Here is a 72089-nt window from a genome sequence, read left to right on the forward strand (position 1 = left end):
AGGCTGCACTCAGTGACCTTTGTAAGGTCATGGTTAGTTACATGGTTCAAAATTGTGGCGTGTATTCCATCTATGTCTTCTGCCTCTTCCTCTGTTTTGCTGTCTTCCCTTCATCGTCTACTTGGATAGGTTCCTACATGATAAGAAACTGCATTGATTCTGTTGCAGTCAAGCTCAAGTATGTTTCACAATATCCATACTCATGAATAGCACTTGTCATATAACTTGAGAGGATTTGTGATTGGTTGATGTAAGATTTGAGAAAATCCACTTTGTTGGTGATGTTCAAATTTCGCCTGACAAGCAATTTACCAATTTAGAAGATGTTACAAAACTTTCATATCAATGGTGGCTAAGGAATATATGTCTGAGAGAGATTTTGACGATGGAAATAACTATTGTGCATGTGATGAATGACATACTGAAATAATTCCTACATGATATGTAGAGTTCAACTATTCAAATGAGTAGAAACATAATCATTTTTGATCAGCGATTGTAGACAATTACCCTTATTGATTTGTATAGATGGGATTCTCATTCAAATCTGTTGTGAACAAGTGACCAGCGGTGAGGAGGTTCTCACATATTGTTTTGAAATATTATTATTTGAGAACAAGGCCAATGAAACTGTGAAAAAATACTGTAAATAAACCAATAAATGAATAAATTGGTGCAAGGATATAAGATTTGAACAATTAATGACCTGAGCAGGGGAAAAAAGGTCATCCCGAAGTTGTAGTGGGAAGTATGCCATTTGATACTGTGTTAACTAAAACAAATATCATATATTTGACTTCAAAGAAAAGGTACAATAGGTGAAGAAATGGAGGAAGACTGTTACAGACTTGATAAAAACCAATCCTTTCAGTGAAGCTTGGCACGGTCCTTTCCCACCAACCCTTCCCCAAAGTGGGTCACTCGCCATGAAGTCCCACTCACAGCTGTGGAGGTCTCTCTCTGCATTCGATGCTAGTGTGTAAATAAACTGCTAAACTGCGGGCGGCAGTTGTCACTCACGACCTTACAAAGGAAACATCCATCACCATGGGTACTGACAGATGCTTTGCTCTCCCAGCTATTGAGTGAAATTATGTGCTGCATCACCAAAAACTATGAGCATGTGCTAATCATCAGGTCACTGACTTCAACATAGAACTACCTGCACTGAGATATGAAAGTTAAGTAACAGCTGTATAATAATATATTTGAATTTAGTTCTCAAATTGAGAATTATATTGGTATTCATGTAAATGTTAATCAAATATACAATTTCAAATACAAACTACTGTGCTATGAGGTCAATGTGCACTAGTGTTTGCTTTCTCTTTTTGCTTTTATGACCCTCTTTTTATAATTGTGCATGTCAAATATATGATCTAAATCTACATATTATTCTGTCTCCAAATCCCATTTGCACACCCTGCATATATGGTGCTCTAGATCATAAACAGTTAACATCTGTGTGCTTGTAAATCTGTCAAAAGTGAACGGAAACAGCAGTTTTTTTCAAGCTTGTGTTTTCGCTTTATCTTCAGTGGCTCGGTTCATTTTCACTCTGTGTATTTAAAATCGTGGCCAATGTTCAGTTCTGTTCTATCATTATCTTTCTGTCCCGGCTGCTCCAGTAACCTCGTTTCCCACAGGGATAGTTTAAAAGGTGATTTAGCTAATTGTTAATCGGAGTTCTCTCTCTATACCTCCCAGACCTCACTACCAGCTGATGTGGACTTCTCTGCTTGCGTGTCAGTGAAACTTTAGGGCTTTAGAACTTTAACTAGTCTTGATTGTGGTTTTGATTTTGGTGGCCCTGCAAAATGATCCCTAAAGAGTCAGGTTGTATATTTTTAATATGAAAATAAACTCAAAGTATATCTGCATCAAACCATGTTATAGATGTTTAACAAGAAAAATTTCATTAAGGAGCCAGTCGGATAATAAAATACATCCTCAAGTTTGTGTGTGATGCTGCATCTCTCTAGTCTTTTACTGGGCCTTGATCCCTTATTAATAATCCCTCTATAAGCAAAGTGAACGTGGTGCATCAGAGCAGGGGTCCAAATGTCCAATCATTTAGATTTGGCTCTTAATTTCATGTGTACATGTCTACTTATATTTCATCCAATCATTCTGCTATATACAATTAATGCAAATGATTTTTCTTTTAAATATATATTTTAAAAGACGTAACTTCATAGTGTTTCACTTAACTAGAAATGAGCTGCCATTCACACTAATAAAGATTGACTGTGAATGTGACAGCAAATGAAACAAAATATCATATTCTGTAGGGATATATATTTTTGATGATATATTGGTGATATATTTTTATTTTTATAGTATGAGAACACTAACTAACTAACTAACCTGAGCAGCAAGATAAAACAAAAGAGAAAACTGCCACCAAACCAAGCTGAGCCTTTGCAGTAATTGTGATGGATTACCCAGCTCAGGCAAATTAAAGTATTGTTGAAATAGTTTGTCATAATTTACAAGAAGAGACAGCAGCTACTTCTGACGGGAGAAAACCAAACCTGACATCTCCAACTATGCTATAAGCTGAGTTTGAACAGACAAAGTAAGAGTCATGTAAAGATGAGTAAAAACAAGTAAAACTGTTCTCCAAAAATCAAGTCCACAAATTTTATGGACCAAATAATGGATTAATTGAAAAAACAACCAACATTTATCGATAATTCCAATGTAAACTACAAACGTTAGCATGTCTGGCTAATGTTAGCATGTCCAGCTAACTAGCTTACTACCTGCACTATTAACTGTGCATTACTTCCAAAGCAAATCATTAATTCCACTGTGTATTATTTCTCCTCTGTGTGGAAGCTGGTCCTTAATGTCATCAGTGTAACATTAGCATTTAGGGCGATTTACACTCCAGTAACTGACATTTGCCTTGGACGTCCATGCAGTTTTTGCTTCAGACTTTTAGACTTCATTCATGTAATCATCAAGTTCACATTTCAAAGGTCTTCTCACTAGGGGTTGCAACTTACGATTATTTTGATAATCGATCGATTATTTTTTCGATTAATCGATGAATCGGATAAAAACATTTTTTTTAATTTCCACCCCTTCATTCAAAAACAAAACATTATTTCAAATTGACAATGCAAAAAAGTGCTAAAACGACATGTTGCTGCTTGGACGTCCCTGAGTTGTTAAAGTAATATTAAATTATAAATAATCATTTAAACAAAACAACTAAATGTTAATGTCTGATAGCTTTAACAAAATAACATACACATGTATGCGACACAAAAAAGCTGGAAACGTTTAACAATTTCAAAGAACTCATGGAGCTAATGCTAAAGCTAGAAGGCTACAGCTAGTAAAATCTCCCAGCCCACAAATTTTATGTTCATAGAAATGAAAAGCCTCATTTGTCTGAAATAAAGAACCCATTGTTGTAAAAAAAAAAACTAAGAACGTCAATGGTAAATCTGCTATGATGGGCATAACAGTAACCAAGGTGACCATTAACCTCAAACATATTTTTGGCATTTCTGTTCTCAAGTTACTTACTGGCTTACATATCTACTGGTACTGGCATCTGTGGTAAGATCAAATCAATAACATGAAGAAGTACAGCAATATCTGACTTAAAGGTTTTATCAAAAGTTTAAAATAATTAAAATACTATTTGGTAATTGTCGCGTTGTAAACCTGTGCATTAGGTATTGAAACGATTTTTAAATGGACTCCTTCACAATATCCTTTGCGAAATGTGTGTTAAACATATATGCTTGGTGACCTTTAACTCTATAGTTTGTCCTTTCCAGATGGAAACTACAAGCAATGATGAAACATGGTTTGCAGTAGGTTTGCACATTCATGTTCACATTCTCTGTTACCATGCTAGGTGTATGTGTCTCTGTATGTTTGAATATGCTGATGTCTATGCCTATGAATATATCCACTGGGTAGATCAATGCTGTCTATATGTCAGTATGTGTACACAGTCTTCATAACGCCTATTACTTTGACTGAGAGCAGCAGGTTGTCATACATAAGGACATTGGATAATGGGGAACAGGCACATGTGACACTGAAGGAATCTACAGCCTGAAGATTGGCTAATAAATCCCTGAATAGTTGGATATAAACGGGAGCATCTCCGCTGAAAGAAAGGGGGCAGAGGGAAAGGCGTGCAGGCGAAGAGACAGAAGAATCATGTCTTACAAAAACATTATAGCTCATCATTTAGATTATTGGCAGATTTGAATTACAGATACAGACAAAGATCAGTTTAATGTTCTCCAGCGATTTTGAAAGTTTTTGGAATATATTGCTTTTTTACTGAAAAAACTAAACAAAAAACCGAACAAAACTGAATTTCTTGCCATAAAAGAAGTTTGAACAACACTTTTCGCAGTGAATTCAATTGCTGCAATCAGTGGATTGACTTGTAGGGGTACGTAAATCTGTGTGGAATTTTTGCATCAAGTTCAAATTTGGTGTACAAAACAATAACAAAATACCTCAGGGAAGTGAACAGAACAGTTAAGAGAAAATAGAGAAGTTTTGAGGAGCTGTAGTGACAGACTACCTAGCCTGTCCCTTATCTTCAGGAAGAAATATACCAAAATAATAAAGGAAAAGGATAAAAATAAATAATATATTCTACAGTTTCCAACTCTCTTGCTTAAGAACACAAGCTCACAGGTTATACTGCACAAATGATAGATATTAGGCTGTGTTCCACATTTCAGCCCCAATATTGTTCATCACAAAAAATGCGTGGCTTTTGCGGGTCGGTGTACACAATCGCAGATCTCTCCAAAATTACAAAAGCTCTCCTTCAGTTTTGCCTCTTTCATTTATGTTGAGAAATCCTGTGAATCCAAGGAATATGTTGATATATTACCTGTAAGTCATCATTTTAAAACCTTGGAAAATCCTTAATGACGACCTTTATACTGTTGGGTTGAATTCCCGGTATTTAACCCCAACTCATTCATTGCAAACAGCTTAAACAGCTGTTTGGACTGTGATATACCTAACCTGCGTATCAAGTTCAAGACTTGAAATACTGTCCCCCCCACATGAGTAAAACAGAATTTGAAGCCAGGACCAAAATGACTGCACTGGTTGCATACTGCATGAGAGTCTTGCTTTATTTACTGTATTGCAGCCCCTCTATAGGCTAACAGCTGACAGCATGGCCTCAGATCATGCTGACATACTGGACTGGAGCCTGCCAAGTACTTGATATCCATCCAAGTTTCACTCAGTCTGCCTGAAGGCAGGCCAAAAGCACATATGATGGAAGAAGTTGGTAGAAAAGAAAAAGAGCTAAACTGAAAGGGTAAGAGGGATTAAAGGGAATAATGAGGAGACTTAGGTTTGGGTACCGAACTCGTTACTTTTAAGGGTACCGAACAAATGATGTTGCTGTGTGGCCCCAAAATAAGTCTCAAAACACAACTGCAGACCGAAACATCTCACACAAAGGCTCGGACATTGACAGAAGCACCAACCGACAGATACAAATAAACGCGACAGATCCATTTTACCAGCCTGCGTGGCAGCTAGCAGATGGTTAGCATGGCTAGCATTGTTACCATAGCTGTGGCATGCTGTTTGTAGCCCACAGAGAATGTATATAAATAAGGTGTAGCCATGGTGTTTCCGGTTTAACAGCACTATGCTATGAAGGTGATAAATGTGTTTATGGTGTTTGTGTGCTCTGAAAGACATCACGATGCAGTCACAGAGCTGATGGATTGTTAGCCTAGCATGCTTATTCTATGTAAACGTGGATGAGACCATATGCATATGTATTTGCTCTTTGTATTAACAAAGTACGTATTATTTTGTTATTACAGAGTACCAAAGTACCAAAAAAGGTACCATTGGGTGCCTGTACCAAATTCCAGGTACTGGCACCGGTATCAGTTCAAATGTGAATGGTACCAAACCCCAGACAGACTATAAGAGAAGGTGCAGAGAAGAGGATGTGAAAGAGAGAATGGCACAGGCACAGTAGAGAAGGCAACATAAAGGGGAGGTGAGAGGCAGGTGAGAATGAGAGAATGAAATAGAGTGACAGCAGCAGAAGGAAGGAGATGGAAAACACAAGAGTCAGAGAGAAAATGAGGATGGCCACTACAGAGAAAAACAAAAGAACTGAATGTGGTCTGAGTGTGCTGACTGAGTATTAACATGTAGGAGTGTGTAATGTGCGTGCAAAGACATGCTTGTGTTCATGCCGTGTGAGTTCTTCGAAATGAACTGAGTAACTTCTCAGACAGACGGCAGGCTGACGATGAGGTCAAGGTAAAGGTCAACAACACACTTCTTGGCCTCATGTAGAGTATAATCCTCCTGAGGCAGATACAGGAAATAGCCAGTGGTACACTCATATTCCATTTAATTCATGCTCTGATCCAAAGTTAAAACTAAACAGAACTCCGAAGTAAGAAAGTAGAGCCTGCATCAAAACATGGCCATAGTATATGTTGTATAGTGCTTTTTTATAATTGTAAGAGACAGGAATGACTGTAGCTTGAAAGGTTTAGGTTTGAACATCCCTTAATCCACAGCACTAAAACCAAACCAAAACACTGAAGTTCAAAATAGAGTTTTCAGTCAATGGTAGAGTTTCACAGGTGCAGTACACCTGCATAATGTCACAAAAATAGAAGTAAACAGACACTTGCTGTCAGCATGGGTCTGATTAAACGTAGCTTTGTGTTTGTTCAGGCAGACTGCTGAAGAGGCAAGAGTGTCAGCAGTCTCTTATTCGCACTCAGTATCATTGGCTCATCGACGCATAATCTGCTACCAGCTGACTAGTTACATCCAATCACATTAGTACAAAGGTGCTAGGCAGCTTTTACAAACTGTCAGGTCTCACAGAATATAAAGTGTTGACATAATCCAGACAAGAATCTAGGGAACTATCTACTGTAGCTCGATTTCCTGGCTGAAGAAATCAGGATTTTACTATTCCTTTCACTTGTCCATCGAAAGTCAAACAGTATATCCAATTTTATTTAGCTGAAGACTTGTCCTGAAGACCTGTCAGCTGACAGGCTTCCAAATGTACCCTTCACTACTTGTTTGTCTTTGGGAGCAGCAAATAAAAGAATCTCCAACAGTGAATGTTAGATAGAAAGGTCAGGAGGGAACTACACAGTTAGGGTCTGATGTTTTGAGTGGGAAAATACATCTATATAACGTGAGCACAGCAGTGGTGAGAGACTTAATGTTGCTGAATAATGTGGCACGAGGGAAGCACGTAAACAGAGAACAGCATTTAGCAAACAGACTCTTTTGAGATGCTACACATAAAGGACGATGAAGAAAAACAGGCATTAGAATAGAACCTAGAACAAATGAAAATGTTAAATCACTGATAAAACTTAAATGGATGGCAAGGACTCACATACTCAAGACGACACTCAAGACTAGGATTGAACAATCACAATTTGTCAGTTGTCATCAAGAGGTCATTTGACGTTATTACCATACTTTACCTTAATGCTCATCTTGTTAACAATAAGGTTATGTTAAAAAATGGCCCTATTAGACTTTTACCTTGTTGTGCAAGAGTAAAAGTCTAATCTTGGATGGGTTTCTTGCTGATGTACTGTAGGTACAACACAGTACTAGCCCTAATTTCCTTTGACATTTGCTTCAAGCTGCTCTGCCCAAGATCATCTGACCGAATAATGCATCAGACCTTTGTACCCCATGAGATTTACTATGTTTCTAGGAGGGGGCACATCTACTGCTTTTTACTTGAAAAGGTCACAGTCTTTTATTGAGGTTCAGTTTATGCTCTGCAAGGTTTCCACTGCATTTGCAGTCACTATAAGGTTCCATTATCTTCCCATTGCTAAGTCGAAGCACTTACAGGCTTTCCTTCAGCGCATTATAATGAAGGCACACTGCCTCGCCCGAGATAAAGTGCCTCTGTTAACATCAGATTAAGTTATTCTACTATTCTATGAAACACAAGACACCGCAAAGGAAACACAAGACACCGCAAAGGCCATGTGCTTAATCAGTCAGGTGACTGCTTAAACCACCATCTCATAACTAGATTATTAAGTAGATGAGACACAACACTTGCCAGCTACACATACCAATTTCCTTAGGGAAACCCTGACTTCCATGACCCAAACATGTTATAATGTTCATCTTTGTTACTAGCTTTCAGCTCAGAAGTATTCTAAAAACAGATTAACTGTATGCTTCTTATTACAGTCTTATTACACTAATAGTATGTTAGAATCGTAAATATTTATCTCAAGTGTCAGTTTTTTTTTTTTAAGTTGGCTTATATTTTGTGACCTTCAAAGACTTCAAATTCCCTGACTTTTAAAGTTTGTAACACACCTTTCCAAGAAAACAATCCATTCTTGCTCATTTTATCTCCCACAACGTATTTGATGTTTGGAGAAAAAAAATGGTAGTAAACCACTAAGCAGAGGGTCAGTATATTAAATACTTTTCAGCAACAAAATTGTATTACTTTTTGTGTTACATGTAGTTACAGGCTTTGCATCGCTGCAGGGTCTTAATCCTTATTCCTCTTACAACTTGTGCTGCTTACAGCAACCGACGTCCCACCCAGGGATTATTTAAAGACTAATAGGGATTTAATGTCCGATCACTTGTACTCTTACAATTTCTAGCTGCCGGTCACATATTAGTCTTTCATGAGCAATATTGATTGCTCCTATTAGTCAAGCTCTGCTCAATTAATGTGGAGTTTTCATTGACATACTGACCAGCACTGGGATTACTGTCAGTGTGAATAGAAAATACAGTAATGTTCTGGATCTCAATGTGCAGAGGGAGCATTCTCAGTATTGTTTCTCTTGTTCTTTAGTGCATACATAAAAAACAGGACAGTTGTTTGTTTTGTGCTGTGTTACATACACTGTCCTGGTTCTGTTTCCCGTGGTATCCTTTCTATTCTACTATCTGATACAGTTTTGTCTCTGCTTGCCATTTCGGTCTTGTTTGCCTTCAAGTGAGGTATTTTTAGGACATCCTTTGCCATCCATTTCTGTGTTAAATCTCACAGCTATAAATGAATAATGACTCTCCTTTAATGTATGTGCAAAACAAGTGATGTAGCATGTTGAGATATCAAAGCACCAACAGTGCCAGTGGAGCAGTAACATCATCAAGTTTGAATGGCTCTCCATAGGTAAGAAATTGATCCAAACGCCAGACATATTAGCAAATGACAGAATTATGGATCAACAAGTACATTCATAAGACATGAGGCATTAATTGTGCATTTGGCCAGTAGACATTTCACTTAGAACCCACCTGATATACCTTTATTCAATTTTCCATTTATTGTTTACTTGATCATACATAGGAAAACAGAAGAATTTACACTGACATTTACTATCATTAATATAAATGTGCTGGGATCAACTGAACTAGCTAATTTGCACCCAAAGTACCAACACAACTAAAAACTGTCAGCTAATAAAAGCCATTAATACATAAGTGCAGTTGCAGTGTAAATAAGAGGGAAAATAAACTGGAGGAAATGTATTAAACTTTGTCAAATTAAAAGCATGAATATTTTTTTCTTGTGTATTTAAAAATAGAAATGATAGCAACAGTGTACAAGTTCTTTTTTTGCATCAAGCGTAGTATCAATGCAAGAACCACACCGCAACAATGACACAGTTGCTTACAAACGCAGCTGTTGTTTTAATTGGTCCATTGGTCAAGTGATACAGTGCATAAAAGCTGCCTCCACTTTAATTGTGCAGAGAGCAAAAACTAACCCTTATTATCAGGCTGACCTAGTTTAAAGCAGAGTTATATGCATGTTTTAACAGTAGTACTCTGGTCAAGAAGTGACAGGGAGGGTAGAAGAAACAAGCGGGGGAGTGCTAATTAAGAAGATTCCTCGTTGCCCCGTGTGCCATTACCAATTAAATAGCTAACAATACTGGCTTCATTATAAAAGTACAACCCAAGGAAAAGAAAATAGTCTTCTGCACTACTGAGAAACACCAAGGAGCTGCAGTGGTGTGTTGGAACTGAATAAAGCAAGACGATCAAATAGAAACCAGCTGTTTAATTAGAACGTTTTTATTTATTGAGGATTGTAAAAATACAGCAAGCAGTAATATGTTTTTTTCTGTCTTGGCTGGGCCTCGCTGTGCTAGCTTATTTACTTTGTTTCCAGTTTTTATACTAAGTTAAGCTAACTGTTAGCTGCTGGTTTTAACTTATATTTACCATACAGACATGAGAGTGGCATCAATCTTCCCATTTAACTCTCTGAAAGGAAGCTAAAACACTTTTCCTCAAAACAATTTGAAGTATTTATTTAAGAATTGGGCTAGAATCAACTGAAAATTAGCATATTTTAGCATACATCCTTGAAGCAATGGGACAAAAGCTAACCTGGCCCTGCAAATCTAAAATCCACTTACTGACATCTCTCAAGCTAAGTCATGAATATGTCATATCTCATTCACTCATTCATATCAACACAAATGTAAAAATGGTGGCTTTAGGGGGAGTTGCCGGAACTATTTCTTGATGCAGAACCCTGGCTGTTGTTAGCCAAAGAAAATAGTTCCACCATGTATTTCCCCCTTAAGCCACAATGTTGTCATTACTACATTTCTGTTAATGGGGAAAAAAATAAATATATATATATATATATATATTTATATAAAATATGTAAATTAGCTATGGAGATGTTGGTAGGTTTCCCCATGCTTCCAGTCTATATGCTAAGCTAGGCTAATCACCTCCTGGCCTCAGCTCAATACCTAACACAGGCATGAGAGCGCTATCAAACTTCTCGTCTCACTGTTTGAAAGAAGGCACATAAGTCTGTTTTCCAGACTGCTGAACAGTTTCCTTTCTTGTCGTTTCTTCATGCCAGAGGTGGCATATGTCTTAATGCTTGTCATGGACACAGGATGGAACAGTAGTTTATATCATTTTGATTCTCAGAGAGATATCCTCATGTTTTTGTTCATCTAATCTTTTCATAATCAAATTATCAGGACTTGATGAAAATGTGCAATTTCACATACTGGGTCACTTTTGATTGATGTAAAGTCCACACACTGTAGCTCCCAATGCAGGTGTCATTTAATGGGATATCAAGAGTGATGTTTCTATTCTCCTGCTCTTCTTCAGACTAAAAAAAGAATGTATAGTCCTCATCTTATATAAATCAAGACCCAAGTCACCTGTCACATAATGTGTCAATCCATTTCTATATTTATTTATTCAAGATGGCGACTTTACTCTCTTACTGGCGTCTGAAGAAGAGCAGGAGGCTAGAAACATCACTCTTGATATCCCATTAAATGATACCTGCATTGGGAGCTACAGTGTGCAGCCCTTTTTCTGCCTTTACAGATTTAGTTTTTTGGTCCAGCATCTGTTTTTTTTCATTCCTAATGTGCCTGCCACACACATTTTTCAGTTTTGATTGATGCCAGGATCTTTCAATTTAATCATTAATGCATTAAAGGTCAGATTGCTATAACTGCATGAAGAGTGTAGAGAAGATGAACCATTGCATTTAACCTTTTGACACACCTGTGCTTATACAACATAACACAAACTGGTTTTTAAAAAAGCTAATTATATATGTATTGTTGTTTCATACACTGAAACAAGATTTCCTGCAGACATTGTCACAGCAGACACAGTGGTGTTTTTCATCCTCCCCAGTGGACAAATTTGTCTTAAAAATAGAGACCTCTGATTTATATCACTGTGATTTGTTGGGTGGACAAATACTCACGGATCCCAGTTTGTACTCAGTGGCATGAACACACACCTACATGTACACACGTTCACACACACACACACACACACACACACACACACACACACACACACACACACACACACACACACATACACTCGGCATGATTGCATGAATAGTCTCAGAGAGCCTATGAATTACTCATTCAATGCTCCAATATCATGTACCTGTAACACACACACACACACACACACACACACATACACACAAGATAATGAGATCTCATCCAGCTTTAGTCAGTCCCGTGTGCCCTGTAATGCAGCAGCAGAACAACCGGGTCACTTAGCAATATATATGTGACCACATACACACGCCTCTGAGCCATCTGATTGGTCCAGATAGCTTCTGTGCACTCTTAACACGGCTGAGGTGATGAGCCACACACACACACACACACACACACACACACACACACACACACACACACACACACACACACACACACACACACACACACACACACACACACACACACACACACACACATACATAAGTGCTCATGCGCGTACTAGCACACAGACATGCCAGAGATCCGATTGGCTGATGAGGGCTCTGCGTTCTATACATCACAGCGTATCTGAGCCACAGGTGGCAGGGGAAGGCTGTACGTTGCCGTGGCAACACGAAGCAGAGGGCGGGCACAAGTTATGACCCTATGATATGAGAAGACTATCAATGATGGAGAGTAATACATGAGTAACTCCCTCTGTAAGAGTGAGGGAGGGGGGAGGACAGAGGGTTTCTGAGGTGAATCTTGAACACTGTTGTTGTTGCGGGAGTCTCATCCATCTTTCTGTCATCCTCTCTCTTTTGCGCTCTCCTCCATCTCTGCATCTCTTTATAACCTCTCAGTTACTGTATACGCAGCATTTACATGGTTTTTTCTACCATGCTTCACCACTTTGTCAAAAAGACTAGGTCAAATCGTAGCATATGGCTGGACTGTGTTTGAAACGCTACAATTGTTTAATTTCAAACAACAGATACGGGAGGTGCTCCCAAGAAGTATGCTGAAGCCAATCTGATATTGGGCCTATTTCAATACTATGTACGCATATTTCGGACTTGCGTACTTCCTAGTTTGGACTTGGCAAGTTCAACTCTGAAGAACAAATTTCCGAGGACGGGAGGACGCAGTACGATTATTCTGCAATTGGAAAAGCTACCTGACTGTAATTTGATCAAATAATCTCAACTCAAAGCTCCTCTAATATGATAAAAGCTGTTATGTAGCTTAATAAAACACAACTACATAGTGCTGTAAAATACAATTACAACAGTGTAGAGGTCAAGCCTGAAAAGTACAACTTGACCAGGGATTTGAATGGGTATCGAGTGATGGCAGCAATACTATAGATACTTCTTCACTTTAATGGGACTAAAATGAAATCATGCGCACCAGTGCTCAATCTGCACCTTATACTTCTATTTTCTTTGCCAAGTGACGAGACCATGTTGTTAATTGTTCAAAGGTTGTTTTTCAAGTGTTTGAGATGCAGACCACAGACTGGTGTCTGGCTTACATGTGGGTGGTGCAGAAAAAAAAACTCCACCAGATGGAAACCCATGTGTTAAGAGTGGTGAGTTAATATATAGTTGCTTCAAAAATGGTTACCACATCAACACAAGACTGTATGTGAAAATGCACAGCAAGTTGCTCAATTTGGGTGTGTGATTTGATGCAAAGTGCTACCCTGACTAAACATATTCCATATTGTCCCATTAGGTTGCCAGAGTTAAATGCAACAATTGATATTCAAACACATACCTGTAACATTAGCAGTGTTTGCATGCTCTTTACTAAATTTAGCCAATCTTTCACATCATTTGAATGGTCTGCTGTAAGTACAGTCCACAGATGTAAACATATCCACGTGACACTAAAAAAAAACCTGTCACGATTTGAGGACAACTACAAGGGAAAGGTTAATTATACAGTGGTCAAATTTAACATGCCTGACAAGAATGACAGCTAAGAGCATGACAGACTGCTAAAGGAACATACCTGTATTTCACCAACCAATCAGGGAACCGGAACCGATTTAAGTCTGGTTCACAGTACCCATCCCTACTTCAAGCTACAACCATTACAGTGTGACTTCACAGTGGATGGTGAGATGGTGTTCAGTGGCTGATGTGCATCATTTAATATCACTGACTCAACACATGGCACTTAATGTAGAGCCAAAATGTTCCACTTTGCTCCCATCACAGCAATAACCTTTCTGCTGCAATTTTCTTCTACTTTACTACTTTACACTCTAATATAATGACCAATTTTTGCACAATCGCTTGGGGGCCGTCATGAACGACTTAATCAGTTGCAACCCCTGTCGTCAGAGGCACAGTGTATTCCCGAGTAGCCTTGAATGGTATTTGTTTTCGTTTTGAATTGGTTCGTGGACAAACTCCCGATTGAAGCTTTAAGATTGTAGATTAATTGCAATTTTACATTTTTGTTGGCAGGTTTGGGCTTTTTATTTCAATTTTATGATGTATATTTTAAAATGAGAAAAATCTACTGTGATATGTTTGAAATGTAATGTTCTGAGTATCTTGACAGAAAAACATACTTTGTCATAAATACTCAAGACTGGTGATTATGATAACAACTGTAAGGTTGCCTCATTTTACAAACCTTTTTAAGGCTTGTATTTTCAGCCGACCGGCTTCTTTACGGAGGTTATTTTGCCACCTCGTGTCCTTCCCTTCTCTGTCCCATCTAATAAGGCAGAAATGCCATTTAAATGTCAGTTAGTGATACAAAGACAAATAAAAGAAGTGAGAAATATGAAAACTAAATTAATTATTCATTAGTATACAATGGCATCGAGCAACAAAATATGTCGACGTTATGCATCCTCATTATAGTACTGTTATATTCTTTACACTCTAACCTGCAGAGCCTGTTGCCGAGAAGAAGAAAAATGAGAGGAAAGCATGCTGGTAAACAAGTGTAGAAACTGAAAGGAAAAAAAGACTCACCGATGCATTCTTGTCTTTACACTTAAGGCGTTTTTTTTCTTCCTTTTATCTTCCGTGTCAAACCATATGGATCTTCTTAGTGTTTTCCCTTCTTCCAAGGTTCATAATGCTCTCAGTTATATCTCCCAGGAAGTTCTGTAGTCTTTGTGGCTGCCTCCAGATGACGCTGCCAAGAGCTTCCCCTGTTCTGTGGGTAGTTTTACTTCTCTGGAAGGGAACCTCAAGGCAGAGTAACCTCTGAGTCTTTTCTGTGATCTCCGAAGGCCTCTTGGGCAATTGCTGATTTATGCTACAGCTCAGATTGCGAGGCTCGTGTACGATGTGACATGACGAGGAGCAAATGAATTGAAGATGCCTGCCATGTGGTACTGTTGAGTGTCTTTGTCTGGTTCTCTGGAGGCCTCCCTGGCTACTGTTGCTATACTCCTGCCTCTAAGGCAAATGGAAGATGGTGAAAGTGAGCTGTCTACTGGGTAGATTGAAGCACCAGGCTGGTGTCTGTGTGTTACCTGCTGAGCCGATTGAAGCACCAGGCTTGTGAATGCTGTGGCTGAACAGTTCCCTTGTGTTTCCTTGACTGAGTGTCAAGAAGCTGTGTCTGCTGAGGTATATGGTTGCCTGTCAGGTACAGAATAAAATGACCCTTCTCCTTCCAGTAATAACTTGCTTGACAGCCAGGCTACACGTGTGGATCAGTACAATTTAGGCAGTGAGCAGGTCTGAACTGGCAGGTGGTAAGAGGTCAAAGGTAATTGCTGGTCGTCACGGTTGCAGTGAGGAGAACTTGAGAGGCAATACAGGTTGTCACGGTAACAGCAGTGAGAGGTCACAGGTGTATTTTCGCTCTGTGTTCCAGTCACTGGGTTGGCTGTTCGGTGGAGGAGGTAGGCAATGGGAGAAAATCCCTGAGGTAAATGGAGAAATGTTGCACGAAGAAAATAAAAGGAAGAACTGCTAACTGATAAGAAATTCCTGTTTATTTTTTCCTTTTTTATTTGTCTGGGAGGTAGAAAGAAGAAGAGGTCTCTCTGATTGGATCAGGGGATGAGGAGGAGACGGTGGGAGGTAAAACTGCTCTGTCAACCTTGAGTATGTTCTGTCTTAGGTCTTTTGAAAAAGAATGCAAAGAATGCTGGTGCTTTCCCAGTGTCCATCTGAAAAACACAGTGCTTGGCTCTGCCTCTCAACATGTGCAGGTAGGTTTCTTCAGTGGCTCCACCTGTGAAAGAAAAACACAGACAGGTTAGAATATAACCACAGAACATCATCATTATTATTATTATTATCATTGTTATGTGACTGTACTAAGGATGTCCAATGTCTGTGACTCCACTTGTGGTTTTAATCGACAACATCTCTAGTCAGAGTCCAAAAGTTTAGTGGAAAGCTATCAGTTTGGTGAAACCAGTACAACAACAGTATTTTTCCAGCCTACTACAATGGTAATGTCCATTATAAAAATGATTCACAATCTGTTATCTGATCTGCCACCACCTTGGCTGCAGTACGGTTAAGTTAAGGTACAAAAACTACTTGGTTAAAGTGAAGGAATGAAGGTGGTCAAGAGTCAAGAAAACTAATGTTGACTGCTTGGACGAAACTCAAAACCTACAGGGGTTTTGTTGACCCAAATATCTACTCTGAGAACCTCTATAAGGCCACTTTTAGACCAAAGCAACCCTATCGTTCATTGGAATGGGGTCAATCAGGTGGCACAGTAGGGATGCCAATGCAGAAAAAAACATACAGGGTTGTCCAGCAAAAACATCGAGCCTTGTTCATGGCAAAAGGTCTTTAAAAGGTCCTTGTCGAGTGAAAAGATAAAACCAATGATGTCATTTCTCTGGTGAGGACGTTCTCTTGGGATGTACTTGCTGATGATGTACTCCTTCAACTCCACTGGGACAGTTTGTAACCCACTATGAAGCAGTCAACACCTTCAGGTCTGAAACAATGGTACACTCTGTAAATGTTGGGTGGCTTTTTCTACCCCAAGTAAAGCTATAAAGTATCTCAGGGTCTTGTTCATGAGTGAGGGTGAGATGAAGTGTGAGACTGACGGATCAGTGAATCAGCAGTAGCTTTATTGGCAGTTACAAGTGACTGAAATGAATTTGCTTGACGGGGTGATGAGTTCTGGAAGAAGAACGGCTCCTTCACACTGAAAGTCAGTTAAGGTGGTTTGGGCGTGTAATTTGGATACCTCTGGGATGGAAAGATATTCCAGGCATGTCTAAATGGGAGGATATCCTGGGGCAGACTCTGAACACACTGGAGGGATTATAGGGAAGTATAGTGTGAAGGGTGTCTGAGCTACTTTGCTTAGTTTGATACCACTGCAACCAAGCCTGAGATAAGCATCAGGAAACGTATAGATGGAAGCTTTTGAAAAAAGAACAGAAACACTTTATAGTCTCCGTAGGGAAATGTGTCTTGGACATCAAAGCTTGCAGCATCAAGGCTGGCCCCTAAAAACAGCAACACAAGACGGAGGCTTCATATAGTTATCGTCCTAGAATAAGAATAACTCCCTGGCAGATAAAACACTAGGTGAATAAGCTCTGAAATATGATCTTTTTAAAAAAAAAAATGTTATGCATTAGTCTTAGTCTGAACTGGAACCCAGTAATGTTGGGACACTCCTGACCCGAAGCAACCCTGAAAAAGCATGTAAAGAGATTGGATGGAAGGAAGGCAGTGAATTACAGTCTTCTTTTTTCATATTCTTAGGCAAAGGGGAGCTGGGATTTCCATGTAGACTGATTGAACACATTTCCAAAATAACATCACCATCAAGAAGATGTTTTTTTCCCTGTAATTACAGAAAGATCAGTAAGGTAAATTAGGAGTATCTACTGTTTGTATTGCTAAAATACTCCAAATCATTGGTAGTAGCGATAGTTTTAAGAACATCTGTCAAGCTGTGACTCTAAAAAACAATGATTGCAATTAAACGCATACTGATGAAAGATTTCTTTTAATGGCATATACTAGTGTTTATGCACAAGAGCCTCGATTAATGCATGGGAGAGAAAAATTAAGCGATGTGCAATAACAAGATTGTTTTAGATTTCATTCAGCAATAACAAAACCCACAGTACTTGTTCAGTATGCAAAGCAGCTACTGGGTGGAAAATCTATTGTTGGCAATCCACATTTGAATGCACACAATGTACAGACATGTTCACACACACATATACACACATTCCCTGTTAATCTTCCTCCATCTGTGCAAGCTGCTCTTGGGTTGGGTCTCTGTCACACACACACACACACGTCTTTTTGTGCGAGTCTCTTTCTTGTATATAGGCAAACTCAAGTTATGTACATGATGAAGACACACACACACACACACACACACACACACACACACAGACACACGCACACGCACACGCACACACACGCAAGCGGAGGCAAACATGAGAGTAAAGGCTGTAGGAACATGCTACATGAAGAGAAAGGGTTACACCTTACTTTTTTAACTGAATACAAAGCTGAGCCCAAATCACTCTTAACCCATTTGGCATCACTTGTGGTTACATAAATAGTGAAAAAGCATATAGACAAACGCCTCCACTCATAAAAATGGCTTTACACCCACCCACATAGAAGTAAATACACACCAACACAAAGGCAATTCAAACCCTCAGCTCAGGGTGTGAATTCCCGCACAGTATGTTATTGTGATAAGTCAAGGTTCACACATACACACCTTTCCTCTTTTCACTTCTAATTTTTGGCAATACAACAACGAGAGGCAGCGCGCTACTTGTCTCATCTCCCCCAACTAAAACGCTAACACAATTGTTTGCCTGGGAGGCAAACAAACCTCAGCAGAGGGGCTAATTAACTGGCAGCAGGAAACGCCAAATGAAAGAGACATCAAGATTAATCTTATGAGGGAAGATAGAAGAGGAGAGAAGAGGAGAGAAATAGAGAGAGAGAGAGGGGGGGGGGGGGTGAGAAGAAAGAGCCTTTTCGTACAATATGCATCATTCTGTAAAAAGGGGATAAAAATGACTTCCATCCCCCCATCAGCTACAGTGACAGATGCACAGAGTGAGCTGCTATCAGTGCTTTACCAGAAGCACTGTACAAGTGTCAGGATGTAAAAGAAACTCTGAGTAGATGGCTGGTTGCCTGCCAAATTGGCTGTGAAAGTGGAAGAAAAAAACAACATTGCAGTCACCAAAATTGACAACTATTTGGCTGTCAAAATGAAGAAAAACAGAATAATAAATGACAGGGTGACCTGGTGGCTCTGTAGTCTTCATGCTAATGATCCTGGACCTGAATTCAGTGCCTTTAGAGCACACCACTTCCATTTCTTTTCAAATATTTCTTTTCATTCAAGGATACGGCTGACCGTTTACAATATGTCTCTGTTAACTGTTAACACTCCCATGAAAGATGCCAAGTCGACAACTAATTGATCCCACTGAAAACTATTAACTGTGAAGCCTGATGTATCTTATCCCACTGTGCTGTAGAGCTACACTGTTGTCCAGAATATTAAAATGACATCACTGAGACACATTGTTGCACTGAGTAAACACGGGCAGTAGAGGGATAGACAGTAGAAATGAAATCCAACATCGCATATATGATGATATATATATGATAACACATTTTCAGAAAGAAAAACTTCAAAAACCTAAGAACTGCATTGTACTGATGTATAAATCCATTACTTCTACAAAAGATTCTTGATCATTGACTTCCATACTAGACTTCCTGCCTAGTACAGGTTGATATACAGTATTAAAAGTATGTTTACTGTATAATGTAATGTAATACAATCCAATGTAACGTAACGTAACACAATACAGTACAATGTAGTGTAATGCAAATTGACGTAACACAACGTAATGTAATGTAACATAATGTCATGTAACACAATACAATACAACATAATAACTTTATATAAATATATTGTCATATAGTCCACCCTTATGGAGTTAAGGGTGAGTTCTACACTATCTTTCTACTGTAAATATGCATTAATGTGTATTAATGTGAGACTGTCAATAGTCATCATTAATGCACTGTTTACTGTAAATTACTAAGTTAATCATTTGATTCATTAATTCATGATAGAAAATGAATTGCCGTCAACTGTGATCGTCTAGATTAAAACATTTATCAAGAAAAAATGCCACATTTTTCAAAATGTTCATATATTTAATACAGTCGACAAAAATAATGAATAAAACTTATTACTTAGCATGAGACCTTTTTTTCCCATGGGAGGGAACACATTCTTCAAATTGGTCTTTGCATGAATAGAGAGAAAAATGTACAAGATGTTTTAAAAAAATAAATAAATAAATAAATAAATAAGGAAAGTATACCAAGAGAAGTGAAGCAAGAAAAACAGTGAATGATTTAATGATTGCATCTATTGTAGCAGTTGCAGCTTTAGTAATAATGCTGATAATAATCCTTTATCTAACATTATGTTACTTTAATCTATAAAGAAAAACAAGTTAGCCGACATAGCTTGAGGGAGATGTTAATAACTGTCCTCTAATCAGACCAATATGATGGAATTTTCATGTTTGACAGCAGATTCAAACCGCCAACGTGATGATTGCCAGTCTGCTACTCTACCAGCCAGCTACCGTGACCTGATGCTCATATCAGCCAAAATTTGCATCCTTTAACAGAGAGAAGCGCCGAAATGGATTAAACAAAAAGAGTCACACGCGTGCACACACATGAATGCGCACGTGCAGTCAGAGAATGTGCACGCAGACATATGTAAGTACGCATGCATGTGCATCTGAATTGTTGAGTTGAAGTAAAGACATGCAGACGCACATACATACACACATGTGGGACTTTTAGTAAATAATCACAGGAGTGTATGTGTGTGTGTGTGTGTGTGTGTGTGTCTTTTCCTCCGTGACCCTTTCCACCCCCCATGGTGTGCGTGTCTTTGTGTGTGTGTGTTTGTGTGTGTGTGTATTTGTAGTCTCCTGGCTGAGGCTCTATCTCACTATTTGGCAGCAGGTGGAGATGAGGTCATAGGGTATTCTATCTGCTGCTATGCTGTTGCTTTTTGGACTCTTTCCTTCTGTGACTTATGGATGTGGTTGCATCTGGAGCCTAGAAACACCCACCAACCCACCTACACACACAATGTGTAGCAACAACTGTGGGTACTGAGCCAAGAGTGTGTGTTTGTGTGTGTGTGTGTGTGTGTGTGTGTGTGTGTATGTGTGTATATGACCCTCTTTCTGCTGAGGCAGTGAGGAGAATACGGATGCAAATCAACTCGGCACCAATCAGACCAGGCTAAATAAAGTGTTTTTCAGCAGCTTTTACTAAAACAAGAAGAGATAAGAGCGTAATCTGTAAATATAATTGAAAATTGTCTTTTCCCTGCTTTGAAGCTCCACTTTTCATCTGTGCTTTTTTTAATTTAGTAAGCAGCTGGGCTGTAAAATTGGGATCATATGCTTATTAGTCAAAGAGCTGTGATGACAGAGCAGTGTATTCGCTGGCTGTCAGAGGTTATACAGTGCACGTGAAACTATAGGGATGACAGATGAGAGAGGGAGAGTCCATATAACTGGTTGAACAATATGTTCTACAGTTTCATAGCAGTTCACCGCCTCGCAGGTTGATAACATCCCTGAATTATTTTCACGTAGCGCCGGGTGTGGTGTTCCCGACATAGGTGTGTAATGAATACTTCTCTGACTGAAGCATTCCCACCTGTGATACCTGCAAGCTGATTTCGTGCCCTTTATATGATGGATATTATAAAAGGGTGCACAGACAGAGAGAAAAACAAAACCAGGTTGTATTTACTGCCAATTAGCAAATGTCAGCATGCTAACATGCCCAACAAAGGTATTTCCTCTAATAGTGGAGGGTAGTCAATTAAAAGCCAATTAAATGGCCTGCTGCCTGTTGTATAATGTGCATGCTAGTAAAATAGTATTTATCTGGATTTAACACAGGCTTTATGACTACATGCACCCTCAACCCTCCAATGTAGGCTACATTTCCACCACTTTAGTTTAATAAATTCAACAGTATACAATCATGCTATTTTTACTTAAAGTTGAGCGACACAGAGAGGAGAGGGGGACGTTGAAGATGCGATATCGTTTAAATTAGGCCTGTCCCGATAACAACTTTATAACAATAAACTATCATTTTATCATTTGATGCCGTTCGATACCATTAACATGATAAAATGTACACCAGCTAAATTTAAACGTGTTAACACTGACAAAAATGATAATCTTGCTGTCAAGGTATAACATAAACACATGCAATGATACCATATGACAAATACAAATATACTATCTAAGGTAAATAAAGTAGAAGATGGACAGATTTTGTAACAGGAAAGAAAGGGAATAAGAAAAACTGATGCCCCTCATCAAGTAAAGATGTTGGATGATGGTAATTTGTCACAACAAGAATCACAGCTACATGACAAAGCCTGTCTCGCTCATGGTCTCACTGTCATTGTAAAGAGGGAGAAGATGACAATGTTTGTGCCTAAAAAGCCCCGGCAGCAGACTAATATGAAGAATAGCATGACTAATAAATAAATACTCACACAGACACACCATAGTTATGCCAATAAACAAGCACATATGTCTTTGCAGAGAAAAAAGTAAGAAGCCTGGTGTAAAACCAAAATGTCATTCAGGTTCTAAATAATGAGTGAATTTAGTGCTCCAGGGATTACATTTGTTCCTTTCTCTACTGATTATTAACCTGGACTGGTCACATCTGTCTTATTGTGATAATCTCTTTCAGTGTGAACCACTGCAGAAAAGAGGGACTTTAGCACTAAAAACACTGTAACGTTGAAACATAGAAGACTTGATTTGACTCATTTGGACGCTGAAGCTTCATATTAGCTTCAGATCAACTTTTAAATAATTTTTTTCACAGGAGGACTGTGGATTTTGCCGCCCTCCCGCTCAGTACTTACATTGTAAGTGCATTATGAAGTCGGTCGAGGCAGATGGTTGGCCACCTAGAGTCTGGTTCTGCTTGAGGTTTCTTCCCGTTAAAGGGGAGTTTTTCCTTGTTGCTGTCGCCAAGTGCTGCTCATGGGGGAATGTTGGGTCTCTTTAAATTAAAGAGTACGGTCTAGACATGCTCTATGTGAAAAGTGTCTTGAGATAACTTGTGATGTGATTTGGCGCTATATAAATAAAGATCTATTGATTGATTGAGGAAAAGTTCTAATAGTCAGTATGAACAGGAGGAATGATTAGAGCAAGAACAGGTTTCAATGTTCATTTGGGCTCCTGACTGTTGTTTTAAGACAGACTTGAAAAATTGTGAACACATCCTTCAACATTCCATTCATGTCAAACATGTTCATTAAAACTAAGTGCAATATGACACATTATGTACATAAGAAGCAGGAAATCAGTATGCAGGTTATGACACGTGAGCAGTTTGAGCTTCGTTAGACTAGATGGTATCAGTGTACTGATGGGAAGAAAGCGAGTATGTTTCAATGATAAGAATAGAAAAGCTGATCTACTGGTAAGTGTGGACTACAAACAGTACAACGTGTCCGTTCATCAGTCCAATCGGGATATGGAGCAACGAGTTCAGCTGCAGTCACACTATAGCTGGAATTTGAATTTTATGGTTATGTTAAAAAAAAATAGTTTGGAAACCACCTTCAGGGTAACTTTTAAAGAGTTTGTGTCGTTTCGCTTTCGGAGTGTGAAGCATAATTGGACATCGTTCAGTTTTAGTGTTTTTTCACGCTCTGCTGATTCCACAACAGCAGCCTTTGAAGCGGGCACCTCCACCTCACCTACACAATGAAATAACAGCCAATTAAATGGAAATGTCTTGTCCCTTGAGTCAACAAATATAATAAACTCTGATAAGGGTTACTAATGTTTTTAATTTATTCAAAGTGCAAAACATGAGGGAAGCTGCAGATGTGGGTAATAATTCTCTGTGGCTGGGCTACGTGGATTAATTAGTGGTACTGATTAATGCAAAAAATCATCAATTTCCTGTTTAGCGTTAAATTAAATATGCACAAATCTACGATCGGCACCCGATACCGAGGTCTGGATCGGATTCGTCCCAAAGTCAACATTAAATTAGAGCAAATCATGTCAAGTTATACAATAATTTTTCCACTGTTGTGGTATTTCAATGGTCATGGTAAAATTATATAAATATATTCTCTATTTAGATGTATTGGTATGACTGCGCTGTAGCAGACTGAAAATATAGGCGTGAGGAGTCAAACAAAAGACAGGTGACAGTATGCAAATAATAATGACAGGTTGGACTACGGACATGAAGGATGAGAGACTGGGGGTGGAGTGGTAGTGGGTGCATTCAACTAGTGCCTCTTGTTAAATGATGAGGACAGGTTTGACACCGTTTACTGCTAGATGAGCACGCCTGGAGGAGTTTCAGGGGCAACAAAACTACATCATAGAAAAAGAAAAAATCAGTTATATGCAAATTTTAAAATAAACATTTTTTTTTTAGAACTGGTTTCATTACAGTGAGTAAGGGAAGATCGACTGTTATGAAACTGTTGATCCTCATGGCTCAATGGTATGTGGGAAAACCAACACAGAGAAAACATGATGACCTGTCAGCATCACTGAATGTGCCACTGAGATAGATAAATGATTTATTGCTGCATGCAAAAAAATGCAAACAAAGCAAAATATACATTAAGTCATAACAGTAACATGAACTATGATACAATACGTTCCACTTTCTAATAAGGAGCTATTGGGGAGTTTATAAGTTGTATCTAATAAATGTCTTGACCGTGTAAAGTGAATTCAGACATTTCCTTCTAAACACATTAAATAGGTCATAAATGTATTTCTAAAAAAGGTGTTAAAAGCATTTCAACCATTTAGATTTGAATTGTGGAGCTATGCTTCACAGACTGTGTTTCAAGATTTCTGTGTCTGGATTTAATGGGCGGGTCTTAAAATCACCGCCAACCAATAGCACGGTTACACACCAGAGCATGAACCCGCCCCTGCTGCTGTAGGTATAAATACATTCAGCGCACACTACTACTACAGTCTACAGTTAGCTGAGTTAGCCGCCGAGTTAGCCGCTGAGTTAGCCACCAAGCTAGCCGCCGAGTTAGCCACCGAGCTAGCTGCCGAGTTAGCCACCGAGCTAGCCGCCGAGTAGCATTAGCCGAATTAGCAGCAGAAAGCTCTCAGATCTAGCGTCCATGTTTCTGGTAGAGGTGGTGACTTTGATTGACAGGTGACACTTGGTAGGGGGCGGGGCTTCAGCGGACTCTGCAGGCACTCCCTAAGCGTTTGGGAGCTGAGAAAAAGGTCGATTTTTACACAACTTTGAAGCCTTTTTTCATATATTTGGCGATTTTTTTAATCATTCAAATTTGGCAGGGTGGTTAACAACACACTTTTCTGTGGTATGTCAAACTCAGAACACATATTTATTCTTACTTTACAGACTTTAACTTCTGCTTTATAGATCAGTAGAGCTGGGTATCAGTACTCAGTACCAACTAGTATCAAAACGTCTCCCGTCAAACAAAGCCCGCATTTGATCCTTTTTGCACCAAGAGCTAGAAAATATGACTATTTGTATGGACTTGCTCACAGCCAATCAACGCATGCGTTCTTCAATTTAATGCGACATGTGATTGCTCCACTGCCACATCAGCTACAACATGTCTGTAGTGGTGAATTAGAAATGTAATGCTTCTATTCACATGATGGGTACCGAATTAAGTACTCAATTGGTATCTGTATAACTTTAATGGTACTTGGATTGGTACTGGTATCATAATTTGTTAAACGATATCCAGCCCTATAGATCATTAGTCATTAAAGATGAGTACTACTAGATATGTAAAAATAAATAATTAAAAGCATTTTTCATGTTTCCAGAAGGAGCTGTGCAGAATCTGATTAACTGGAACTGGACTCGAATGATGTCACTTGAGTCAGCATCAATTCCGATTGGACACTACAAGTTTGAAAATAAAAATGAGTGAAAAAGAAGTGAGGTTACCAGACCTCTGTAGTATTACTGTCCAGCTTTGGAGATCCCTCAGCTTTAACTAGCATTTTAGCGTCTTTTAGCTCATTGTTTTAGTTTAATAGATCTCAACGTAACTGTTTGACTCAGGCACCTGTTTTCAGTGAAAAATCTCTCGTTCCCAGCTCCGACTTTCAACTTCCGAGGTAAATGGAATGCAGCAGCATTTCTCCTGTTCATACTGACCACTAGAATATCCTTTCATAATGCACTAACAATGTAATTGATGGGGAACAATATCAAGAAAATCCTTGTTTTGAGCTAGAATGTGTCTAAAAGTATGTGTGAAACTTATATGAGGCTTCAGCTGTCTCAGATAGTCAACTAAAGTGGCTATCTTCCACAGTTACAGTCTTTACAGTACACAATTCCGTCTTTGTGTCTGGATGGACAGTGTTTTCCTGTTCAGCTGCAGTGGAGGGATCACGACAAATAGATGGAATTTGGCACTAAAAAGACTGTAACTGAAGATATTGACTCGACTAATGTGGATGACTGAAGCTTCAAATGATCTTTCAATAATCTTTTAAATACATTTTTGCTCAAAAGTAGGACTATATACTGTGCCCCCCACCATGTACAATGAAAGTACATTATGAATAGATCTCTTAGTGACCAGGAATGATTACAGCCAAAGAAATGTGAGTCCATCCTTTAAAATGTACAAATGTAAGCCCTTTTTTGTTGTAAAAAGCCATTATTAACACATTAGGGAGTTTTACAACCTGCCAAAGGTTCTTTTTAGAATAATGTGTGCCTGACATTTTTTTCCATTCAAAAATGTGTAATTATTGTATTCAAATCCTTAAAATGACATCTAATCCTTCTCCCTCATTAAAAATTAATACAATCTATGAATATGCAAATATATTTAATTAAGTGTTTAATTCAAAAGATGTCTGCTACATCACTGAAAATTCCATTCTCAATGTTTGTGCACTAGAAGCTTCAAGTTTCCACATCACACTTGTGATGTAAATGTGAGTTGAATACTGGACCGGGATTGGCTTCAATCAATGTGTGATGTCACCAATCATGCTTGTAGGCCCGCCTTTTAAAAATCACATTTCCAATAAGCAAAACACATTTTTGAGTGGAGGAAGCCTTCAAATAATCCACTTCAGTGTTCTACATAATTAGTGGCATGTTGTCCTTGTTGTTTTATTAACCACCATGTTGTCAGAGGGGTATTAGCTCATTTATCCATCTGTCAGTTTCCTGGAACAGAATGTGACTTTTATTTGGATCTCATTCACTGTTGTTCATTGTATAGCCTACTCAGTGAACGCATAGGCACACATGCATATGGATGTGCATGTGTTGGGAGTTTTTGGACGGGAATATGTTGGAATATGTCAGTTTCTAACCTACTATGAAATATCCTGTTTATACCATGTAGACATAATCATGCGCAGCTTTGTGCAACTTTGAACCCAATTACTTCTTCTACAATAACAAATCTCTCTCAAACACTATGGCTGTCTGTGTCATAGATGAGTGTCAAAATGAGCAGGGTGAAGTGGCTGCAGACAGACAGTTAGCAGGTCCCGTGTTTTTCACACAGCACAGAGCTTCCTATATCACCGCCTATATGACCTCAGGGGACGGTTATACAAGCAGGCCACATAAGGACACACAGATATGTACGGTGTGAGGACAGCCACACACACACACACGCACACACACACACACACACACACACACACACAGGGCACGGATGGATAGGAAAGTGGACAAAGAAATGAGGACATGCACTTATGCCAAAGCAACACACAGATGCTATTATGCACATGCATGAGTATATGCACATCATGCACATGGTACTAGTGTATGGGTGGGGACATGCTGAGATTATACTGTGTAGTATCCTCCCCCCAACTATCTCACACACACACACACACACACACACAGACACACACACACAGACACACAGACACACACACACACACACACACATACACACATGTCAGACTGAAAGCACAGTGTGGGTGACCTTGAATGCCATAAGCTTTGCCAGCAGCTGAGCCCAGACCAGCAGAGTAAGGTGGGCAGGGGGAGGCAGCAGCATGGCAGAAGGATGACAGGAGAGGAAAGGGAGGAGGGAGGGGGGGGGCACACGGGAAAGACATATCTTTCAGAGAGAGAAAAAAAGAGAGAGAGAGGATGAAGTGAGGTGAGAAAGCAGATGAAGAAGAAATTCAGCAGGAGGAAGTTGAAAAAGACGAAAGAAAGAAGAAGGAGAAAGGAAGGAAAAGAGGATGAGCAGGAAGAGCGTGGAGGTGTGAAAAGCTATGTATATGGATTAGCTGGAGATGTCTTCTTATAGTTGCATAGCAACCATATGAAAGTCATGACAACTAAACCCTGTGCATTCTGCCAAAAAAGGGAAGAAGAAAAAGAAATTACCACTCTGCTTTTGAGGCATTCAAGAAGCTGAACAACCCCCCATTTGTGCAACACACATACATACACACACACATACATACACATTCCTCCATATATCAACCTACGCACACACACAAATCCTACACAGCTTTCAGATCCAGAGAGGATGTGGTTAAGGAGTGACAACTGAGGAACAGAGGGACACTTAAGGGGCAGGGAGATGAAACCATGACAGATGGAGGAGAGGATGGCAGCAGACAGAAAGTTATAAAAAGAAAAAAGCAGTGGAGGGGAAAAAAGAAAGAAAGCTAAAAGGTCGTTGTGCAAGCAGAACATTTCGTCTCCATTATGATATTATGAGATGTCACAACATTCAATTGATGCGCTGGCCGCCGTGTTAGCACAGTGATATCACAGCGGTAAACGGGGGCCTAAAGTGTGGGCTGCACTTGATGACTATAGACCAGGCATCACTAGCTGGTGGACCTCAGTCTGGGTCCACACCCAAACCTCATCCTATCCTGACCTGTTGCCAAGTGCTAATACAATTTAAGAATGAGAATAAACAATAATCTTCACAGAGCATTTTTTTTTCTCCCCCCCGACAGGCACCACTACTCCAGTTAATACGGTAAGCCTTTTCCATCACGGCATCAGCACAACTCAAACGAGCCAATCAAACTGATTGTTGACGGTTATTACAAGAAATGTGGGGAAAGTGACAAGATAGAAAAATAATTTAAAGAGAGAGATTGCTCTTCACTCTTCACACTTTTTCTAAAAAGTGTCACTTTTTATTTCTACTTAAGTCCATTGTGCCTGTTATTTTACTTGGACTGTAAAGAAAAGAGATTGTTCAAAGCTGTTTGCACTCTTTCTAAAATAGGCATATTTTTCTATTCGAAATCATTTTGGTCTGTCTTCTTTTACATGTAATGTAGTCCTTATGTTCATTGTGCTGGGACTAACTATATTTATGTAAAGGCAGCTATTTGTTTTCCATTTGTTTGCCATAATGTGTCTGTATGTTAAAAGTGTTGAAAACTGAAAAAATAAATATTGTTGAAGTGATATGGAATGTAAGTTGTTGATTTTATTTGATAGACATTATGAAGTTCGGACCTTTGCTGGGAGGAAATTTTAGTAACTGGACCTCTTTGAATTTCATGATATTTGTAGTGAATGAAACTCGTAAGACTTTTCTTTGTTCTAGCTGATATTCATTTTCTGGCCTTTAGTAACTTTGTTCCTGACATTTATTAAGCTGTTTCTCCGTTGGGGAACCTTATGAACTATGTATTTATGTTTATGTATATGTACCTGCGTGGATGGGGACTGCCCAATATGTTTAGTTTTAAAGCCTTGACCCTGTTATCCAATGGGCACACTAAAAACTAAGCATTCTGTCAACATTATATTCACATTTGCATGTCAAAATACACAATGACATTAAGGGCAAAAGGCCTGTGCGACTGTGTGTATTTTTGTAGCAACAGGCCGTCAGACTAATGGGCTGTTAAAACCCACTGGGAATGTTTTCATGCACTTTATGTCACTTGACTTTATCTTCCTTGTTGCTCTTTTACCAGATATTACATCCATGAACCAGAAAGAACAGAGACCCAACATGTGTCTACACCAAGAGGACATCTTCAATCGTGAAGCAAAATTAAGCTGGATGACTGTTTGGAAAAAGACCTAAAAAGTGTTTATGAAATTCAAGTGCGAGTGTTTCACTTATTGTTTTACTCATAATTCACTTGTTCATTTTTTAACCTATTACTGCTACGTTACATTACATTAAACTTCCATGGCCAATCTGCCCCGTTTTTGGAACTCCCTCCCACCAGACATACGCAATTCTGACTCTGTCTCCACCTTTAAATCCCACTTGAAAACACAACCATTCCAACTGGTATATTCTATCAATCCAGTGGGCCGACCAGAGCAACCAATGCTGGGTATTTTCTATCTAAATGCATGTATTAAAGTGACTCAAGCAGGTCTGAAAGATATCAGATTAATGTCTGAGTCTTACAATAATGTTATTCAGGTGTCACTGAATGTATCTGAAACATCAGTACTGATGTTCTGTTTGTTGTCCACAGATGGTTGTACATCAAATTCTTTTCCTTATGTTTTATCAAGTCCCTGCAGCATCTCACAGCAGCTGAAACCATAAGTGCGTCTTTAAATTGAGACTGAAGTGCACATTTACACATTTTAATGATCATCCTTACCCTTAGTCTTATCTTTCCAAATAAAATACTGTTGCAAGTAAATATTGACTGAATGTTTCTGTAAAAACTAAGATACTTAATGCGTTTGCTTATATATCACTTAATATCCTTTTGTCTAATTAAGCTGTCATAGGCCCATGTTGGTAGCATTAAATGTGGTGTCAAATTAAAGCATAGGTTCATAGTGAGGGTAGAATTGCATTTGATTTCTAATTAGAATATGATCTTGTAAAAGGGTGTCTAACAGTGTATTAGGATCTCCTAATTGGTTTCTAATGACAGCATAATTTAGGATATGACCGTGTTTGTTCACTGTGTAATAAGAACATAATATTTCTAGTTTTAATTTAATTTATTACATCTTATTAGTGTATGTAAAATAAAGTGCAACCTTTATCATTATTATTATTATTATTAGTAGTAGTAGCAGTAGTAGTATTATTGCAGCATTGAAAGTAAAATCATTTGGTTATTAATTGGACCACTACGAGCCGGTCAACATGCCGACCATAATCGGATGACATGTCAAACTCATTCACATCTCATTCCCGAAATAAAGATATTCAAATACATTAGAGAAATTATTATTCTTTTTAATAATTTATCTTGACTTTGGTTTTTGACAGAGCTCTAAGAGGTCTGAAGGCTTTTAGCTTCATACTTGAACCAGACAGCAGCAGCAGGAGGGCCATTAACCAAACAAAAGATGTGGCCAACAACACATGGACACACATGGGGGAAGTGCAACATTTTCATTCAACTATTCAATCTAACCCCCTAACCCACTGACGGAAAGGGAGAAAGATGGCAATAGATAGTAAGTACTTCTCCCGATGTGTTGACAAGAATTAAGAAATTACGTTATCTGTAATATTTGGTTATGGAATGTTTTCTGTTTTGTTGCCAATGTGTGCAAATTGGATACAAATCTAACTGGCATGCATTGCACATTTACATGTTTTGTCAACCAAAACGACAGACAGGCAAGAATTTAGATTGCTAACATGTGGTCAGTTTATCCAAATAATGCCACTAATTGGGTGAATCCAGCCGGTCAACATGTTCTCATGCTGAAGAGAACATGATCTGATGAACTGATCTGTGCAGCTCTTTCTGTCTCTCCAGCATTTCGATATGTAATATAATTCCTTTTGGAAGATAAATGTTGGTCTACCACGTGAAATCTAACAGTTGTAGCTGCCACATCAGGTTTCTGAATGCAAAATGAAGCTTCATATTTTACCTGGACAGAAGAACAGCGCTGCTTCTGTGACTCTAAATGTACAATAATCATTAGATTGAACAGTTAGGGGTTTTATTATAGCTGCATGACAGACTGAATGACATAATGACATAATTTACTGCATCTTTCTGTCAATGAGGTTATTTTTGTGAGAAAAGTGTTAGTGGAGCTGTAGATTGAGATGATTTTATCACAGTACAGTCAGGTACTTGTGTTAAAGCTGAGCTGCTGCTGCAGAGAGAAGCAGAGGAGAGAGGGAATGCACAGGCTCTTCTCTCTACTCCAGGGATTAGTTGAAAAAAAAAATACATCAAAATAAAATACAAAATCAAAATACATCATTCACATCATACATCAGCTGAGCAGGGTGTCCCTGGTGGTGGTGCTGGACCTGGATGGGCTACTACAATTATGAAATTAAGATTTCTGGCTACTAGCCGTTTCCCAATTGACAACTGCAGCAGTCAAGGTTGCTAGGCAACAGGAGCAGTCTGACCGCTTTGTGACGCAAGGATAAGGGCGGGGACAGTTGGCGACACAGCTGGGAATCCTCCGTAGATCAGATAGTCTCATTTAACTACGCTCGGCTCCAGTCTTTGCGGTCTACGAAGGTCACATCTTAATAGACCATGTCTTTCGCAGGGTTCAGTTGCTGAATTGAGACAGCGAAAGAGACTGTATCTGGAATGCTCACATGCGCCACCAGTTGGTTGCTGGTGTACAATGCAGCTATTCCTAGGTAAGTTATTTCACCGTCCTTCGCTGCCTGCTTCACTTCGCACCTCTTACCGATCACCAATGAAATAAGCAAGTAATTTGGGTTGGCATGGTGTAGGTCAGCCCTCTGCAGGCAAATCAACATGATTGTGAAATGTCTGCCAACAGCGTATTGAGAGCTTTGGCAATCAAAGACAATCCACGTCAATACTCGCATTCAATGATGCAGAATACACTGGCTGATTCCTGTCTGACCAAGACCAAGACTTTCTACAACCCTTTTTATGAGAACATTGAGTAATCAAGGCACTCCAGTAACAGCAGCATTTAAGGAATTACGAGATTGAGCACTGATATTCAAATAATGTATACTACCATTGTAATCTTTTGTGGCAGTAAATCACTACAGTGTATACTGTCTCAAATAGAGAAAGCTAAACTTTTGACTCAGTTTTATTTAAATTGTTATTGAGAAGAATGGAACATTTAAATCAACAACATCAGTTCACAGACTGGAAATCCGTTGACATGAAAACATCGTATTAAAATCGAAATTTCGTATTCTAGCACTTAAAATTATCAACAGCAGTTCCAATTATCACACTGAGGGGAACAGTCACACTCATTAGTCTTATTACCAATACATTAAATTGTACTCTAACAGTGCAGTGATAGCAATGCTGACATTAATTCAGTGCTATACACTGATTAGCTGGCTGTCAAAGACTAATCCCTCCACAAAATCTTCAGCAGAATGCCACTTGTTATGTAAATACTATCATTCCACCACCAGTTCTTTGACTGATTCAGAGAAAACATTTAAAACTAAATTTCCCTCTCAGCAGCTGTTGAATATTTCAGCATACTGAATTTTGAACTTGCATCTTATGTCAATATCTCTTCAACAGTTGCCAAGAAGGACAAAAAGCCATTCCCTTTAACCACCCACACTTTCCTAGACACTCTTGAGGAGATCGACCTGACCTGCTCACATGTCCATTTTTCTACCTCTTGTTATGTCCACTCTGTTCCATAACCCCCACGCTCTCTGAAGAATCCCATTCAGCATCAGATCACATGCAGTGAAGCGTTTGTGTTTTTGACCCACTTAGCAAGTATATACCCAGTCTTCTGTGCAGACACTTATTAGCTCTGGTCCTCTGGAATATAGACACAGTCTGCTGTCCAAAACTCCAGCTATGCCTACAACAGTGACACCGCAAAACAACAGTTGTCAGTCACAGCCTGTAATTTAGATTTACCACCTATCCAACCATGCTACTTCTACGGTGAGTTGCAATGGACTTGTACAATTTTAACAGGACAAAACTTTTCAAACACACAAAGGAACTATTTAAACTTAACTCTGCTACTGTTCACTAAACCCCTTCTTCAAACATTAACTATCCAATCATAGCTTAGCAAACGTAAAGGCACGGCAGCTCTGTTGACCTCAGCCAAAGAGCTTATCATTAACATTAACTACAGTACATCCATTTTGTAGTATTACCACACTGTATGGAAGCTGGGATGCTGTCAAAGTTAAGGCAATGTAACGTTAGCAACTTTGCGGAGGTTTACACTACAGAGACGCTACATTACATTTGGAGAACATGTCAGTTAGTCCTCATCCTAAGAGCCTTTTTTTATTGTTATGTTTGAATTGTATGAAAGCTACTGTAAGCAGTCACACAGGGATATATTTGAAGGAAATAACAGTTGGACCAACTAGCTCTTTATTGCAATACAAGAACAATACTGTTCATTTCCGTGTCTTCTACATGGATCATCAACTGGTGAACATGCTAACTTTTTGCCAGGGATGCTCAGACCTCAGTCTTTTAAGCATAATATCATTTAGATACCTATCCAGTGCTTATTTAAGACCAAAGATAATGTTTACAACAAACTTATGGAGCTAATGCTAGCTTACAGTAATTAGCTAGCTAGCTACAGCCGATAAAGTATGCCAGAGACATTTGTCATTTCATCCAGCAAAACTGAGGGTTGCTGGTTGTAAATAAGAAGCTGCTATTGTCTGAAATCAAGGACCTTTTTTTTTTTTTTTAATAACAAAGAAATGGGAGGTAAATCTACCATTTATATCATTGTATAAATGCATATGGGTTGAGTGAGAATGGAAAACTTGACACGCGTAGCAGCTGCTGAGAACAATCTGTTGTAGGAGGTGATACATGGAACAGCTCTGACGAAATTCTGCTGCGAAAAACCAAGTTGCATAACTCGTTTTATGACCAACTCCCAAAACAAGCCATGGGGAATATAGTATTGAGCCAGCCTGTGCTGGTTTTAGTGGTATTATTATTTCTGGGTCTCAACTAAGTCAACATCCCACAAGGCAAAACAAAAGTTACAAAACTCCTACAAAATATGAAAACCACACGGGAAGGAAAATTGGACCAACTTGATATTCATCACATAACAGGACGAAAAAGATTTTTTACATATCTAAAATTACACTAGGAGAACATACGTGCGTGTGTGTGTGTGTGTGTGTGTGTGTGTATTAGAACTTGACAGTCAGGATATTGTATGAACATCCCATACAAAAAGGGGAATATGGGTCAGATTTACATATGGGTTACCTTGGCCTGAGGAACAAGAAGGAAGCATATTTGTAAAACATGTCACATGCAGGATTATGCACACACACAAAGACACACACACACACACACTAGTTTTTGTAGGACGCTAGCATGTTGGAGGACAGACAGCAGAACACCTGCTGTTATCTCAATGTCAACCCTGACACGATTAACACTAGGTTTTTTTTGTGGGTTGGTCAGGTTAGCTTATTTTACTACAGCGTGGATGTGGCTTAAAAAACAAAAAGGTGACAATGCTACTGTCATTTACTTGCAGCTATCACAACTCCACAGACAAGACCTGTCCTCCCCAAAAAAGCCACTCAGCAGACTAGTATCATACAGAAGAAATGATCTACCTATCCAAAACAGAGCTTAGTGTCCCTATCTTTTGTAGATGTCCACTCCTCTGTAGCATGGCTTTCCAAAGTCACTGTGGGCTTATATTTAGCTCGCATTTGTTTACATTTTGGCAAAGTAATAGTCTAAAAAAGATTAAAAGTGTGCAGACTTAGCTCCTCTCTTCAGCTCCTGTTTACAATGTATAGACGGATGTACACAGCGACCACTGGATTACTTTAAAACTGAAGAAAACCGAAATGAACGTTATGGTTCTGGAGTTATACAAAGCATCTTTTGCCATGATTTGTAAGATTTATAGACATAGACAAGTCTAAGTCATGCCAAATCTAAAAAAATAGGGTGTATCATTTGTGTGTGTTCAGATGTGAGTTATGGCTGAAAGAAGTGCAAGTTTTGACACACATCGCTCCAACCTCGCCCTACCTTCAACTCCCACATGCCTCCCTGGGGCAAGTTTGAAACCTTCTGCTCTATAGAAACAAGCACTGCTGTAATAAATTATGCCTAGAGAAGAAAATACACACATAAAACATGCTACTTATTCACCTTCCATACTGCCTTAATTTGGTGTCTACCTGCTACCCAAGCAATGCAAATAAATGTACTTTAACGAGATACAGGCCCAGTTTGTAAACGTTTTTTTCTCTAATTAAAAAGTTACTCAGCGTTCTGCCCCTGAGATAATGAGCAGTAAAGGTATATAATTATCTTGAAGTTATCGTCTTAAAACAAAGCAAAACACAATCTGGACCCCCAGGATATGGTGCAGTGGTGCTGAAGCTCAAACCGCAAAGAAGTCTGTCGAAATATTGGATTGAAATCTTGTTTTTGCCTCCGGGCAAACATTCTACTGTTTGGAGCAGCGAGTAAACACCTACGAGATCACAAATATAGCTTTGAAGATTCAATGCAATGCTGGATAACTTAAGAAATAAATAACATTTTAACTTTTTTTGGTCTATTTGATCAAATGACACACAATGCATCATGGTTTTTTGGTTGCTGTAATCATCCGTCCTCGCCATGATGGCCACAAACAGGATCCTTTCCTACAGCAGCTCCAATGTAAGATATGGGGAACACGATCCACTGTCCTAAAGCTATGTTAAGAGGCTTCAGCAGGCTGAATCTTCTGAAGTTGGTCTTTTTTCGTTCAATATTCCCTGTTTAAACATACATACAAGGGCCCATGAGTGTTGTTTTAATAGAGGCTTGAAAAAATGTGAAAAATATCCTTTGCTGTTCATAAAACATGAATATTACAGACTGTTTTTTAAAAGCACAGACATACTATAATATGTTAATACACGTAAGCTAAATGGCTCATTATTCTATAGATAACAGACACAATGTTTACTTTGAACTCGTCTCTTCTCCGACTGACTCTTTGAAGAGAGAAACCCGGGAGGAGAGCTGTCAACTTGCTGTACCAGGCAACCTAGCAACTAGAAATAACATTTCATCTCATTTTCATGTAGAAGCACACGAATGTAATTATGCTTTGCAGATGTTTTATACAACCATTCAGTTGAATAAAAGATAAATACATTTATATTCATTAGAAAAACTGGATATTCAATCAATGTTTCTGCGTTTTAATAGAGCACACTCAGCTACATGTACAATAAACAAAAACATGGAGACTAATTGGGTCTATACAGCTGATACCGATGTAACTCAGATCATTAATGAGTAAAATGTTAATAGTGGAAGAAGGCAGAAGCTTGTTACTCTTGCAGTATAGCTGGAAGTCAATCAGATTTGCATCTGTGTTACATACAAGTAGCAGAAGCAATGCATCAGTTAGATGAATGGTGCTACCGCAGGGACAAGAGATGCCGTTTTTTATTGAATATGAAGTGACTCTGATGGTGAGCTATTTCAATCGATGACACATTAATATCATTAGTAGCCCATTGATATTAATGATCGTGTTAAATTTAATCAGCGGAGCTCATAATTCTGCAGCAGCAGTGCGCCGCTGTAGAATAAATATAGATATACAGATTTAATGCCCAGTTTATTTATCCAAAAGGTTATAGTGACCAATAAGTGAATGAAATTTACATTGATACTCCTGTCTCAATATTGACCTTATATTGCATCCAAATCCCCTTAAATAAATGCTGAAGTGGATCTAACTATGAGAAAGAAAACATCCTTGAGGTAGTTGGGTTCAACACAGGCACCCTAAAGCCTGACTTATGCTTCCGCGTCGGAACGATACCTACGCAGAGCTCTCTGCGTCGACGCGGACCCCTACGCCGTAGCCTGACGTGCATCTCCAAAAAATCCTAACTACGCGTCACGGCAACGCGGACCGCAAGGGCTGTGATTGGTCCGCTCAAAACGTCAGTTCCTCCGGCAGTTGCTTTTTCCGGTCTTTCTTCCTGCAACACCGACATTATTATTAATAATGAACAAAAGGTATGTGTTTTCTGTTATTAGTGCACATAGCGCACATAGTGCACATAGCGCACATAGCGCACATAGCGCAATGCTACATGCTACTGTCACCAACAAAAAACAAAAAAAAACATGCGACTGTGACCGGAAGATAAACACGGATACGGATATGACTCCTCTGAAACCACACACACCCCCTAGCGGCTTGGCGGTGAATTGCAGAGCAACGCGTTCCCTCGACGCAGAACTTCGAAAGGTCAACGACGGCGTCGTTCCGACGGCCGTAGCTACGGCATCGTTCCGACGTCATTGCGACGCAGAAGCAAAATCAGGTTTAAGTGTTATTTTTGTATGGCCATAGTTTATGTTTGTTATACTTTTATCTTCTTTATGTATTTTTACCTATGTTCTAATAGATAATACCTTTTCTACACAATCACAATGTCCCAAGTCTTCATTAAATATTGTCATCTGTGTTATTGCTCTTCTTTATACCGTATCCAGAATTTTGTAATCATCTACAATAATATTTAGCTATCATACTTGCCACAGATATACTCAGTAACAGTACACAACACTGAGCCTTTACAAAAGCTTGGATTGGCCTTCGTCCACTAACTAACACTGCAAGTTACCACAAACACTATGCCTGATTTGTCATTGCTGCTTTCTCTGCCTGAAAATAAACCTACTTCACAGGACTCTAACTGGGTCATCACACAGATGTTGCAAATCCAAGGCAACACCACCTTTGACCCTAAACTGATGATGAGTTCATCCCCCGGTCAGCTGTCGGCTAGAGTTGTGACTTTCAAATCAATTATGCAGCATCCACAAAACAGGATGATGATGTACATGAAAGATGTGGAACAATAAGTGCAAGGTTAGTTTTTGGGTTGGATGCTCAGATGAAAACAAGGGTTTACTTGTCCTTTGGTATTATCTGGGCCTCACGCCAGATTATCCAAACCTACACAGTGGCACTTTATGGTTTCGTAAATGAGGCCTCGGACACAATAACAGATGACCAAACATTGCTCTAAGATGCTGGCTTGGTTCATTAATGCTCAATGCTTTAATCTGCTGAACCCTGTTTCAGAAACAAGTGTTATTGTGCTGTTGGCACCCCAATCATGCCTCGTCACAATACAGCAAATTATGACATAATGAGTGTGATGAGCACAAACAAAACAAAACAATTAGACAAAAACAAACATATATATAGAGAAAGGATAATGTGGATACTAAAGATGCACACATATACATGCATACTTGTGTTTATGTTTACCAGGCAGGGTTGGGACAAAGCAAAGATATTTGGGTGAATCTCACAAAGGCTTCCATGTGATGGATGGCTCAGATATAGTGTTGCGCACATGCACACTGACAAAATCTCAACTTGAAACATTAAACACTGAATGATAGTAGCCTGTCAACACACTCTGGAAGCTGTGTTTGGGCAAATAAAGGCTTTTGGGGGTCAAGGATGGATTCCAAACGCCCCTTTTCAGATATTGAGCAACTGGGGGCAGCTAACCATTTCTAAACCTATATATAGAAGATTCTCCTTGACAACTTCAAATTGGCTAATTAACAGTGTTATTGGTTTATTAAACTGATTTGATCTTCTTTGTACATTAGCAACGATCAGCGTTAACTTGACTGTTCAACAGATGCGTAACGTCTTCCATGATTGTGGAGGGAGGCTTTCAAAGTTTTAAAAAATAACCCCAAGTGATGTCATTAAGGGAGACCGTTCTCCCAAATAAAACAGGGATTGTTGTTATTTCAAATGCCCTGAAATGACATATATTTACCTCAAAGGGCCACAGTAATTATGAGTCATGGGTGGCTGGTGGAGGTCAACAAAACGTCAGATTTTAACATGGGAGAGTGTCGTTCATTTCCATTTCCAACTGTGAGTCAGCGCTATTGTGACCTTACCTTAACCACATGGTAATTATTATATCCATGACGACGACGGAAGTCATTTTAACACAAATCACAATGAATCAGCTTGAGCTTGACACTTGAAATGTTTTACAGAAAGCCTGAGTCACGAAATGGATTTGTGCTGTTCGAGGGGTTTAGGGTCTCAAAGGGGGGTATCGATTTTGACTTTTCTTTTCTTTTTTCTCTTGCAATTCCTCCAAGTTCATGGAGTACCACTTTAACAGTACTTACAAGGAATTTAAGATTCATGTTTCATTTTTAAACATGTGAAGAAAAGTGGGAGTTGAAAATCAATACTAGGTGAATTGTGGGAGGAAACATTTGAGACTGGACTCAGAATAACAAAAGGCCCAACAGGTAAGGAATTTGATCCTGAATCCAGCACTTTCTATTCTTGGTATCTCTACCTGAGAACTTGCATTCCTGATTCTTGTGTGACAACCTTGGATATTTACTGAGGATTTTGCTTTAGATAACTAAAAATAAAAAGATCACAGTCTACTGGCTAAAGCCGCAGCCTCCAAATAAGGCACAGAGAGCAGAAAGGATTTAGATGGCTTATGTCATGGAGAAGATCGCTGCAAAGCTTCCAAAATAAAATCTAAATATTTATGGACAGATGGGCACCATTTGGACAGGCCATGCCAGAAATGATGTGATTCTGGCTCGGCTGTGGTTTTTGTTTATGCCTTGACATACTTCATTTCATTTGATTCTACTTAATCTCCTTTGTTTCTGATATGCTCCGTCATATACTGGACAAATGCAATAAAAACAGGGTTAAAAAAATTATAATCGGGAAAAACCTGCCCAGGAAAAAAGCCTGTCCACCTGTCATGGTTAAGTCTGTAGATGCTTACCTCTGTTCATGTTAGGCAGTGCATTCTTGACTTTGTGTCTGCAGTTTCCACAACAAGTCGCTCCATCAAGAACGATGTCAATGATGCCACTTTTGTAAAGTCTTTTAATGTTGTTGACGTTTAAAGCGGTTATGTAGCAAGCGATAGAAATGACGCAAAGCCTGATTTGCTAATGGTTTCAATGCACTTATCTGCTAAATCTGAAAAAGAAACACTCAGTCTGATGTTTTGACTGAGACACTGAGATCAACCCCCAGACCAAAAAGGTTTGAAGTATTGACTGTTATGCAGAAGCAGAAAGCCACTGAGACGGACATATCAAAAGGCAGTTCTGCCCTTCTGATATTCTCCAGCAGCAGCAGCGAGTAGCATTTGGTTTCCACAGTTTTCGAGTCTCCTGTGACTGTAAATCATTCGTATGGGAGCCAGATGTCTTGCGCTGTTGTGGTGTTTGACGACTGTTTCCAATTTCGCAAGCTACAAAGAAGGGTGGATCAGGATCACAAGAAACCCACAAGAATCGCTGTTGAGGATTTATAATCCCGAGCAGCGGACAGAAATAGACAATAAACACTTTTAATTTCTGACTGTGGCTCATATTTTTGTCACACAGACAAGTGAATAAAAAGCTCATCCGCTCAAACGGTTTTCATAACTTCAGAGCCAATTATAGTTGGTTAGCTAAGAAAAACATTCCAGCTGCAGCCAAAAACCAGAATTTATCCAGTGATCTGCTTCGTTTCCCACTCAGTTTATCTACAGCATGTGGGGAAAACAGCTATGCTTCTGTGTGTTAACACTGTGTATTCTGACGCATGGCTTGGAACATTAATCATATTGCTTGTCAGAAACTGCATTGCGAAGGAAGATGTCACCCTTGGGCACCAGAATCTTTCCTCTCATGTGTGAATGGGACTGAAAATAAATCGAACATTTTGTACACATTATTCTCCCTTTGGACCTCTATTTTAGAGCAGCTATGGAAATAGGGATTATTTAGTGGAATATGAGGACTCATGTGGCTGACTCAACTAGAATCCCCCTGAGCAAAAAAATAGTGAATACCGCGTTTCTATTCTGGGATATCACACAAAATGCAGATGTGCTCTCTGGAGTTTCAAATGGTTCCTTGCCTAAGTGGCATTGGACATCATGCCAGGGTGCTAACCAAAACTTTTCGGCATAGTTAAAATAATACTAAAATGAGAATAACTGGTTCACCTTAAAGGTCAGTCCTTGATCCTTCCGTGAGCCATGGTCAGGGGCTCGGCTACATAGTATATAGTACATAGTTGCCGTCTTCTCAACCACTGAACTGCTGACACAGGCGTTTTCATTTACCATTATGCAGTGTAAGATGCACAGTAGCCAGTAGTCAATTTGGGCAAGCTTAGCCAGCAGTTAATGCCCAAAAATAATAATAATTTTGTTGAAAGTTACGTGTTTTTTGTGATATTTTTGGTGAAGCTGAGGTTCCCCTAGCCACTTAATGGCACTGCCTATGATGCCATGTTAATAACATTATGAAACACTTTCAAGAGCTCATTTCCACTGATGCAACTGATCCTGACAATCGTTTTTAGAGAATAAATAGTTTAGTGGTTCACTCCCATCAGTCATCTCATCATGAACAGAAGAATAGTGGTCCAAGGGATGTTTGAGCCTCATATTCTATTATGTTCTTGTCATACTATTAGGCAATTTGGATGGAAGTGCTGGCCAAATGGTATGTGAGGTCATTCATTTCCTGAGTCTAGAAAGATGAGATCTGTCCCAATAGCACAGTTGTGGTATTTAACAGTAGTGAAGTGCCAATGTGTGTGATGTATTTCCAGTAATTGCCATTAGTGTCCAAGTGCTTGTTAAGATTGCAAGCATATGGTTTATCAGCCCACACTGGGACACATTTGGTTAATAAGGTCACCCTGTCGCTCACACAAGTGCTTCAGTCAGGCTCCAATGCTTTTTTGGTTGGATTTTATTTTTCTCATAAAGCACAAATAAGCAGAGTCAACAACACAGCAATATAAGTACAATCAGATCAGAGAGTTAAGGCACCTTCAGGGGATGAAGCTGTAATAGCATTATTAAAGTCTGGAGCTCTCCAGAAACACACAGGCCTTAAGAAAGGCACAACATGACATCACTTTAAAAGGTTTCTGTGAGACTGGAAGGAATGTATTTTAGGGATGGAAATGTTGGTCTGTCAGTTGGTTGGTTAGTCCACCAATATGGTCAATACTGATATATTTCAACATCTATTGGATATGTATTTTGTACAGTCATGGTGTCCAAAGGATGAATCCTACTGCCTTACTTCTCGTGACATCATCAGGTTGATATTTGTGGTTTTGAGTGAAATATCTCAACAATTATTGGAGGGATCGCCATGTTATTTAGTAAACATTCACGTCCCCCATAGGAAGAAGTATATTCACTTTGATAATCCACTGATCCTTAAACTGGAAGCATCATGAGGTCTAAATTTCATTTTTGACCAATCCTTTGGTTTATGACCAAATACCTATAAAACTAACAACATTCCCACCAGCCTCAAATGTTCTTTGTATTTGTACAATACTGTGCAATATCAGTATCTCAGGTACAATTTATTTTTCAGTTCAACTGTACAATATCAATATCACACTCAGGTATATTATCATTCTGAATGTGCAATAGCAATATTCCTATTGTTTACACTGTTCCTATTTTTATATTTCCTCTGTTTTTATATTTTTATATTGTCCCCTATTATTCATATTGCTTGTTTACTTATTTATTGTTTTTCTTTTTTTTTTTTTATTGATGCTCTTTCTATTTTTGCTATCCACTTTGCTGCTGTAACGCTGTAAATTTCCCTATCGTGGGAGTAATAAAGGATTATCTTGTCTTGTTTTTGTAAATGTTAGTATGTTGAATTGATGATTAAAATGGTAAACATTAAAGTTCACATCAGCATGTTGTCATTGTGACCCTATCAGCATGTAAGAATAGCCTAAAAGAGCTGATAGCATGGCTTTAACCCTAACTCTAACCCCTGACCTTAAAGCGATGGTTCGGCGTAATTTCGACCTAGCGTCATATGCACCATGACGTCTATCGTCATGGTGCATATGACGCTAGGTCGAAATTACGCCGAACCATCGGCTAGTTAGAGCTATCAGCCGAATGGCTACGTACATGGCTTGTACTCTGCTGATCCTGCTAATGCTGTAAACATCGTCGAAATCTCGCACAATCACTGCTCTGTGCGGGATCTCACGCGACCGCATGGTATTTCAGTGATCGCGCGAGATTTCGACGATGTTTACAGCTTTAGCAGTAGCAGCAGAGTAAAAGCCATCAGGTAAGTGTTATTTTACGAGATACACCGTTGGTCCCATTAGCGCCTGTACTAAGCCATTCGGCTGACAAAAATGTTTTTTCTATAGATGTGGTCAGGAGGAATTACTCTACCGCACTCCAAGCCCAAATAAGCCTCAACTTCTTTGTTGGTTTTTTGTCATAAAACCACAAATAGATACATCACTGCCACAGTAGAATCAGGGACACACTTTATTCTGAATACTACTTTAAAGAAAAAAGAAAAAGAGGCACTATTTTCACCACTGTTTTAATGGTGTACTAAGTCATTTTTTTGGAATATGTCAATCGATTGTGACTCATAGATTTATTGCTTCCCCAGATATTATGGTAAGTGTACATCAAGTGTGAGTTAAGTGTAACATGTGTTGGCTTTTTTTTTGGAAGTGGTAACACACTTGCCTACTACTTGGCAGTACATAAACACACACTTGAGAGCTCAAGACCCTGAATGTGGCTTTTGGGAAAGTCCCATGTCATGAAATACACCTATACTCCCTGACAGTAGCATTCTTTGTTCAAACTTGAAGATGTGTATCCAGGATACACTGAAGTAAAGCACCAAAGAGCAAGTCCAAAGGAGACAAAGGGTTGACAGGAAGTGCCTACATTAGCGGGCCATTAGAGGCAGTTGATGGTAATTATGTGTGGGTCTTGCATAGCGTGGATGACGAACAAACAATATGCGTCATACATATATATATATATAGGATACAATACAATATAAGTCCATCATCACAATCATACCGCTGGATGCTTTGACTATCCTGCTGACCAAGTGAGCTGGTGACCTGCTGATTCGAGACTGGCTTACTGACGCACTGCGTGAATAACCTGACTGTAAAAAAAGGCCAGAGAGACTTGCAATTTGCCTGCTGATGGACAAATTGTCCAACGCCCAGGTAATGAGCATGGCCATTAGAGAGCATGTTTAACAGCTGTAGAGCATATTCCATAACCTTTAATAGGTTATGGCTTCCATTTCTGAAAACTAAAAAAAAAAAGTAGGTTAGATAAGAAAACAAGTTCAAACTGACTTACAAAGACATCTTCTCAGCTGCTTAATCCATTCAATGCCTTTGGGAATGTTGTGTTCCTGCCTGTTTGTGTAGGGCTAGCAACCAAAATTATTAATGCAACGTTTAAAGGACTCTATAATTTAGGCCGAGGGGAGTGTTTGCATCTTCTGAAAAAGGGTTGAACACCCACTGGCCTATTGAGGCATTTCACTGAGCTCATGAATACAACTTATCACAGTAAAACAGTAACAGCAAAGTTAGACTGGAATGACACATTAACATATATATAAAGAAAAGCTGAGAAACTGGATGATATTAATTTCAAAATGCTGAGCTGTAGGCCAAATAATGGATTTCAGATTAAATCGTAATTTTTGACACCAAAAATTTGCTGCTTTACAAAGTTGAACTTGTATTTTCATGCCTTGACATCAAACGTAGGCTTCTACTGCATGCTTTCATGTCTGTTTCTGAAATGCTGATTTTATGAGCTTTTTACAGATAAATATTTAATTCAATATTATCTGTCAGCATTATTAAAAAGACAAGTGGAATGCCACAAAATGCTTTTTACAACTTTTTTCACTTTAAAGCAGGATTCCATGACACAGTGGGTGAGACCACAACGAATGTTCCTATTACACTTTAATGTATTTCTTCATTGCCTGAGGGAATGCCCTGCAGTCAACTCCCTCTATATTTTGGGGGGTTTCTGTGTGTGTGTGTATGTATTGTACATCCAGTCTGTAATAATAATAAAAGGGAAAATTATTTAAATTTAACTTCTCAATTTCTTACCACATGTGTCATTTGTTTGGTTAGCCAGTATAACATCTACAGTATATTTATTTATAGCATTGCTTCCACATACAGTCTTGTTTGTTTGTGTTTATCATTGTTTTCTCACAGTTAAATCTGCATTCTGGTTTAAATTCAATCAAGTCAGTTTTTCGAGTTATATATTAGTTTGCCTTGTTACATGCTATGTCCATTATGCTTCACCAGGAGGTACAAGGGGAAGGCACCAAGCCACTTCTGACTTTTGAGCTCACAATGACATCACCAGTGATGCCATGGGTTAGACCATGTATGGGGAGGATTTATTGTATTTAGTTCAATGTTTGGCTTAGTATTTCTGTGATTTGCACTTATGGTTGGGATTATGTATTTGTGGTGGGGACTATGCTATAGATGATGTGTGAGTGTTAACTGATACAAGTGACCGTGTCATATACCAGTTTTTGGTAAATACTGTATGGTATAATATATATATATATGGTTGGAGGGTCTATTTATAGGGAGTTATTGGTTTGAGTGGAGAGCAGAAACAAGAGTCTGTGATCACGTCTAAGTTTGGTGAGTTTTCATCTGTTAAGCCAGTAAAGATCGTTTTTTTTAGTTATGTTGGTCTGAATAAATCACCTTTTTTAGTCACTGAACAAGTCTGTGAGTCTATCTCCCATCTCCTTCTTTGATACTCTGGCTGAACTTCCTCACACACTTTAATAAATGTCAATTCTGATATGTAAAATCAGTGCACTTCCCCTTTAAAATCTATATACTTCACTGTTTTGGAGCTCATTGGAGTCATTTTTTGTAAAGCAGCACTGAATAAATGTGAGAATTTTTAATGACAGGGATTAATTTTTTTACATTTGATTTATTGTGGACAGGTCACATCATGGCCAACACCTGAACCCATTAGTCATACAATATTACACCAGGCTACAAACTGCACAACCCCTTCATACAAATCTGGATCTCTTTGTTCCAATATTTATTTATTATCCACAACCATGACAGCCGTTTTTAGGGCCTGCCTGGCAGACAGCTGAACTGAAAGCTAATGTGACCGTACCTTCACCCCATCAATATCGGACAGTCGTTACAGTCTTTGTTCAGCATTGCAGAGGGGGAATTAGTGTGGTCGGTAATAGGTCAGGATGCATCAATTTCTGCATGAACCGCGAACTGTTGCTGACATTTGCACAGCTCGTCTGCAGTGAGTTTTGATAGTAGTAGTAGAATAAGTTGGGTTAGTTTTACTTATTATCATGGTATGAATTTTGATTTCCATACTCCATATGCAACTGGCACGTCATGTGGAAAGGCAGAGATTCGTATCTGCTTTGCACGTGAGGAGATTAGGACAATGTGAGCGCAGACACGAAAGAGATAAAATACAGTACATGTACTGTAAATTTGCTTCAAGGGAAGTCGAGGGTGTGAAAATAATTTGGGGGTGTGTGAGACATGCGTTCAGTAACAAATCACATTAATACTTGCAAATGTCACGATACATCATGTCGTGGCGCATCAGATCCAGGGGCAGGTTAACTGCATCTATTTGTGACTGGGCCAATCTCTGCATTGCTTTCCTATTTTTCCTCTTTAAACATCAATTTGTTGTTTTTTTGATCTTTTTAATCTCTTTTTAACCCTACTTTTAGACTAGCTTTCATTAAACTTTATCTCGTTTATTTCATTTTACTTTTGTCTTTTTAATCAATTTTAACCAAGTTCTTTTTACTTTTTTACTTTTATTTATTATACTTTTATTTTGTTGTTGTTTTTCATCATTTTCTTTATGTCGACTTTGATGTATACTTGTCACACTGTCTTATTATCAACGTGTCAATCAACTGGGAAGCACTTTGACCTACATTAATCAGTATGAAAGGTGCTATATAAATAAAGTTTGATTGACTGATTGATAACTTAATGACACTGAGCAACTGTAAAATGAATGGCTGCTGATGTATAAGAAATTGTGAAATACATGTTTTAAAGGCTACAGTTTCAGATTCACTTCACCTTCATTTTTCTTTATTCAAGTTTGATGTGTTTTTGTACATTTATGTCTGTTTTAAATTTACTGTGCAAATTAGACCGTTAACTAACGCTTTCTTACATTACTACTTCTACAATGTTACTGCATGCAGAATGCTTTCAAATTGGAAAGGTTACATTTAATTTAAATGTCAAGACATGTAAGATCAACACTAGATTCAAAACAGGTGATATTTACTCATGTGTTAGCCTGTGCTACGAAGCAAGTTTAGTGGGTTAGCCAGCTAACTTTGGCCTTAACTCAGGTTTTCCGGTATGACGAAGTTGGTTCACTTTTAACCGGGATAAATCACCATGGCAACTTCTGCTGAACAGCTAACCTGCTCCAGAGCAGGTTAATTTCAGAGGATCAACACCCCGACCACTGACCAATCAATCAATGGAAAAAAGAGTCATCATTCTCACATCTGACATGGGCCAAAGTCCTGAGTTTACAATAAATTGACAATAAGAATAGAGTCTAGTTTTAAAACAGAGCTTCTAACAAACAGAGTGATTGTTTATGCCACTTAACACATAATGTTGATTTTAGCTGCATTTTAATTATGTGTTACAACAATGTGGATGATTTTACACTCTGACTCCATGACTGCAGCTCAGACTAACATGAGACCACTGTGATAACTGGAAATAAAAATGAAAGCTTGTCTTTTATTAGACAAATGATCCACATGCTGTTAATTGGCTCCCATGATTATAAATGCAACATTTGGGTCAAATAAAACCTCATCAGTCATTAACTACTTTTCCACTCTTTGCTTCAAAAGCAGAAACAGTGTGACAGCAAACAGCAAAAATACTCACTCTTTACTTCATAAATACTATTAGGTACATGTATTTTAAGCATTAGCCTACTTTCAATATCTGGAAATTATTACTAGTGTTTCTACATCTTCTTTTTCTGTTGCATAATTGTATTCAGTTGTCTAAATATGATAGTTTTACACAGATATGTGGTATCACTAGGTCTGTCATGATAGCTACTTTTGTTGGACGATATATTGTCTCAGAAATAATCACGATAAACAATATAATTGTCATTTGAAGATAATTTTATACCACTGATATAATGATAATATAATAGCATAATAATGCAAGGGGGGCAGGGGGTGGGATTGGAGAGTGGGCGATACGCTTCCGTAAAAACATAGAGCTAGTTGATGACCAGTTTCGTGATACTGGTTATCCAACGTTAGGCTCAGTGAAGCCAGCTCACACACACAGAGAACCAGACTAAGCTGAACCTGCTTTGTAATTCAGGCCCCTGAATATTTCAAAGCACACGTTGGCATGAGCAAGTTATTTATGCTGTGATAGATAAACTGACAGATTTATCAAAACTTTGGAAATAATAACAAAGTTCCTGTCAAAGCATCTCAGTATCTAATTAAAAAAAGATATATCTAAGAATATCTAAGAGTTTTTTTTGTTGTTGCAAAAAGCCAGAAGGCTTGTCCTGTCTGCTGGCTCAGAGGAACACCACTCTTGGGTTTTTTTTCCTACCTTGCTGCTGCATGTTCTGCTCTGCAGGCGGGACATAATTATCCCACTGACTCATAAAATGCTGACTTCACTGATGTTTCTGCCTGATGTAACCATTCTTACAGCAGACTGTGGGGTGCTGCATCATATGACACACGGAATAGTTTTAAATGTGGATGTCTACAGATGTGTGTGTGTGTGTGTGTGTGTGTGTGTGTGTGTGTGTGTGTGTGTGTGTGTGTGTGTGTGTGTGTGTGTGTGTGTGTGTCTGTGTGTGTGTGTGTGTGTGTGTGTCTGTCACTAATTGCACCATGAATTGTGCATAGGGCGATAGAAAAAATACCATACAATGCCTCACAAGCCTCTCAAACAGGCAGAAATCATACTGAAGAACAGCCTTGAAACAACACTGAAGAAATGTGCTTCAGTTAGCACCAACTCTATGTGGCTATAGCACTGGTCTTTGTAAATGTGGCTGTTTTTGCAATGAGGCCCATTTGCATTGAAAGGGGTAAAATGTTGCACTACATATATACATACGACCTAATTTACATACGGCCAAATAACCAAGGAGCACAGAGATGCTATTTGCTTGGCACTGCAGGGGGTGCATTTCACACTTTGCTGGGACTTTCTATTTGTCTTGTTTGTGCAGGTCCGAGTTTTTTTTACCTTTTGTATATTGTAAACAAGTGACTTAAATTAGAAATCATCAGTACAGTGGCAGCAGGTGAATCTCACTAGCAGAGCATTTACCATTTTCTGTGAATTTGTTCAGTTTGTCAGCTATGAAGATGAACAGAGAACCAACCTGGTGCTCTGAAGACAAAGGCCAGTTTTCTTCTTTGACCCAAGCATCAGATGGCAGAGCCTTCGTTTGAATAGATGTTCAGTTCCTTTGCCAGTCTGGAAAATCTGGAACAAATATGACAGAAAGTAGTCTGTTTGGTAAACTGGGACAAATGAGTTCAAACTGAAAAAAAAGAAAAACAGAAAACAGAGGTTCCATTTATTTAACAAAAATACATAAAGATGTAATATTGTCTTGTATGTTTTGTAATTACTTTATATTTGCTTCCTTTTGTAAGAAGTCACAGGACAAAGTAATAGATGGTAAATAGAGACCTTGTCCCATATTAAAACTGAAGGGTTGGTACACCAGATGCTGCAACACAAAATTACATTCAGTTTTCAGAATCAGTGTGTGTGTGTGTGTGTGTGTGTGTGTGTGTGTGTGTGTGTGTGTGTGTGTGTGTGTGTGTGGGTCAGAAGTTAAGGTTAGGGTAAGGGTTATTCAGGCAAGTAATGGTTATGGCTAGGTTAGGGTGAGTCTTCAGGAAATGAATGTAAATCTATGTAAAGTCGCCAAAAGTGTGTAAGAAAACAAACCAGACCTTGCTAGGCAGGTTAGCTTCTGTTTAACTCTAATAATGAACACAAATGAGGAACCAAGTACAAATATATCATTTGAATAGAAAATGTGAATAGAAACATTAAATTGCATGAATTGCCACCACTCATCCACATCCAAATGATTTGATTTTTACACAAATGCATTTTGAAAGTCTTCAAATTATCAATATTTCGGTCTACTGCAGGTACCGTTTGACAGGAGACGTCTCAATACTACTTGGTATCGATTTATTTCGGAGGATACCTTGGAGGTATCAAGTGCAGATACCCAGCCCTATTGAAAACCGACCTAAAGTCTTTAGAAAACTTCACAGATGTTCTTCTCCCTAACCTCAAACATGCACAGGCTACAAGATTGGAAAATACTGGCACATCACACACTACAAGATATTATTGTCGTGCGTGATGCCAGAGGGAGCAATGCACCACCTCATGTGATCGCTTGTGGTCTCAAGGGGAAGATAAAACAAAATAAAGACTAACACTAGCTAATCTCTTTGTCCGCATGGTCATGTCTCAGAAGGGAGTCATGTTGTTGCTGCATATCGACAGGCCTCCATCCATGTTGTTGTTTCTTCGCTGTTGCCATTCCAAATGTCTTCTCATTAACTTCTGTCTTATGTAGATATCAAACATGTTTGGAATTATTGGGATGTCCCTAATGAGTCTGCAAGCAGTTCTGAAGGTTTTAAGATTGGATCTGTTGACCACTCACATCGGTACTGATGAAGGTCTGACCATATTTACCCTCTAATTGTTGGGCGGGGTGAATTGGGAATAAAACGGCCCAAAACTCCTGTAGTCTGAGCGCAGCTTTACAGAGCTAGAGAACCGCTATGATGGTCCCTCAATGTTATCTTCTGCATTATTTATCTATTTACTGCTGTGACGAAAATGCACCAAACCTAACAGACCAAAGTGACCCCTAAACAAAGGTATGTACCCAACTGTGGATTTTGTGTAGGGTTACATTGGTAGTGCTAGTTACTTGTTATATTGGGCCAATTACACACTCCCATGTCATTGTTGTGAGGTTATCCGATAAGAAAGAAAACCAAGAAAAATAACGTCAGCGCTGCTAATGTGAAACTGATGAAATCCACTAGACCCTGATCAGTGTAATTCCTCTCTGGTAGGGGCTTATAGGAGTAGAGGGGATACTACTAAATGCTTCCAGCGTTGTGGCTCTACGTCTGGAACATGACCTTTACAGCGCTCTGCCTCTATTACTTCTGTCTTTTTCTATCTTTACCACTCTCAAAACTCCCTGCACAGTTTCTTCCCCTCTCTCCCAATCTTCATCATCTCTCTCAAATGTGGAGAACAGCAAGACGCCGGAGAAATACTCTTTCAAAAGTCATTGCATGAACGCTACAGTACAAGATTGCTGAAATCCCAAGGTGAGGAGTAAAGGCCTCGACCTGTTTGCAAATGTTCATTCTGAGCAGGGAGTCTGTCCTTTTAGTGTAATCCTTGGACCACTTCCTGTTGTGGCCACTCTCTTCAGCGGTCTTGATTTGCCTTTCTCTGTAGGACATACGTGTGTGTGCGTGTGTGTGTGTGTGTGCGTGTGTGCGTGTGTGTGTGTGCGCGTGTGGATAAATGGATCTGTGTCTACTCTGGGAGAACATCTGAGTATCCATGTGAGCGAGAATCCTCCCTGGAGGGGTGAGAGCTTGCTATAAAGTCTTTCTCTCATCCCACTAAGGCAGGGGCTTTTTGCTTTTCCTGTTATCCCCTAAAACAATACAAGCCCCTTGTGATATGCCAGAGAAGGAGCGAGACGTACTGCGCAGCCGGAGATGGAGAGATGTAAAAACTGAGAGAGAGAGGACAGAAACCGCCACAGAGAACACAGCAACATCAAACATACTGCCACTCCAGGCTGAGGTAGTCCCAACATGTGGGCCAATCAGATGCAGTTAAAGAATGGTGGGGTGCTAAAGTGAGATCTGTTTAATCAAAATCTGATCAACAACATCTGGGATGCGATCGTGACAAATGGTCGAAACAAATAAAGGATGTTATACCGCCCAATGGGACAATCATTGCAGTTTAGAAAGCATGGTAACACATTGTCGAGATACATCATTGCCTTGAGGTTTCAAATACTCTGATTAGGGGTGTGACACATGGACAAACAATTGTAAAGTTTAGCACCCCGTTGGCTCATCAGTGTTAGCGCTGAAAACTCTGGAGTGCATTGGTTGGGTGATTTATTAAGAGACTGAATACGGAACAAACAAAACAGAATAAGGAACAACAAAATACTGATGTTTTTAAGTCATGTTGCCTTGATTTTAGCAGAAGAGGAATAATTAGCAACACAAAGGAAATAGTTAAACAGACAACAAAATAAAGAAAACAAATAGAAGACTGCCCTGTCAAAAACAGCAGACTTATGAGTATTTAATTAAACATGTATAAAATAGACTACTTGTAATGTAAAAACAATAGGTCAAAGTGACATACCCACAAAGAATGATCACCTAACTGGAGTTTGTCTCAGCTACATGGAGTATGTTAGAGTCATTCAGCTCTTCTTTTTTTCTTTTTTTTTGCCTTTGTGGCCCACAATGTTACTGTTGGTTCAGTCTCATTCCAAATCAGCCAAGTTGGCAAATAGCTGGTGAACATAGTGGAGCATTTAGCAGCAAACTAGCCACATTCACTCAGGATTCGGTGTACACCAAAACAGAGCTTAAAAATTCAATATTGGACGTTATGTAGACAGAAAATAAATGCTCATGTAAGCAACTGTTGGCTAAAACAAGAGCCAACTCAAGACTGCTGTTCACCTGCCAAGTAGCTAAAAAATGTACTTATTGCTATTTTCATTAGATGAGGTATTACTCTGAATGGATACAAAAAAAAAACCCAACATGAGTACACAAATTATCTCTATGCTGACAGCTGGACCTGATGCTAATACTCAGTTTCATGTTTTCAAAGACAAATTCCAAACGTCTCTGCTTTGTTCCATTCCTTAATACCTCTAAGTCTTTGGCCAGTTTTCAAGACAACAGCCTCTGTTTAAATCCTCATTCAATTTACCCTGCCTTTATCCTGCATTAATGATGTACACATTGTAGTATAAAGGCCCTCTTCACTCATCTAAACGTATCCTGCATTCACATCGAATCAAATACACTTTTCAGCTAAAGTCTGAACCAACCAAACAGCTATAAGCTTCTATTCATGCCAATCCAATTCCTTACAATCAATATCATTACCAAAATGATGGCTTTTACTTAATTTAAATGAAGAAAACATGAAAGTAAAGTAGGGAAAAAGAAAAGAAGGCCAAGACTGTACAGCCATGTTAGCAGCTTTGTGAGGTACAGCAGTGCGTTTAGCTAAATGCTTACAGCGACAATGCTAACATGCTCATGTTTAGGAGGTATAATGTTTAATATGTTTATCATCTTATTTTAGCATGTTAATGTTTTCAGCTGTCAGGACAGGCTAATGGGAATGTCATTAGTTGTATGGGAGTGTTGGACCTGATGATGGCAACAAATGAAAGGTCAGAGGATCATAAAAGTCACTTAGATTCATCCTCTTAGGAACATGGATGTCTGTACAAAATCTCATTGCAATCCATCCCATGGCTGTTGGGAGATGGGCATGAATGGCCAACACTGCCATTGCTGGAGCCATACCACTAGCCCGTCTTATAAAAACAACACAGAAGTCCCATTCATAAAATCAGTTACATATTAATTGTGTTTGCTTCTTCAACGTCTGTGGAGGTTTTAAAGACACCTGAGGACAAAACGTGGGTATAAAAATCTTATCAGCACAAGCCTCTAGGGCAGGACAAACAATCCACCTCCTGTCTCAAAGACAAACTGTCCCATTTATGCCTTCAATACAGTAATGGCAGTTAAATACTTTTTTTTTTAGTTTCAGTTCCTATTAAAACCACTGAACCTTAATAATTAGGAACTATGTTTATAATAAGTTACTTTCCCAATCCAGCTGTGGCATCCCTACACACATGCATCTGTTTTAAAACATTGCTAAACAACCGCTTCCACTAACTCTTTGCATACCTGACTCTTATTGCCCTTTGTCCTGCTCTGTCAGAACTCATGTTTTGGGCAACATATTCCTTTAACTCATTATGACCCAAGGCACCCTTGAAAAAAGCATTTCTAAAACTTAAGGTACTAATTGAAAACAACCTCGTTAAACCTGAGGTTAAGATGGGCTAAGAACACCAATCACAATGAATTTGATCTGTCACGTCTTGAAAATGTTGCACTCGGTCTGAAAAGCATATATGCGCAAATGTTGCATCTGGCCTTTCTGTGTTAAATGGAAACAGTAACTAAACATCTTCAAACATCAGGACCCGAAATCAACTAAGGCACAAGAGGTCTGGGGATTCTGGTGATTCTCAACCCATTTAAGACCTTCTTTATAAGTCGGACGGAGGGTCATGCCTGACTGATAGATGTTTAATTTTCTGAACATCTAGATCTTGTGTTTCACACTAATTGAATCGAGAAGGTTGTATTAAATAAAGATCTTGCAGTCTTAACAGAAAAGAACAGAACACAGTACAGAGCAGACGCCTCAAGGCCCTTTCATTATAGGCTTGTATGTGTCTGTTAGAGCCTGTTTTATATCGTAGTCAGTCAGGCATTGTGCGCAGTATGTACATCCAGCAGGTGGATGTACTTCTCTCTTTCCAACACTCCTCACAATCACTCTAGGCTCTGCAATGTTTATTTCTTTTCCATCTAACGAATTTTCAGGATTCTTTTCTGCCCTTCCGCTACAACTAAGATTTATTTTCACGAGTGGTTAATCTGTCAATCACTATCCAGTTAATGGATTGTTTAGTCTTTAAAATGTCAGAGAACAGGAGAAAGAGGACAATTGTAATTTTCCACAGCCAAGGATGATGTCTTAATATGTCTTGTTTTGTCCAACAAATGGTCTGGAACCCAGATATTCAGTTTAGAACAATATAAAATCAAAGTAAAACAACAAATACATTGAGCAATTCCTCTCCATACATGACGTTACTTTATTATTTCAGCTCAATTCAATTCAACAAGGTTTATGGGAAAAGTAAGACCAGCCAAAGTAGTTACACATCAACATTTATAACTAAGATAACTCTGCTCTGAAGGTCCTAATCTATGGTACACACAGATGCCACTGTGCTAAAAGGAGAGTGTGAGTGATGTCAATCAATGACAGACTGTACATGCATTTCCACAAAGCCCTGAGAAGATCTCTAATCAGCCAATATAAGTGAAATCACATGTGTGGGTGTGCTGTAGATATGCAGCAGCTTTAATGACATCACCTTTACACAAAATGATTGAGAGTGGAATGGTACAAATGGCAAAAGAAAAAACTAGAAACATATGGTTTATACTTCATAAAATCTTACACAACCTTTATCCAGGCAACAGTAAACACAACGTGAACAGCGGTCTCCTGCTACGTCAACTATCTATAAGTCTGCTGTCCTCTATCTATCAAGCCATCCAACCAAAATAAATAAAATAGTTTTGACAGTTGATTAACCAAATAAGACATGTATCAAGCTAAAGTGCCAAACATATACGGTTTCCAGCCACTCAAACATGAGGATTTGCTCATTTACCCGGTTTTGTATGATTGTAAGAATAAGATAAGATAAGCAGTACTTTATTAATCCCCTGGAGGGGAAATTGAATGTCACCTTCTCACAAAAACAGCCAACATACAGCAAGGAAACATACAGACTCAGGCAGTACAAGTTAAGTGCAAAGCACCACATCGACATCAATCAAACAATCCACAATACTCAGCAGTCACTATGGCTTGGATGGTCATTTGTCACTATGTTTGGACACCAAAACGATTAATTCATACATTAATCACTGATGAAAAACATTCCAAGTTGGTGTACCCAAATATCACATGTGGACAAATGCTATCCAACATGTTAACATCTTCAAAAGCTCAGTTATCCTTGATGAATCCATCCCTCGCTTACTGTGCAAAAGTTTAACAGCTGGATAACTGTGTGGGTTACATGTGTTAAATTAAAGTACAAACTCAATATTTTCCTAAATTGGCTGGACAGATCACCCTTCCTTTTGGTCTACACCTCTGTGACATGAGCAAGCTGTGGGACCTCAGGATACTGGGGCAGTGGCTGCCTCCACAGCCCTGTTATGTAACTGATTTCTATCAGACTGAAGCAGGCAGCGGGGAGGAGAGGCTGCTTTTCCTTTCCTGTTTTCCCTTCCCCTTCCCCCTCCTCATCCACCACTCGCTATACCTTAAGCCTTAACCTCAGAAAATCAGGACACTGCCTTGCAGCAACAAGCTATGGGAACAGAGGGGGGGGGCTGTTGGGGATAGACGTCAAAAGAGGTCATGTCTGGCGACTGGCATACAAAGGACAGATTATTGCTTTGTTTGTATACAAACATATACACAGAGATTATTTATGACATTCATTCATTGGTTTGTGATCCATTCCTGTAGCATTTTCATTGTGATTTCTATAAGAGAAGTAAGATTTGAAATAATAAAAAGCTGAACAATAAGCCTTAAGACTCTTAAAGACCAATAAATGTTTGTAAAGGTTGCTGAAAAATAATAAAAAGCGCAGAATGAATGATAACTGGGTTACTAGGGGAAACTCCTGTGTAGTTCTTCCTGTGTAATTCTACGTAGGCCTGGCTTCAACACTCTGGGGAAATCTTATTTTTGCTTTCACATTCATTCAAGTTTCAACCCCCCCAAGTTTAGCGACTCATACTAGTGTGCTCATTCTCTCGGGGTGTTTTCCGTTTTGAAAATGTCAAACGCATGTTGGGTTTCCTCGACCAGATTTGAAGATTTCAGTCAAAAAGACAGATGACGAACCAGAAATGTCAAAAATGTCCTGTCACTTCCAGCTGGCGAACAGTGTGAAGCCATGCATAATGCATGCTGCGAGGCAGAGGAACCTTTAGCATTACCGTGTTGTGTCGTCATTTTTGCGTGAACGCTCAGAGATTGCCATCCATTCCTCCTGGACACCTACGGTAGCAACTCTAACCCTGGATGTCTTAAACTAGAGCTCCTGGCTCAGTATAAGCCACAAAATCACATCCAATCAGGTCCACAAATGAAACCGCAACAAGAAAGAAAGCAATCACCCCCACACGCACAAACACAATGCAAAGATATCATGTGTAACTCAACACATGATCTCACACATATCTACACCACGCCTCTGCCTGCAGGAGCTACTATAGCCAGGGAGCCACATTTTATATTTCATGCTCTGTAACACATGCATGATTCATATCAAGTCTTCAGGCTTCAGGACCATTTCAAGCATTCTTTCACTCACTTTTGCACACAAAGACCTACTTGGATATGTCACAGCAAAGGAATGTGGAAAGGGGCTCTGGTAGTAATGGGCATGGTGACTCAATGGTAAGTACTGTGGCCTTACACTAAGAAGGTCCTGGGTTCAAACCCCGGCTGTCCCAGGTCCTATCTATGGAGAGTTTGCATGTTCTCCCCGTGTTTTTGTTCTCTTGTGAGGAAGCTGGATTCGCAGGATCACGTCAAAATCCTGGTTTCAAGTTATGCACTTGTGTCTGAACCACCAGTGGTTCAAACCAATCAGCGTCACTAATCCAAGGTAAGATGATGACAGACAGTTGGATCATCCAATCACCTGCCAAGTATCTTTTGAATGTGCCTGCCCTTTTTCCGTGGACAACTTGTCAGATGGGTCTGTATAACAAACCATTTGGAGTTAAGTGTTTGTGTGGGTTTCCTCCCACCATCAAAGACATGTATGTTAGGGTTAATACTCCAGACCATTGGCACTGGCAAAAAGGACTGGCTTGATCCCTGGGTGCCAACTGCAGCTGCCCACTGCCCCTAGTGTACAGGATAGGTCAAATCAAATGCAGAGGATACATTTAATTCCAATGTATGTGAGTGCTGAGAAATAACAATACCATCTGCATCTAAAATCTTACATAAAGTTATGTGTGTGTGTGTGTGTGTATATATATATATACATATATATGTATATATGTATACATATACATATACATATATATATATATATATATATATATATATATATATATACATACATACATACATACATATATATATATATATATATTAAATGCAGCAAATGTATATATATATATGTGTATGTTTATTCATGTTACCTTTTTGGTGTCATTCTCACATGTCCATGCTGTACAGCCATGTAGGGCAGAGGAAGTTAACAGGTTTCTTATTGCAATGATTACTTCCAACATTAACCGTGTACTTTGGATCCCTACCTGCCCCAGGTCGCTCTGCATAACTACAGTAAAGGCCACATAAGCAGCACATGGCATGCAGGTTAAAGTGACATTTCTCAAATGCCACACTGAGGTAGTTAGAGAGGCAATGTTAGAGAGCTCTGGCCGGTCTTCTATGCATCGACCTATAGGTAGATTACTGTAAACAGGTCGGCGCAGCGCCGGGTTGACGTGAGGACAGCACTCACCTTGCACCGCCGTCCCTGTACAGCAGCCTTCACTGTATTTCGCTTTATCTGACACACTCACCACGCTCGACTTCAGCTAGAAAAGCAACTCCTGTACCGTCAACAAAAAGCCTCGTAAACAAGTAACAGCGGGGTTAACACGTGAAGATGAAAAAAAGGAGCACAAACACGTAGAAATGAAAGCGAGTCAAGCTACTTTACCGTGTCAAACGGCGCAAAGCCTCTCCGGGTAGCCCCCTCTTTCAATCCGCTATTAGGTGTGTGAAGACTGGAGCGCCGTGTCTGCCCGGGACTGCCAAAGCCATGGCCATGGTCTGCAGGGGGACTCTACAGCGTCTATTAGCTTTCTGTGCTCGGTCCTCCCCCCTGCCTGTACAGTACGGGTGAATGCGGGTCAGGAGGAGGAGCGGAGCTGCCGCCGCTGTGGATGATTCATCACCAGTCTCCGTACCGCCCTCTACGGGCGGGAGAGGAGAACTGCCGGGAAGGTTACATAATCCTTGGAGTTTGTAGGATTAAAGGGTAATGTCACCCGTTTTCAGTCAGTAACCCCCCTAAAGCAAAATGACTGCTAGTAGGAGTATATTTTGGTGAAATAAAGGTATTTCAATTCTTTACAATGGTGGAGAGTAAGCAATTGTAATTTAAGTAGGCTAAATTTTGTACATTCCAACATTTCTAAAAGTAGAAATATAGACCTACTTTTATTCACTAGCCTATCTGACAGCTGTAGATAGTAGGTTCATTTGGAGACAAAAGGGGGGGAAATGTCATTGTTATACATTTACATCAGTGTAGTACAACATTAATATATTGCTTAATCAATAATGATCATCCAGTAGTAATTTACATGGACCGTAATAATACTCTTAAAGAGGACATTCTTCATATGGAGTACATACTTTGTTTTAAATTCATTTTTCTGAGAATTTTTTTGTACATTATCAATCCATCCATCCATTTGTCCATCTGTTCATCCATTCATCCGTCCATCCGTCCATCCGTCCATCCAGCCATCCAGCCATCCGTCCATCCAACCATTTGCATCAGACAGGGTAAGGAAACTCAGACATCATTTAACCCAAAAACACCCTCCAACTCCTCCTGGGGGATCCCAAGGCATTTCCAGGTCAGGAGAGATATGTAGTACCGCCAGCTATTGTGGGTCTTCCCCTGGGGTCTCCTACCAGCTGGATGTGCCTGGAACACTTTCAGAGGGGCAAGAAAGAAACGTATTTGGGAAATATAAAAAATGTTCCATTTCTCTCTCAGCAGCTGGAGGGTATTATGTGTTAACAATACACGTATGAATTAATGCAAAGCTAAGTGGGGCCATCATTAATACAAAAAATGTACCAAGGGAGAACACAGAACATGTAATTCACAGAGCAGATATATCTGCTGTAGCAGAGATAATTTTGCAGTTTTAATTCAGTTGGACTCAGAGTCGACATCCACTTGTATTAAAAGTAAAATAATGCAATGTGGATCCTTTTATACTTTGACCTCTAAGCAGAATAAATGATGTGGTGGCACATCAAACAACTATATGGCTTAAAGTAGCAGTAGTACTATAAATCTTAGGTAGTTCACTGTATAGAAAATGTGTCATATGATGTGAGTTTATCATATGCTGAGCAATTTGGGAAGAGGTATTCATATCAATAAGTAAATGTCGTAATTAAACATTATTCCATTACAAATAAAAGTCTTGTGTTCACAATTTTACTAAAATGAAGTAAACTTAAAAGAAAAAATACACTAAAGAAGCCAATGTTACTAGCGGTACTTAATGATTTTCTGTCACTGACTCTACTACAATTTATCCCAAGGTCTAACCTTATGCACAACTTCTTCCAAAACATTGGTTGGAGATCATTAAGGTGCATCAAGCAAATACAAAAGCAATGGACAGGTCATTGTGCAGTTAAATGTGAACAAGACAAATACCATGAGTCGTCTGAGGAAAGTAACCCCAGGCACTGTCTTCAAGCATTTACTTAATAACTTAGAGGTATAACCCCAGGCTTTGTGTAACAGGGTTTTGTGTTAACGCAGGGCTAAGATATAATTGTAAAATGGATTATGGCACCATGGAGGTACAATGGAGAAAGAACGCAATCTTGACTATGCCTCTGGGTTTTTGTGAATATATGAATGTTAATATATATGTGAATATATGAACTTCCAAATTCACATAGTCTGGATCTGGATATAAAATCAGTCACTGGCAATAACCATGATGAAATATGAACAAGTTTGACCATTGATTTTACAACCAATCATCAAGATCACCAATGTCTCATTTCTGATTTTCTGTTAGTACTGATTAAAGAACATTCATTACAGTTATCTGATATCATTTTAGATTTTTGTGGATTGTTTTGTTCTATTTGGAAAATGACACCTCGCTTTTTTTGATTCCCTTGTCCTTGCCTTCTTCATATGCAGAAATGTACCACCTTATATACCTTATTTACACTAGAGACAATATAAATAAACTAATACATGTAATTTTTCGGGGAAAGACCAGATTGTCAAATATTGCCAACCTTTTGTACAATAAAATACAAAGTTAGAGTTGGAAGCTTCATCTTTATAGTGTATGATTGTGTCCAACATAGTATGATTTATAATCCATGCATCGCCACAATATGTTTTACTTTATCTTACTTAATAGTAGCTCCAAGCTAGGCATAAGGTATTTGTACATAGTATTTCCATTTATGCTTCTTCATACTTATAGTCCACTATATTCTGCATTTATATTACACATAAGACAGTTCATAAAATGTGTTGCAAGATTTAACTACCAAACATAAAGTTAGCGCCACCTCAGCTACAATATTACAAAGCTACATATGTTCTAATGCATGAATAGCACTCCAAAAGTCTTAATATAACACTCTAAGAAGGGTCATTTTGTAGTGGATTTACTTTTGATACTTTGGATGCATTTTCCTGGTGATGCTTATGAGGTTAAGTAATGAACCTCTAATGGAGTATGTTTACATAATGGTATTGCTGTGGTACTCCAATCTATCTATTCACCAATATTCAATAATTAAATAAGACCAGGCAAGCAGAAGTTTCTTTTTTTTCCTGTGCATCTGTGCTTTTTATTGCAATAATACATCTGCATTTAGATATATATATTTACACACGCAGAAACAGAACGAGAACTTTGGACGATAAGCACTAAACACATGGCATGAAAAAGAAAAAAAAACAAACCCACAAATTAACCACCGATTTACTGTCTAAACCTGGATTCAGATGCACACACACACTTAAACGCACACACACACGCATGCTCACATTCTGCCACCGCACGCTCAAACGGGGCTCACGCGTACTTGACACATGCAGCGTTAAGTTCCTCACACATGCACATGAGCAGACACAAGTTCCCACGACGGACCGCCGAGATAAGTACTTAAGGTTGTTTTTTTTTTTAAATGTATTTCTTTTTTTGAGTCGTATCCATGTTAAAAGTGCAGAATGTTGTTTTTTTAAAATTTTAAACACTGGTTATGCCATAGCTACACTAGCTCGACTGAACTGAACTGTACTGTACGCAACGCAGACAGACAGGCCAACAATCCAACATTTACTTTCACTATTACAGGAACCTGGTAAAGTCAACATCTCCAGATCAATAGGGAAGAAGAATCATACTGATATAGTATGAAATAGAATTGAGACAGATCACTTAAATCATTCTCATGATATACTGTATTTTGTCTATATATATTATTTACAGAACATGAAGTACATACTGTATATTTAAAGGGTTTACATTTACACATGGAAAAGCTTGTATTCTTTTTTTTTACAGCCACTACATCACTAAAGCCTGTAAATATTCAAATAGCTTTGGGAGTTTTTGGATGTATTCAAGTTTGTACTGCTGCTTGTGTTTGTGAGGATACATATCATACTGACAATAACTACCTTTAGTAGGACGATAAGCAACAAATACAACAAATACTATACTCGAAAGCTAAAAACATACATGGCTCTTCTCTTCTTTTTTTTTGTCGTTTTTACGCACGATGCACAAAACAGCACTTTTTTTTTACAATCATCTATTTCAATATCTTTACAGGTAACAGATTTATAACAGTACAACTTCCAATAGTAGTGTGCTGATATGTCAGTAGGTGTAGTGGTTGACGATGAATAGGAGGACAGTGATATTGCCCCACAGAAACATGCTGAGATAAGAGGACTTGAGTTCCTCTTTTTGACCAGGTATGTATTAAGACAGGTAGACAGATGGAGTGGTCAATGGGTTGACGGATATGAACATCTCTTCTTCTTCTTCCTCATTTCGTCCCACAGGTGGCTTGTTGATGGCGAGATGCATGTTTTGTTCGGCGAGCCTCTCTACTCGTAGAAGCTGCGGTCACTAGACAAAGGAGAAGATAAGAGTGGTTTTAGTTTTCTGTGGGTTGTGTTGCATCACTTCCCTCCCCTCTAAAAAACCTTCCTATGTTAGAGGGGCCCTGTTTTAGCAACCCCCAACGTACTCCAGTGTACTCACACAACACCAGCACGACGCTGGCCGGTGTCTTGAGCGACACAATAAACGAAGAGCAGGATTTAACGGGCTATAAAACAAGAAGAGACCCAAGACACGAATGCATCACCAATTGGTCCTCTTGGTAATACTGCAGACTTAGTTTTGTGAGGTCAGGAGGTCAGACTGACTTTTAACCCTGCTGGCTTTTAGCCCAGACATCCAGTCAGAGATGACCTGCATTGGGTTGCAACAGCTATTCAGAAATCCATTGCAAAGTTTGTGTCCTAAGCTCTTAAACAATCTACTGTCAAACAAGTCATTTATTAAAGCAAGTTGCACCACTAAAACACAAAGAATGTCTTGGCTGGTAAAGACATTCTTTTAATTTGTTAATTAATTCATAAATCAGTTGCTAGGAAACAATTGTAGCATTGCCCAATTTAAAGCAATTAGCTTTGTCAACACTGTAGTGTCACAAGCTGTAACATAACTTCCAGAATTTGTAGCAATATACTATATTAAGCTAAACTCTTTGTACATGTTCTATTTAATATATGTTTGTATGTGTACATGCATAGGGAAATAACAGTCTATAATGAGTTTGAAATATCTGATTGTGCCAAGGTGATAGATGCTACATTCCTTTATTCTGACATTATTAGCATAACATTTTGTACTATGGTGTATTTTTTAAATGATGTTTGTGAAATGTTATTTAAAATCTCACCACTTTACATTGATATTAAATAGCTTTATTAAAGCCTCAGGTCAGATATGTTGTCCATACTTCATAGAACCTGCTTTACTCTTAAGTCTAAATGTGTCATATATATATGAGCAAGCTAACATTAGCTATGTCAGTAAGCTCATTTAGGTATGAAACAGGGTGTATTATTGGGCGTAAACATTGGTCATAGCTATTATCTTTTTAGTTTGCAGTCAGTAATGTGTTCGTAACTCATTTTGGATTTATGAACAGCGGGTGCAACTTCACCTAAAGGCCTGAGCTACTCCAGCACCAGGATTGAGAATTACAATTAAGCTATACAACCTAAAATATGCACACACACACACACACACACACACACACACACACACACACACACACACACGCACGCACGCACGCACGCACGCACACACAGACACACAAAATCTTAACATCAAATAGAATAATTAATGTCCAGAAACGAATGCACATTAACTATACTGTAATGCTATAAGATTGCATGGAAAGGTGAAATAAAGATGAAGGGGAGTAAAAATTCAAAGCTTGCATGACATTAAGAATGGTGAGAGTAAAAGGAAGCCAGGATAATATTATATACTGTATCCTGTATAGAGTATAGAGTGAATAAAACATCACAACTCCATAGAAAAATCAGTTCCATTAATGAAAGGGCTGTGAAGATAAAAGGGCAAGTGCAAATTAAAGCGAGGCTATTTAATCACAGTTGTTTTTCCATACAACCTCGGTCTGATATACAGCCCGTGGACCATGGTGGGAAATGTTAGCGAATGTTATCAAAATTCAGGTAGATGTTACTGTTTAACTGAGTATTACTTATCTTTTTGTGCACTGTTGTTACATTTTTTTTATTAGCATTTAGAATCATCATATACTTATGACCACAGTGGCAACTTTTCAGTAAAATTGACATAGTCTCGCTTTAAGCTTTGACATGAGTTAGACATATGAAAAGTATGTGCTAATATTTTACATGTGAAATGCAAAACACACTAAAACACAGTAAAAATTGTGTGATCGAAGCTGCTAATGCAATCACAATTCTACAGTAGCATGGAAATTAAATGCTAATCTAAATGGCACTAGCCTCATCACTTTGTTGTTGACCTTACCAGTTCACAGTGAGAGCAACCAACCGCTTAAATTCGGATTTGATCGCCTTCATTCAACCTGGTGATTATGGTGAAAATAAAGCTGTTAATGTCATAAGCTGGTGAGGAGATGTCACTGATTGTTAGCCTTTCTCTGCACTGTTAGGGCAAGAGCTATTCTGTGTGTAGCATGTGGAAATACAAGAATGGAGTCTTCAAAATCAATATGTATTCTTATGTGATATTACTGACATTTGTTCCAAGTGTATTCTGTCAATGATGTTGATGGAAATAACACCTCACTGACCTATGCACACAAATAATGGGAGCACTTATGGTCAAAGAAAATAAGCTGCCCCGATAATGGTAGTAGTAGGTTGATGATGATGGAGGCTGCTGACAATCAAATAAAAGTTCATGTTATTGGTGCAAAGCGGTGTACTCACGCCCCCTCGTCTCTGAGCAGAGACAGGAACTTGGTCACTCTGTAATCCGCGTCCATCTAGAGACAAGAAAGAAAGAAGACGGAGAAACTGAACAGTCAAAAAAAGGAATAGTGGTACAAGCAGATAAAAGTCAATATGAGTCCTTGCAGTCATATCTCAAATCTCAAATCACCTAGCAACAACAGCTGGTGCTATTATTAATGACCACAAAAGATATAGTTTGACATTTTGGGAGATATTGCCTTTCTTGGCAAGAATTCGATGAGAAGATCGATTACCATTCTCATATTTGTGGTAACTGGTTTGAACAGAGACTGAACAGCAAGCCTGGCTCTGACTTAAGTTAACACAATTGGCCAGAACAGCACCTTAAAAGCAGTGTTGAAGTGAAAAAAAAAATAGGTTATGTAAAGCAGTAACTTCCAGCAGTTTCCGGATGTTGCCTGGCAACTGCTATGTAACGAAAGGGTGTTACAGCTCCTGGCCAAGTTATAATCTAGCCAGCGTTGCCACATGGAAAATGTTAAAGTATCGTACCAGAGTTTTAAAATAATCGTATTTTGAGCAAAACTATCGTACACTAGTCATAACCAAAAGAACAAATAAATGTGTTTAAATGTGTAATTTCAGAAAACATGAAAGGTCTTGGAAAGGGGAAAGAGGTAGTCTTTCGGGAAAGGGGTAGTCTTTCGGGAGTTGCTCAAATAAAAATATCAAAACATCGGGAAAAAAAGCATAGCTGTTCAATAAACCAATATATAATATCCTCATAGCCCATTGTTGTGCAATCTTCAAATAGGCAAATAGGCTTAATGCAACATTCGTCATCACAAGAAGTATGATTGATCCACAGATGTAGGATGCATATTTTACTATCTTGATTGTGTCAGGAGATGAATTAAAATGAAATAGCCTCTAGACTGATTACAACTATTAATACTAAGTGTCACAAAATGATTAAATGATCTTACATTATGGGACTTTTGGCATTATTGATTGTACATCGTAGAGAGCACAAAATGATCATACAAATTTGATAAATATTGTACATCTGGCTATACTGAGTCCTGCCACCAGTTAGCTTGTATGTACCAGTACAATGTTTTTTACTATCATCACTGCTTTGATGAGTCTCCCGTACCTGCAGCGACATCTCGATGAGCACGAGCAGTTTCTTGATGCCGATCCAGACTCGCTTTCCTTTGAGCTGGTGTGCGATGCTGGCCCGCTCTTTATCTGTGAAGCCCCCCAGAAGCTACAGAGACAACAAAGCAGACAGAGAGGTGGAGATTGACAATGGTACCTTCAAAACCTCCGACCTAAAACCAACCAAAAAAAAAAAAAGAAGGCCTCGGAAAGCCAGTAATCTTTAAGCCACTTGATTTCTTTGCCTTTATGCCTTCAGTTTAATAAATGGAAATGTTTTTTTTACATAAGCATACCAAGGTTATGAAGTCGTAAATTTCAATGCAGTGTGTGCATGAATGTGCACTCTAAAGGATGGGGGATGGTCATGTTTAATTCACCACATTCATCCGTGTGTCCTTGTGTGAGCGCACAACCAGGCTCATCTTTATTCCTATAATTGTGAACATGTGTGTGTGTGTGTGTGTGTGTGTGTGTGTGTGTGTGTGTGTGTGTGTGTGTGTGTGTGTGTGTGTGTGTGTGTGTGTGTGTGTGTGTGTGTGTGTGTGTGGTTTAATACCTCTAAGGCGTCAACAAGCTGCTCCCCAGTAGAGATGTTGGGAATGTGGATGGTAGTGCTGAAGGCGTCCAGCATCTCCATCTCCTGCAGAACGTCTTTCCTGCTGGTGGTGCCGATGATGAGCAGCTTCCGACCCTGTGGGAGGAACAAATTGCTCATTTTTATTTTACAAAATGTACATAAGACCTTTGCTCATTTGTGCCACAATCATTTCATGAGATTTGTTTGGTCTGCTCATGAGTTTAAAGATTGAATACTGAATAATATAGACTGATTTTCAGGCTCAAACACATGACACCTTGAGGCTCTTGGGCAGGTTATTCTGAGAGAAATCTACTCCTCAAGCATTTGTCGATCTGATTAAGAAGCAACTTTCTTAAATTGTGATATATATTTTTATATATGACATCATTACATTATTAATAGTGAAGCATCAGTGTTAGAGCAGCATGTTACTGTTGTAGCTGCTGGAGGTGGAGCTAGTTTACACTACTTTATATACAGTTAGCTAGTTTAGTCCAGTGGTTCACAACGTAGGGGTGGGGCCCCTCCAAATAAATCTGAGGGGTTGTGAGATTAATGGAAGTGGAAAAGAAGAAAAAAACGAAATTTTGATACACAAGTCTGTCTTCAGTTTTTGGACTTTTTCTCTAATCTGTGATTTTTGCTGAAATATTGGATCATTTGAACATTCATTGAAATGAAACCATGTGAGAAGTTTAGAGGGGAAAAATTTGGTGGAGCTGTTAACAACTCATAGTCATCTGAAATGTGAGCCTGACGCTGCACTGAAAAGCAATACACACTGAAAAGTCACTAACTATGTAGTGAAGTAGAAAGCATAATATTTTCCTCTGAAATGTAGTGGAGTGGAAGTATAAAGTAGTATCACGTTGAAATATTCAATATGCTCTATAAAATATATTATATATATATTTGTGTATAGATCGATTCAATGTTGGTTTTGGTCCTTTCATGGAATATGTTAAGAATAAGAAACATATAAAACATAACTCTTCATTTATGATGACAAGTTTGAATCAGTTTGCTTTGTCTAAAATGTGAATTTGTATAAATGAAGAACGTATATACAGTAATACAGTTTACAGATGAACTCTGACCTTGGGTGGAGGTTTTTTCAGCAGCACCAGTAGAGCCTGAAGTACCAGGTTGGAGAAACGAGGGCCTATGGGGACGTAGTCCAGGAGACGCTCAATGTCATCCACCACCACACAGCTGAGCTGGGACTTATAAGCGTCATCAAAGACCTGAAGTAGAGTGATTGAAGGAAGGATGAATGAAGAGATGGACATAGGAAGGACAGGCAGAATTATACAGATCAAACTGTGTCATAAGCCATAACTCTAAATGCAAATGTGCCATTAGAGTTGTTTGTGTACACATAGTGAGGGTTAAAACACCACAGCAGCACTTACCTTTTTGATTGCCTGGCACTTAGAGATCTCTGAGCTTCCAATCATCTTGTCTGGAGAGCAGATCTTAATGAAGGGGAACTGTGAGTCCTCTGCAATCTTAGCTGCCAAAGCCGTCTTTCCACTGTGGGGTGGGCCTGGAGGTGTGTGTGTGGAGAGGAGGTACACAATTTATAGTCTGCGTATGTATCTTTGTAGCTATTCACTAGGGTAATAGCTGGGGTGTGTCTTTTATGTCTTGAAATAAAACTGAGCTTTTGAATGCCTTTTATTTGATGCATTTTTCTTCATTTCAATGAAATGTGATGCTTAGTTCATCAGTTTCTTTTGGAATATAACACCTTTGAGAGGTCTAGGGAAACCCAGGAAATGTATTGCCATTTCTTGGCTGTGTATATTTCACTCCAGGCTACAATATCAACATTTATTTTCTAACTAATTTCACTCTTTTATTGCTCTAAATGGTTTATTTTATTCGTTTTAGTTTTAATAACACACACTACACTGAGCCAAACAGTTGTACATTCTGTTTGTGTGTGTTCTGGATATCTCACCTTCCAGTAACACTGCCACCAGTGGTGTGCGATCGCTGTTCTTGGTCTGGTTCACCAGTAGCTCCCCGTCATCCAGGACATGGGTGACAGGGTCACCCCATTTGATGATGCCGTTCATGACGTAGCTCGAGTAATCCTCTTGGTTTGTGCCAAATGCCTGGGAAAAACAAGAGGGCATGTTAGGGGTGGGGATTGCTTTTGTCATATTACATGATTATACTGTATTGTGCAGTCAGGAGCATGGGTTTCAATAAGATCTGGTACATACTGGTTTAATGTCATTGTTGAGGGATCCCATGAAGTCGGCTCTAGTGACCTGCAGCTTCTCTGCCCTCTCCATGTCCACCTCAACTGTAGATGTGGCCTGGAAAAGAATACACATTTACAGCATTACTACAATATCAAATAATGGTGCAATAATCATTATTGCATTAATATTTATAAAACAAAAGTGGAAAGAAATTGAAATGATCTAGGAGGCACATGATACATTTACACAGTATTATCATATGTGTATTATTACCATGATATCAAAGATAGGAGTGTTACAATTATCATCAAAACCGCTATATCGTGACACCCCTAGTTTGTAACCTAGCCTTTGTAGTCTACACAATGAAAACTCCCGCTATCAGCCTACTGCAAATAGCTAATGTAACCACCTATCCCTGAAGCAAGCTTTGCATATTAGTGAGCGCCAAGTAACCTTGATGTGTCGGTTCATGGCGGTGGACTGCGCGGCCCTGACCAGACCCTCGAGCTCAGCACCGCTGTAGTTCTTGGTCTCGGCAGCCAGTTCTGGGATGTTGACGTCGCCATGGAGCAGGTTGAAGCCTCGCATCTTGTTGGTGTGGATGGTCAGGATCTGGACACGACCCTTCTCATCAGGGAGACCTGGAGGTTAGACGGCGAGTTAGCGATGGACAAAAGAACGATGGTATGGAAAGTGTGGTGGGGTCAAGGAAGGAGAGATTCACAAACACTTAATTCAAGTGAACTCCCTGCTGTTTTTACATCAATGCCATCAATACATACAAAAGTATAGATATATACTTTACATGAAATGAATAAACTAGACTTTAAAACTACTACGCTATATAGAAGAACAAAGAAACTCCAAAATGAAAGCATGCTTTGCTTTCTGACAAGCACTTTATATATTCTACTTGAAAAGTACTTGAAAAGTTACATCAAGGAGAGTTTGCACAGCTCCTATTTTGGGAGGACATGTAAGAATTTTTGAGTTATATTTATTACGTCTCCGCTGTCTTTTTGGCAGCCTATTTAAATTGGCAGTTGACAAACCCCCTTCCTTTCTAGAGCGACTATCCAGTCATAAGCCTGTCAAGCTTTGGATTTCTCCACATGTTGAAACCATGTGTACGGAGGATCTATAAGAAAGCTGAGCATTTGAAGGGAGTGTGGGGTTTTTTTTTTTTTAACTTTCTGAAACCAAAAACACAAGAGCAAAAGTGTAAGGAATGGGCCAAACAAGTTTCTTCTCTACATTAATCTGTAAACGTTAGCTTATCTGGTTAACTATGTTAATTTCTGAGGTTACAGGTTCTGTTAAAAAAAAAAAAAAACAACAACAACAACAACAGCCTTTGTAGAATTTCTACTCTGTATAGAAGCTTGTCCTGGACGCTGCCAGAGTTTAAGTTAACATTAGAGACCCTTTTTTGGATTTTTGGGATTTTTGGACATTTACACCACAACTTGCTAGTTTACGTTAAAGCAAAATAACAGTTTGATTTTACATTTGTACTTGACATACAGTACATGTCATTTTAGGCGTAACTAAACTAGCTCTACACTGGAATACAATAACAGTGCTTTCTTTATGAATGGGTGTAATAGACCATGAATTGGTGAGGAAGCTGACCTTTAACCTCACTCTTTAAAAACCAGTCAGCTGGCAATAATAAAAAGTCAGCTGGAGACATTTGTAACCAATGAAGCAAACATTACATGAAGGTTATTTAAGCTACCTAGCCACGGCAGATAAGATCTGTCAGTGATGTTTTTCAGCCAGGGAACTCAACATGTGTCGGTTAGAAGAAAGCCTGCTTCAATCTACTTCTGTCTCTGAAATCAATAACCCAGTGTTTCAAAAAATGGCTAAGAATTTCAAGTGGTAAATCTGCCACGGCAGCTTTTAAAAGTGATGGATAGGCATGAGGAGTTCTGGAAACTCTTTACTTGAATGTCAAGTTGATAGAAGAAAGAAACGTGTTAGAAATAGGGGGGAGTTAAAGAAAAAAGAGAGAGAGAGTCTTATAACACTTACCAATTTCCATTTTGACCTCAAACCTGCCAGGCCTCA

At 38.9% G+C, this 72089-nt stretch overlaps 1 protein-coding gene and 1 long non-coding RNA gene across 2 annotated transcripts in view; both read right to left on the reverse strand.

The window, feature by feature from the left end:
* Positions 1-15683: 15683 nt before the first annotated feature.
* LOC134000121 (uncharacterized) lies at positions 15684-59600 on the reverse strand. The gene is made up of 3 exons (XR_009927401.1): positions 59466-59600; positions 50139-50242; positions 15684-16001 (listed from the first exon to the last, which is right to left on the reverse strand). It is a non-coding gene; the product is annotated as an uncharacterized LOC134000121 (long non-coding RNA).
* A 6073-nt stretch (positions 59601-65673) lies between these two features.
* The window catches only part of nsfa (N-ethylmaleimide-sensitive factor a), a 14507-nt gene continuing 8091 nt past the window's right edge, over positions 65674-72089 (reverse strand). Inside the window, exons 10-19 of the mRNA XM_062439413.1 lie at positions 72054-72089; positions 70470-70657; positions 70032-70127; positions 69764-69920; positions 69213-69346; positions 68898-69044; positions 67777-67911; positions 67213-67326; positions 66072-66127; positions 65674-65704 (exon numbers count right to left, since the gene is read on the reverse strand). The exon at positions 72054-72089 is cut by the window's right edge and continues 39 nt beyond it. Of these exons, the coding sequence (XP_062295397.1) occupies positions 65674-65704; positions 66072-66127; positions 67213-67326; positions 67777-67911; positions 68898-69044; positions 69213-69346; positions 69764-69920; positions 70032-70127; positions 70470-70657; positions 72054-72089 (1094 nt within the window). The remainder of the gene's footprint in view (positions 65705-66071; positions 66128-67212; positions 67327-67776; positions 67912-68897; positions 69045-69212; positions 69347-69763; positions 69921-70031; positions 70128-70469; positions 70658-72053) is intronic.

This window comes from Scomber scombrus, chromosome 18 (genome assembly GCF_963691925.1).
Source record: "Scomber scombrus chromosome 18, fScoSco1.1, whole genome shotgun sequence".
Classification (NCBI taxonomy): Eukaryota; Metazoa; Chordata; class Actinopteri; order Scombriformes; family Scombridae; genus Scomber; species Scomber scombrus.